At 35.3% G+C, this 72,089-nt stretch overlaps 4 protein-coding genes and 1 long non-coding RNA gene across 5 annotated transcripts; 2 read left to right on the forward strand and 3 right to left on the reverse strand.

Moving 5' to 3' along the window:
• Positions 1–12,176: 12,176 nt before the first annotated feature.
• Positions 12,177–16,939, forward strand: LOC143594207 (uncharacterized). The gene is made up of 2 exons (XM_077073580.1): positions 12,177–12,534; positions 16,375–16,939. The coding sequence occupies exons 1-2, from the start codon at positions 12,367–12,369 to the stop codon at positions 16,894–16,896; spliced, it is 690 nt and encodes a 229-aa protein (XP_076929695.1). The 5' UTR covers positions 12,177–12,366; the 3' UTR covers positions 16,897–16,939.
• A 2,840-nt stretch (positions 16,940–19,779) lies between these two features.
• LOC143594366 (cytoplasmic 60S subunit biogenesis factor REI1 homolog 1-like) lies at positions 19,780–22,968 on the reverse strand. The gene is made up of 5 exons (XM_077073694.1): positions 22,806–22,968; positions 21,545–22,087; positions 21,294–21,463; positions 20,227–20,442; positions 19,780–20,152 (listed from the first exon to the last, which is right to left on the reverse strand). Exons 1-5 carry the CDS (start codon positions 22,911–22,913, stop codon positions 19,993–19,995), a joined length of 1,197 nt encoding a protein of 398 aa, XP_076929809.1. The 5' UTR covers positions 22,914–22,968; the 3' UTR covers positions 19,780–19,992.
• A 16,263-nt stretch (positions 22,969–39,231) lies between these two features.
• LOC143593841 (uncharacterized) lies at positions 39,232–39,696 on the forward strand. Its single transcript, XM_077073333.1, has 2 exons — positions 39,232–39,471; positions 39,526–39,696. Exons 1-2 carry the CDS (start codon positions 39,232–39,234, stop codon positions 39,694–39,696), a joined length of 411 nt encoding a protein of 136 aa, XP_076929448.1.
• Positions 39,697–52,123: 12,427 nt separating this feature from the next.
• Positions 52,124–52,562, reverse strand: LOC143593851 (glutathione S-transferase T3-like). Its single transcript, XM_077073341.1, has 2 exons — positions 52,493–52,562; positions 52,124–52,413 (listed from the first exon to the last, which is right to left on the reverse strand). Exons 1-2 carry the CDS (start codon positions 52,560–52,562, stop codon positions 52,124–52,126), a joined length of 360 nt encoding a protein of 119 aa, XP_076929456.1.
• A 14,489-nt stretch (positions 52,563–67,051) lies between these two features.
• Positions 67,052–67,497, reverse strand: LOC143594217 (uncharacterized). Its single transcript, XR_013146289.1, has 3 exons — positions 67,417–67,497; positions 67,170–67,334; positions 67,052–67,083 (listed from the first exon to the last, which is right to left on the reverse strand). It is a non-coding gene; the product is annotated as an uncharacterized LOC143594217 (long non-coding RNA).
• Positions 67,498–72,089: the final 4,592 nt, after the last annotated feature.

A 72,089-nucleotide genomic window follows, 5' to 3' on the forward strand; every position in this document is an offset into this window, starting at 1 on the left:
CTTTCATGTGTTTGGTTGGTTAATATGTATTGGAATTGGAATCTTCTTCATTCTCGGGTTTTTTATTTTTATTTTTTTTTGAAGAACGAGGACAACGAAGAAAACGTTTTAGTTTTTTTACATTTTTCGTTTTTGATTTATATTTTGAGTTATGATTTTTTTATTAATTTTTTTGAAGTGGTTTTTATTTTCCATAACAATCCTTTAAAATATGTGGGATTTTGAAATCCCATGAAATGTGGGATTTGATGGGATTTAGTTTCCATTCTCATTCTTTCATTTAATGAAACGAACATATCAATTCATGGGATTTAAAATCCTATTCCTTAGAATTCCTTCCAAATCCTTGAAACGAACAGGACCTAAGTATAACTAAAGAAGCCGTAACAGCTAACGACTCTTTCTTCCAACGTGCGCCATCCCAAGATTGGTCAAACCCCTCTACCTACTGTACTTTATTTAGTCACTCAATAGAAGGAACTAAAATGACCAACTTGTGACCCGCAAGCTACTGAACTGTGACCCGTGAACCAAACCTGGTTAACCGAACAGCAAGTTCACATTATAATGTGGCCTGAAAACGTGCAAATTTATATTATTTGAACCATATTAATTCAATTATCATAACGCCACTATAAAGAATCTTAATTTTTAGCAGCCCACAAAGAGTAAAAAGGTGGACATAATGACAGCAGCAATGTAGCAAAGAATTCTTGTTGTATGTAAGCCAAGAATGCCACCATGTAGACAATTGAAACTTGAGAATATTATAACGGTTTTTTTTATAACGGTTTCGTGAAGATCCAAGAATGGCTTTAATGAAGTAAAACATAATTCTACGAACATCACAGCTCAAACCCTACGAATTGCAAAATCGCTTAATTACAAGAAGCAATTTCGCAAATTCGAGTGGATCTGAGCTCGTGAACCCGTAATCACACAATACAATCAATTAGGTTATGAAGGAGAATACAAAATTAACAATTATTATATACAAAAAAGAAAACAGAAACATAAAGAACTGAAACTGAAGATGAAATTTAGCTGTAAATTGAAGAAAATTAGTTGACAGAACTACGTAAGTTTTTTTTATAACGGTTTCGTATTGATTGGAATTCGTACTCGCTCAATGAATTCACGCACTCCAAAAAACTTTGTTGAATAGGTAAAGATACAACCTATATTGAATAGGGATTTGAATTAACATATTTTTTTTTCAAATATTATCATTAAATGTTACGAGAGAATTAATGCAAAAACTAAATATTTATTATTCATCCTTGCCACATTCTAGAGATGTACTTATCAGTGTTTATGAGTTAAAATTTGAGCTTCAAAATTTCAAGATAGCATATAACATTTCATCATAGAAGAATATCAAGTATCCATTTAAGCTCATGATATATATCTAAAATAGTTAACTTTTGTTCAATCCATTCTTGTGGGACCAAACCCAATTAAAAGCCTTCATTCATGAATATAAAAAAAAGCATGTTCAAAATAGCATTGGGAGTTCTTCAATCTTGGTTTGCAATATTCAAAGGAACCGGATGCTATTTGAAATTATTTGTATTACATAGTAAAATAAATAATACAACCATACATTGTAATGCATATTGCGAATGATTGTTAAGAATAAATATAAATATGATACAATATTATAAGCAATATGATTGTCAAGGACAAATATCATACGGAAAACATTTTAAGGATTTAAGGGAAGTACCATCGTTTAAAACTACTATAGTAAAAGATCAAACAACAAATAGGCCGTTGACATTTAACCCGACCGGTTAACCCTACATTTTTTACCAATTATCGAACCAATTGAAGACTTTTTACAAAACCTATAACCACCACATAAAAATAATATGCCACCGTCGTCGTCGCCACCGCCAATGCCAACAACACCATCACCACCACCATCACTATCACCATCACCACCACCACCATCACACCAATAACAAAGCTATGGTCTCACGCCAATAGCAAATCTATGATCGGGTTTGAGAAGAGTTAGATGTAGACGACCTTAACTCTACCATGTAGGAATAAAGAGCCTGCTTCCACCAGTGAGACCCCCGGCTCAATTTAATTCTCATCACAATACAACAAAACAGATAGCTTGTTACATAATACATGTCATCATCTCTACAAAACATACAATTACCAAAATTAAGTACTCAACGGGCTCGGTTTCTACATTTGGCGGCTTGACTTTACTTTCGCTCTGATTCTTGTTGACCACCTCGGTGTTTCACCATTTCCCCAATCAAATTCTGACAACTTGGGCCCACCCGAGTGAGCTTTCAGGTACTGTTCTAGCTGCTTTCGGCTAGTTATTTCTTCACCCGTTGGTACAATAAACACAATTTCATTATTGTTCAGGGTCCCGTCTTCTTTTGGCAAAAACTATATGAAAAGAAGACAGAATTACAAATTTTGTCCTTTAAAAAAAGCCAAATTACGGTTCGTGTCCTTTTCTAAGTTTCCTTGCAGGCGGTGTACTTTAAACTTTTTTTTCCTACAAGTTTTGTCCTTTACGCTAACTGGTTAGAAAAACTCAGTTAAATACCCTCACGTGAGGCGCATGTGAGGGTATATTGGTCTTTTTGTCCTTTTGAGCAAAAACTCAGTTAAAATGACATCGGAGCACCAGCTCTTACCCGGATCTCCGGCAGCTATCTCCGCAGTGGAACCACCGTGTGGAGTCACCTTATCGGTTTTCCGATGATACCCATTTCAACTATGATCGATATTATTTTCGAGAACACCATACAGTGATGGATCTTAATAATATTAATATTAATAATAATAAACAAGATTCATACGTGCCGCCGTCACAGCCGGTTGTTGAAGCTGAATCCCCATCTCCGCCGCCACAGCCGCCGTCACCACCATCTCCGCTGCCGGAGCAGAAACCGGAAGTAATCAGAACTTATTATTCTGTGTCTGGAGCTGATGAGCAAAAAGACAACAGCTTGGAGTTGAATAAAGTGTTGCCGGAAGTGAAAAACAAGTTACCGGAAAATCAAGATTCCGAGCAAAGAACAGAAATTGGAGTGAGAAAAAGAGTTAAAAAAGAACGGAGAAGAGCAAGAAGCTCAGAACCCAGAAAAATGGAGCCAGAAATTAACGATTTTGCGGCTGAACCGTCGTCTCCGACGGAAACATCTACTTCGTTAGAAAGCCACCACCACCACCGTAAAACAATCTGTACTGCCACACCGAAAACGCCACCGCTCACAGCCCAACCACCACCACCACCACCACCACCACACCCTACAACAACAATGACCACTCAAATCGTCCTATTACCGACCCCCTTGTTTCTCACCGCCGAAAAACCTGGAATCACCGATGATTAGATGGTGGCGGTACTGTTGCAGGTTTTAATCCGAAAACTTGAGTCGATTGAAGCTTCTGATGGTGCGTTTTAAGTTTTAATCCCTATATCAGAGATGGCGGTGACGCTGTTGCAGGTCCGCCGGAGAAGACGAGTGAAAAGAACAAACCGGCGGAGACGGCGGCTTCTTACGAGGAGCAAGGGGGTTGATGGAAAAATCGGGTAGGAGATGTTGGTGAACGGTTGTGTGGTCAGAGATTTCGGTAGACGGTTTTGTGGCCGGAGTTGTTAGTGACGACAGTTTCCGACATTGGGTGGTGTTCAGGCATGGTGATGATGGTGGCGGCGATTCTGGCATGGTGGTTGGTGACGGTAGGGTTGGTTTATTTTTAGAGACGAACAAAAATCAGAAATTAAAACCCTAAAAAAGAGGTGTTTTGTGATAGAACCCTAATTCCAAACGAATCAGAATTGAGGACGATGGTGGATGAGGGAATCGGAGATGGAGCGGTGGCTGGTGGCGGAGCTATGGTGGCGGTGGTGATGGTGTTTGAGGAGTGGTTATGGTGATGGTGTGGTAGAACATAGAGAGAGAAGTGAGATGAGGCAGCACAGAAGAAGAAGAAGAAGAAGAAGAAGAAGAAGAAGAAGGGTAGGCAAAAAGACAAAACTACCCTCACATGCTTCTCACGTGATGGGATTTAACAGAGTTTTTCTAACCCAGTTAGCGTAAAGGACATAACTTGTAGGAAAAAAAAGTTTAAAGTACACCGCCTGCAAGGAAACTTAGAAAAGGACACGAACCGTAATTTGACTTTTTTTAAAGGACAAAATTTGTAATTCTGTCTGAAAAAAAGAATTATAAAAAAAAACAAATTATTACAATTTCATTCTTCTTTAGTTCAGTTTGGTTTTTTCAGTTTTACCATTGGGGATTGAAATTTTTTGGCTACAAAATAGGTTGGCCCAAAATAATGAATTTGGGCTTAAATCTTTTTGTTACATGCAAAACTAACATGGAAGCGAAAATTCAGTTTTTACAAAAACATAAAACCGTACCGTCGGTTATTTTTTTATTTTTCGATTATGCATTGGATTTTTCGGTTAAAGATATGTTTTTTCAATTTCATGCAAAATGTATGTTCGTGTCATTCTACACTAAAAGCAAAAATATTGATGTCCAACAAGTAAAACATAACATCAATAGAGGACGTGTCAATTTTTATAAATCAAACGGGCATACATATTTACATATACAAGAACTGTCACACTAAGACAACAATAATAAATCAAAAGATACTAAATTTATTCAGAGTAACAACCATAGACCAAAAGATGTATTATACTGTATACAAGTAGTTTAATATATGTCTAATGTCATAATAGTATATTAAAAAAATTATAAATGTTAATGGGCCCATTTGCTATATATTTAACAGAATTTTTTTAGTTTGTAAATGTCAAATATGACGATAGCGGGCCGAGAAATCACTAAAAAAACAAACTCATTCCATATTGTTTCATCTTAATTGTAGTTGCATATACACAGTTCCCGTGCATTTGGCGTCTGCGGGAGCCTGGATATCAATTATCAACAGTATGTCGTAACGTATTTGACCGTGCTCATAAAGTTGACATGTATTTCCAGCAGCTGTGAATCATCGTTAGCAAAGTGCCCAATAAGCGTTTAATGCTCCAGTGCAACGCCTCAGCGCGCCATCTGGCAGGTTTTCTTCAGCTTGTAGGCGGACTTTTACAAGATCAGTAGGACTACAACTGTAAGAACACTTGCACAAATACAACCAAATGATGAAAGGAACATCCCTCCCTGTTCGGTTCGTTTACAGGCCCATTTATAAAAACTTAATAAAAAAGTGGTTTTAAGCTCACCTTAATTGCTGATGACCCAATGCCATTGCATCATATGATTGAGCAATTGCTGCACATAAATAGATTGAAAGATGAGTAATCATTTAGTCATATAGTTTATTTACTAAAAACAAACAATATCAAAAAAAATAATATCAATTCTTACTTGTTGCAAGGAACTAAGGTTCCATTCTTACATCCACCCTTCCACCTAGACAGAATGGGCCCATAACCATCACCATGTGAAGCTTTTCGATTCGGGCCAAACACCTTAAAAATGATTTATAAAATCGAAATACAACACTCAAAATTAACCATTAGCATGTTACCAGTGTCAAGATTGGCAATGATGATGTTTTCACCATATCTTGCTTCCGTCCAAAAAGAAGACGAACCTATGAAACTGTTCTTTTCAAGGTTTAGGAAATGCAAGGACCAGGTTGTGTGTAGTTTTGATCCTACATTCTGGATCACAGTCACCACGTCCATATGCTCTACACGATACAGATTATACAATGATTCTTAAATCCTTCAATTTGTAGAACTGTACATAGCAAACTTACTTTCAAAATTCCATATATGCCCTCTCAATTAGCCATCAACAACAAATATCATAAACACGATGGCTAAAAACATTGCCTTTATATCAGTGTAGTGTCCCGAAGTAACAGTGATTATGAATCTCCACGACACAACGACAAAATCAAACACCTAAAAAAAGACAGTGACAAAATCTGTTAAAGCATGAACAACAACTAAGCTTAAGAAGCATTTTTGCAAGCAGTCGGTGTGCAATATGAATAAGTAACGAAACTACCTAATCAAGCTTTAATCCTTCACACAGACATGAGGACTTGAATAACCTGCAACCATTCATGTATATTAATTAAAATATTAAACATAATTTAATTTTGGTTAATATTAATAAATTGAAGGAAAAACAGCTTACTTGAAATACCCGTTATTATATGTAAACTGTGACGTGGCGAATTGTGTTCATACATTTGATATTTATATATTTATATTAATGTCTTAGGTTGAAGTCTATATATAGTTTGTTTGCAACAGAAGCATTTTCCCTCTCTTCTTTCCAGCTGCTTATAGTTACTGCAACAAAATCAAGATCAAAGCATTATTACTTTTATGATAATTTAACATTTACTAAAAACAATAAATCCATTCAAATACGAAGCCGAACCAGATGATAATGGTTCTTCTGATGCAAACCTTTTTGTTGTTGAACACCTTATAGTTTCGAGCCCGCCAAATACTCCACAGGCACAGCGGCACAAAGAAAATCCTGCAAATAATCCTTTGTTTCTTATCATTCCCCGTAACCAAGAAATGGAAATCCAAATAATCTTTTAAGACTTAAGATAGAAGCAGCAACCAATTTGCATGAAACTTGAACATGCCCAATCTATTTCTAGCAAAATTACAATGAATTAAAATATACTCCAAATCTTAGATGCCGCTCATAGAAAAGACCATCATAACAAGAAGCCGATCCATAAAAGCTTTCAACCAAAAAAATTAACCTTAGTTGGAAGTGGGAACCGAAGACTCCCTTTTATACGCAATCAAAAAACCCGAATCAATCCTACCCTTCAGTTTAAAAATGCAGATCTTTTTTTACACAAAAAGATACCAACATCAAAAATTTTAATCTTACTTAATTAGTATTAAGATTCAAAACCATTAAGACAAAAAAGATCAAAATTATTAACTTTCAGATATGGCATACCGGAAATTAACGATTGTAAATGAATAATTGATAAAGATGAATTGAATTGATGGTTTAGCACCTCTCATCTTATTTGTAAACAAAAACCCTAAATTGAATTGATGGTTTAGCACCTCTCATCTTATTTGTAAACAAAAACCCTAAATTACCTGCAATCCCTAGCTAGCGATAACAGCGAGACCTCGAGATTTGCTTCAAAAACATAACCTTCAAATCGTGAGGCAGATTTCAAGTTCCAGTTAGGGTTTTTGGAATGAACTACAATTCCAAGTTAGATTTGTGAGAAGAGATATGTAGGGTTTGGAATGGAAGAGTTAGTCAGTTTGAGAGGATATAATCTTTGACTCGATCCAAACCCATCACAAGACCCATGACCCGCGAACTTTAATGCTTAAACGGGTTGAAACCGGGTTAAATTAATGAGAGCTCACCATTTAAAAATTAAGCAATCTGGTGGCTTTCATAGAAGGGGGGAACGACCACATCGCGACACGTAGGATTTTAGTATCTTCGTTTATATATATTATAGATACATATATATAGGGGATGGATCATGCGAGAAGTGATATTATAACGAGAAGTGCAGAAAATGAATCTAGACCATTGATTGTGTTTAATCAATGGTCAACAATAGAAATGACATTATCGTAAATAAAGATACATATTTATGACATATTTTTAATTAAAAAGGACATGCATGTCTTTTGTGGTGTTGACCACATTAAAGCAAACATTAATGTATTCAGTGGTTATTTTTTCTTGCATAATCAATACTCTTAAGATGACTAATACTATTTAATTTTTCTCATTAAAGTTTTGCAAATAAAGTAATTTTTTTTGAATTTATGATTGTGTAAGCTGTTTATTTGTTTTTAGATTTTATTTATAAAGCACATAATTTTTTCAAAATTACGTTGTATATTATGGATTTTTCATATAGTACCTAGCAAAATTAGAAACATACAGTTTTGTGTAGGGGGGGGGGGGTACTGTGAAAGTGTAGTTACATATAGAATTCAAATTTGTATGTGTGAGGGGAATAAATGTTTATATAGTAGTGTACTGTGTGATATATAGGAATTATTATTTACAGTATATGTACATATATTATACCATCTAGGGATTAGTTCAATGTTAAGGTATTTTTGGTTCATTTGATTTTCACCAACAAGTAACTAATATTACATATGTAGGATAATTGTGCTTACTATGTAAAGTATGTAGGATAAAATACTTTATATGTTGGTTGTGTAGGATAATTTTGTTTACTATGTAGGGTATGCAGGAATAAATCTTTACTGTGTAGGGTGTGTTGGTTGTGTAAATTCATATATGTACTGTATAGGTGGTATTTCAAACTGTCTATGTGTAAATTATATCGTGTGTATGTTCATATATGTACTGTTTATGTGATATTTTGAATTGCATATGTGTAAGTTTTGTTATGTGTAGCCGTGTAGGTTCATCTTTGTACTGTGTTGGTGGTATTTCGAATTATGTATGTTTAAATTATTGGAATTTTGGTTGGTTGATAAAGTAAAAAAAATAAATTTATATATGATAATAGAATTTGAATAAAAAAAATATTAAAAATATAATACTATAAATCTGTAAAAATACGATTCTTTTTAGATTTAATTTAAACATATATAAAAAACAAATAGAAATAATTAATATATTTTGTAACCCTCTATAATTATTAGTTACCAAAAATAATATTTGAAGAGATTACAATGATACCCTTATACATAATTTAAATATAAATAAAAAGAAAAAATTTGATTGGTTGTGGTTACTTCTCGCATTTCTCACTTTAAAAAAACTTCTGAAATGATCCAATACATACATACATACCTACTTACATACATACATACATACATACATACATATATATAGGAGAAGTATAGTTTGAAAACCCTCTTGAGTTGAAAAAACCCGTGAAAACCCTACGTTACATCGTTTTTTTGTTACATGTTGTAACATTTAATATAAAACATCGAAAACATAAAAAAAATGTTTTGCTATTTTTTTTACATTTTTTAGTAATTTTTATATATGTTTTCAGGAGAGAGAAAATGTAAATAAACTTTTATATTTTTTATTAACTTTAATTGTGGATCACAAGATTTAATCTTTAATTAAAAACATGTGATTGAAAATGGGTTTATAGAGTTTTCACAACTCAATTATGTTTTTATTCTAACCTAACCATATATATACACATATATATATATATATATAGGGAAGGGTTAGAATAAAAACCCTTCCCACTTGAAAAAACCTTAGAAACTTTATTTGAACCATTGATCACTCAAAATCTATGATCTAGATTTAAATAATGCACTTTTAATACAACATGTAATATAATAATATAAGAAGGACCAGGAAGGGCAATCTAGGCATACTTGTTAAAGTCTGTTTCCTCTTTTTGAATATGATTTATTATGATTCTAACAAGTACATATGTCATTTCATTTTTTTATGTTATTTGATAACTATTTATTAATTTATTGTTTTACATTTCTCACTATGTGTAAGGGTTTTTGCATTTCATATAAAATTTTATTCATTTTTATTATTTTTTATTCTTTTTAATCATTTTTACCTCTTTATCTTATTAACTAACTAAGCATACAAAATATATTGTAAAAAGTTTTAGAATTTTATAAGGCTGAGGGGTGTGGAGCGCGAGAAAGGGCGCGTGAGGCCATCCGCTCGCGCCCCGGGGCGCGAGCACCACACCACCGAGGCGCGAGAGGGGCGCGAGAGGGGCGCGAGCGCGGATTTCCAGGCGGGCGCAAGAATGGTAGCGGCTGGGAAGAGCGCGAGAAAGAGCTTGGGAATGTTAAATATAGCCGTTGGGAATGTTAAAAAAATCCGCTCGCGCCCCCTGCTCGCGCCCCTCCACACCAGCGCCAGGGGCGCGAGCGGGGGCTTCAACACCCATCTTATCAAGTTTCTCTCTCTGCCACACGTCACAATATTATTGGCTCGCGCCCCCTCTCGCGCCCCCACACCCCTCAGCCTAATTGAGTTTTAAGTTAGGCTTTTTTTTTCTTTTTTCGTTTTTTTTTTTGTATTTTTTGATATGTTTTCCATTATTCATTTTATTTAATGTTAAACGGGCTTTTTCTATTTTTTATATATAAGTAAAAATTTGTTAATATATTTTGTTTTTACAGATTTATATATTTTTATGCATTTTTTTACATGTTAACATTTTTTCTTACAAATTTACATATTGTTTTTACATATATATTTTTTACATTTTAGAGATTTACATATTTTTGTTTTTACAAGTTTACATATTGTTTTTACATATTTTTTTATTTTACATTACATAGGTTAACATATTTCTGTTTTTATGTATTTAGAGATATATATATTTACATATTTTGAGATATACATATTTACATATATTTTACATATTTTAGTTACAAATTTACATATTTTTTACATGTAGTACGTAAATGTTACAAAAAAAAAAGACTACTTAGATTTGCATGTTATTATTATTTTATGTGAAAAATATAATCTAAAAAGACTATTCATACAATTTTGTAAACTGAAATTATGATGTTAACTAGTAGGGAAGAGGTATTATCTGCAAATAAATAATAAAATTCTTTTTATTTAAAATAAAAAAATATACTCAAATCCATATAAAGCATGAGGGAGAAAGTGAAGAGTACATGATGAGAGAAAAAGATGCAGGATGAGAGAGAAAGTGGCATGAGGGAAATGGCAATAATACCCTAAAATGCAAAAACTATTTAAAATGGATTTGGTATTTGTGGAGTGATAGGAGCCGCATACTGAGTTTACAAAGTTTTTTCAACTAGAAAGAGTTTTAAATATAAACATCCCCTGTATATATGTATATAGGAGAAGTATAGTTTGAAAACCCATGAAAACTCTATGTAACATTGCTTTTTTTTTTGTAACATGTAATATATATTGTAACATTTAATACAAAACATCGAAAACATAAAAAAATATTTTGCTATTTTTTTTACATTTTTTAGTAATTTATATATGTTTTCAGGAGAGAGAAAGTGTAAGAAAACTTTAACATTTTTTATTAACTTTAATTGTGAATCATAAGATTTAATCTTTAATTAAAAACATGTGGTTGAGAATGGGTTTCTAGAATTTTCACAACTCAAGTGGGTTTTTATTCTAACCTAACCCTATATATATATATATATATATATATATATAAATATAAATGATACAGACACATCAACCATCATTTTCCTAAAATAGAAAAGAAAATGACCCATGGAATGCTATCAACCCTGCTAAACATGTGACGTTTCTTCAATCATTTTTTTCAAGCAACTCTAGGGTTATATTCGTAATTTCCCCGATAAATTGCTAGTTTACTAATTTACAACCTACAGTAGAAACTCGATAAATTAATACTCGATTATTTAATAAACTCTCTAAGATAATATTTTTTGCCGGTTCCGACTCGGGGATAGGGTGCTCAATTAATAATTCGCTAAAATTATAAGATAATACATTTTTGATAATTTCTTTAGACCCCATATAAAATATAAATTAATAATTCCTTATATATAGCATATTACATGAATGATTTATGAAGGTTTCTTGAAAAATGACTCAATTGTCTTTTGTTTTTTGTTGAAATCAATTTCCCCTTGAATCTCGTCTCTAATTTTCTTTAGCATGGTAAGAACTTCTGGTGTTGTTTTCTCATAGCTCAACAAGAAATTGTTCAATGTGATTACCGCTTTAATAGCTTCGTTTCGCGAAGGGGGCTCCATTGTAGAACTTTCATCATCTTCTTCATCGATATTATCTTTATTAATTCCAATAACGCTTTCAATAATTTCTTCATCAGTCAACAACTGTGCAACTACATTTTCTTCTGGGTGAGTCAGAACATTCTACTATAAATTAATAAAATATTAATTAATATATAAATTAATAATTATTAATTTATCGATTAATTAATAAATCTTTTAATTAATAAATTTTGGTGGTCCCAAGTGTATTATTTTATAGAGTTTCTACTGTATAATGGTATATTCAACAACTTGATCAAATATATAAATTTAATAAAATTTTAGTTCACTTTATTAAAAATAAAGAGTACTATAACATGGCAAAAATAATGCACATATAATGATTCAATAAAATAATAAAGTCTATAAAGCTTGAGAAGGCAACTCATGTTGCATGATAAGGCATAGTGTTTGCAACTTATTATGAAAATGGGCGTCTTCTTTTTTGCTTTAATATTTGCTTTATGTGATGTTGAACCTTGCGTTCAACACCGTCTTTGTTCATAGACACACTCCTATTATATATATGTTTATAACATAGATCTCTTACGACATTAGATCATCGTGGAGGGCGGTTTTTGAGAGTATATACGATAATGGAATGGAAGAAGTGTTATCTCGATGTAGTATTGGTGCCATTATCTTTTATGATCACCATCGGCTATCACCTTTGGTTATGGCACAAGGTCCGGACTCAACCACTCTCTACCATCATTGGCACTAACAACCATGGACGCCGCTTATGGGTATCCACCATTATGGAGGTACAGATTGCCATGTGTGTTTCGTGTCTAGTTCAATTGGCTAAACGGTTTCATAGGCATGCGTTAGAACCATATCCGGTACTGATAGATGGTTTCGTGTTCTTCTTTGTATGGTTTTCATGTGCAATAATTCTCTTGGCAATTAAGTTTCTAAATATAGGCCACAAACAGTTGATTACTGATAGTTGTGTGTAAGTAAACTTCTTTAAAAGAACAAAAGAAACTTGATTTGGAAGGATAACAAACAGTGAAGTGTTTATGATCATCATGACTTCTATATGATATGATGGTTATTTAAGTTTAAAATTAATTACCAAGAGTCTAATTTATCATAAAACGCTTCTATTTTTCTTTTCACTTCAAAAAATATTCGTTTTCTTATGATCAAGTGACTTTTGCATGCATGAATCATGATATATTGTTTTTTTAATGATTTAAAAATATGTGATTTGGTTTTTTTAGCATCTAGGTTTTCATAAAAAAAAAAAAAGAACTCAATGTCTTCTTTAACCGATCATATACTAAGGGGTTTTTTTTCTTTAAATTAATATATTTATTCACAAAGTTTTAAGAACTATATATATAGGGGGGGTTAACGTACAAATGAAATTAGTGTGCTAATTGTGATAATTAAGTATAATAATTATATATACAAGTAGAGTAATTATGTGATTAATTACATCATAGAGTAATTATGTAATTCCTCTATGATGTAATTAATCACATAATTACTCTACTTGTATATATAATTACTTTACTTGATTCTCACAATAAGTATGTTAATTTCATTTGTATTTGTAACTAACCATATCTATACAATATATAATACATAAGTAAAGAGCAAATTAAGACATTTGTTTTAATGAATTTACAATTTCCAATGCATAAGATACATGTGTATAAAGGGATAAAGCAGTCTTTTACACACGATCCACCCACGTTTATTTGATTTCAACAAATATAATTACAATTATAGTACCTTAACTTTACTAAAATTTTGTTAATTTAAGAAATAGTCACAACTTTGACCCGTCATGTTTACCCACTTTAACTCGACTTTTTCCTTTTTCATTTTAATCTTATATGCTTTACAAAAATATGATTAAAAAAATCCGAGCATACCCATTTAAACGGGTTTATTTTTTTTGACGTTTCGATATAAATTTTTTTTCAAATCAGATGGACGATTTTAAATATACAAGTTATTACTGCATGAATGTATAAGTTTTTTAAATGACAAATGTTTACAATTTGATGTTCCTATTATTTACATATCTAACACCTTATCTATTTGATAAAAAAACATAAATAAACTTGTTACAATTAAAAAAGTTTTCACGATGTCATATAATTGCATACTTATCAATATATTCTACTATTTAATGTAAAACTTTGAGCACTCGTGTATATCCAAATATTACTCCACTTTATTTTTTTTTCCAATTTATATGTTTTACAAAATGATTAATAGTATTCAAATTATATAAATATCAAAATAATCAAGACGAAGCTTTAATTTGGAGCTGAGTTGAGTCAGCTTGGTGTAAAGTTCGAGTCGAGCTAGCTTTGGCTCGCTAACAACCTTAAAATGTTATCCCCACTACATCGTGCGGGCACTCGACTAGTGTGTATATATATATATACGTATAGGAGAAGTATAGTTTGAAAACCCTCTTAAGTTGAGAAAACCTGTGAAAACCCTATGTAACATCGTTTTTTTTTGTTACATTTAATACAAAATATCGAAAACATAAAAAAAATTGTTTTGTTATTTTTTTACATTTTTTTAGTAATTTTTATATATGTTTTCAGGAGAGAGAAAATGTAAATAAACTTTAACATTTTTTATTAACTTTAATTGTGGAACACAAGATTTAATCTTTAATTAAAAACATGTGATTGAGAATGAGTTTCTAAAGTTTTCACAACTTAAGTGGGTTTTTATTCTAACATAACCGTATATATATATATAGGGTAAGGTTAAAATGAAAACCCATTTAAGTTGTGAAAACCCGCGAAAACCCTATGTAACATCGTTTTTTTTTTGTTACATGTAATATATGTTGTAACATTTAATACAAAACATCAAAATATCAAAAAACAATGTTTTGCTATTTTTTAACATTTTCTTACTAATTTTTATATATGTTTTTAGGAGAGAGAAAAATTTATCTTTATATTTACATTTTTTATTCACTTTAATTGTGGACCACAAGATTTAAACATTAATTAAAAACATGTGGTTGAGAATAAGTTTCTAGAGTTTTCACAACTCAAGTGGGTTTTCATTTTATACTTGGCCTATATATATATATATATATAAATTTTATAAACTTTTTACATGTTTATATACATATAAATTTTGCAAATGCAACTTATATTCCTACGGTAAAAAGAAAAGTAAAAACAAATAAACTGCTTGAGCTCACTATATTAGGTTTGGGAAGTCCTTACCCATAAACTCCAAGAACAAAACGAAGTTTTGTGTTTGAGCGTTCTTAAACACCGTCATCCTTTTTTGAATAAATAAATTTCTTTTACTTCCCGAGATATAAGACGGATATTCTCGTCTTAGACTATTCTATACACGTCTTTGGGTTTCCAATTACCTGTTGTTGATCTTTAAATATTCCCCGTATTACGGGGATTGTTTAAAATTTTCGTTTCTAATATTTTCGTTTCTAATATTGTGAATGTATTTTTTGGATTTCACTTTATTTATTGTAAGAATTTAATAAGATACTTAAATCTATTTTGATTAATTTATGTTGGGTTGTGTTGATTTTTTAATGGAAACGTTAAATGAATTATCTACTTAGTTTTTATATTTATTCGTTTATGTTCATTTGTTATAATTTGATATATTTTGTGAAACTTTTCATTTAAGTTAAACTTAAAAGAAAAAAAGAATCACGAATATAACTAAATCCATGTTGAGAAATTAAATTAGGGTTTGATTACGAGGTTTGTTTTACATTTTACGTTAATATTATATATTTTTTTGTATTTTAATTTTATTTATTGTAAGAAAATTAATAATATAATCAGGGATTGATGATGAAAGGGTTTCACAAGTAAATAAGATGATATAACCCGTTTAAAAGCTATATGGTTTGATGAGACCTAAGACTCACTTATTTTTTTTTACTATAAAGTTGTTTCATAATTATAAATAATATCTTTTTGTAAAAAAAATCGGATATTACTTTTTAGTATATCCCTATTTTATATTATTTCATATCAAATATTTGGTGAGATTAATTTTTAATATAATGAGATGTTATAACCCGTCTAATGGTTATCTGAGTTTGATGAGACTCATACTCGTGAATTCAGTGAATTCAGGTTAGATGCATGAGAAACCATCATTTACAAATAAAAAAATCTGATAGATTGAGAGAAAATAGGAAGGTTTCGTATATATATATATTTAAGATTAAGATATATATTTAATTTTGTATTGTATACTAAATTTTAGATTGTAGGTAATTTGTTAGTGCAAATCTTAGTAGGAAGGAATTTCTTCTCCCCATGAAGGGAACAGTTTCCGGTGGGATTCCTACGATAAGAAAAGACAACCACATCTTTATATCTTAAGTTGTTATGGGTCTCTTATTCTATAATTTTTAAACAAATATTTAAAAAAAAAAAGAAAGAAAAGAAAAGAAAACTCTTTTTTCTTTTAGATTCATTTTTTAATATCAATATTTGTAACATAAAAATCAAATAATTATTTTCAATTGATTACTAATTTGTAACCAATTTCTTAAATTTCTTCTCTATCTATGTCATGATAATAATGCATAGCACATCTAACTCTTCATTGTTCAATACCCATAGGACAATGATAAAAAAAATATCTTAGCCGTTCAAACACTTCGAAACACAATAATGGGAGCGACCTTGATGGCCACAACGTCGATACTTCTATGCTCGGGTCTAGCCGCAGTCATTAGCAGCACGTATAGCGTTAAAAAACCGATCAACGACGCCCTCTACGGGGCCCATGGAGAATTTATGGTTGCACTGAAATATGTGACCATGCTGCTCGTACTCCTTGCGTCTTTCATGTGCCACTCGCTATCAATCAGGTTCATTAATCAAGTTAACTTCCTGATCAACTGCCCACCAGAATCAAGCGTCGCATGTGAGTATGTTTCGGAGCTTTTAGAGAAGGGTTTCACACTAAACGCGGTTGGGAACCGGATCTTCTACTCGGCTCTTCCACTCATGCTTTGGATTTTCGGTCCGGTGCTCGTGTTTTTGTGTACGGTCACCATGGTGCCTATGCTTTATAATCTTGATTTTGTATTTGGGAACATGAAGAAGGAGAAGATGGGTAATTCAGAAAATGGGGTGTGAATTGTGATAGTAAAATGGGTGTTTGGGAACCGGTTTAGACTCTTTTGCTTTACTGTTTTTTAACACTAATAATAATGCAAAATATGGAGCCAGCAACACTCATGATATAGTTGTCGATTAAAGTATCTTCCATTATTCGCAATCAATTATCCACCAGAGCAAACTGATTGCCTTTTGACTAACCTATAATGTTATATTTCGTGTACCAATGGCAACAAAAGTCACAATCGACTTTGAGCTTCATTTCTCTAACTATCTGTAGGCTGTCTTGACTATCTTTAGGGAAAGTGAGTCATTGCAAGCTGACTCATTCGCAGTCATGCATCACTTAATTTAGTACCAGTGACCACTATTTTGTGGTTGTCACGACCTCGGTGGTCATACGTTAAGAATGATACGTTTTGCACTCTGTTTCGAAATACCGCTCGTAAATGCATAATTTGTGATTATTAAAGTTTAGCGCTTCATGAAAAAGAATAAGAAAAGGTTAACCACACGAAATAAATAAATTGACATACATGTTCATTCACCTATAAAGTATCAGCCACTCAGAAAAAGGTGGATTAATTATTATATATTAAAGGACAATCTATTGCTACAGTATGGGGTAATTTTGTAAATTCCTGATGGTTACACCACCTGTTTGGTTAATAGAAAGGAGCCCATGTTTCAAGTTGGTGTGGAGCCCTCCTTTATCTTCTAAATCATTTACCGAATACACATACATTCATACCATATTTATGCATCACATTTTTGGTTATCACCTTTTAAGTTAAATAAAATATGGAAATTATATAGGTATAAGTATGCATGAGTATACGACTATACGGTATGCATACACATGCATATGTATCATTTTTTTTAAATTTTTTTCCACATTTTTTGATATGTAGCTTAACTTAGAGGTGTACAAACCCGTTTAAAACTCAAAACCGGTTTGGTTTGGTCAACAAAACTCAAAACCGGTTTATGATCGGTTTTGATTCGGGTTGAAACCGGTTTCTTACAATGTTACGATCGGTTTCGGTTCAGGTTTTGATCGGTTTCAGTTCGGGTTTTGACCGGTTTTGGCCGGTTTCGGTTCGGTTAACCGGTTTGGAACCGGTTTTGGTGGAGAAAATTACAAACCGGTTCCGAACATACGGTTTCAATTGGTTCCAAACCGGTTTCTACATAATCGGTTTCAAACTGGTCCGGTTTCGGTTTAGTTTTCGGTTCGGTTCGGTCCGGTTAACCGGGTGTACTTGCCCACCTCTAGCCAAACTCAAGCAACTTTTGTAACAACCAACAAAGACAAAAGGCGGTAAGCACCTACAATTAAGGAAACTTTTGAAATCATCAACAACAAAAAAGAAAATAATAATAAATCTTTTAAATGAGCAAGGCACAAAGTATGTAAATGACATTAGATACGAATAGCTAAACTTAACTAAACCTAGAATAAACTAAACAAAAACCGACAAAGATTGTATACAAAACACAACTACGGCGCGTGCGCCGGAACATACCTACTTTTTTTAATTGGATACAACCAAAATTCAGTGTCTTCAAATAAAAAAAAGGAAAAAAAAAAATAAACAGAATAGAAATAAGAATTGAACCCGCAGAGTCCTTAATTATAACAAGATATAAAGCCCATCCTAGTCCAGCCCACGTATGATCTTAAGCCAGTTTCAATCTTGAAGCTCAGCACAGACACTTCAAAAAATCTCTCTAAGCTGCCTAGGTTCCCGAGTTTATTAAACGATTTAAAAGAATGGAAACAGAATTAAGGAGAGAAATGAATGGAAAGTGAATAAAGAGAGAGAAGAAAATGAACGGAAGGGAAAATTTTTTTATTAACCACCGTGTTCTCGAGTTCAAAGAAAATGGGAAGGAAAATTTGTTTTGACTAACCACCGTGTGCTCGAGTTCAAAGAAAATGGAAAGAAAAAATAAAGATTTTATGTAATCTTTCTTTCCTTCCAAATCCCTCCAATTTAATAAGATTTGGAACGAAAGAAATAACATAAATTTACCTTTCATTTCTCTCCCTTTCACTCCAAAAAAAGAAGAAAAAAAAAAAAAAAACTTTTCCTGATATTTTCCCTTGGTAAATGAAGATTTGGGAACACCTTTACGCTCAGACTCATTAAGAGGCCAAATTCTATCCCTAACCAATGAGCCAGATCCTACGAACAGTCAACACAGATACAAAGCTGCATACTCTCGGGGTACAGATAGAAAACCAGTAATTTGTAACCAAAAACTGAATCCAAATCCGGTTGACTAGAACGGGTTTGAAACAAACCCCAACAGGAGGGTTGTAATCGGATTGGAAGCCTATGCTTTCAAACGGGTTGAACCAAACTAATTCCTTACACCTTCAAAAGCCAGTTCTCCAAAAACCGGTTTTGACTTCTGTTGACCCAAACTAGAACCAAGAAAACCAAAAGGGAAACCTCTACTTTCGTCTCAAGTCACATCAGACCCTAACCAGGACTAAGCCCGACAGGCGCTGGATTTATTTTGAGAACACTTAACATCTGATTTTTATTTATTTTTTTAAATATGTTCCAAAAATGACTTTAGACCCATCTGATTCCCTTAAATAATTTGACCTAATTCCTTTTAGTTAAAATATTTTGCTTAACCTATTTAACCTGCTAAATACACTCAAACCTCCAGTCATTGTCCAGAACCTAAGACACTAGCAAGAAACGCGGTGACAAAACAGATTTTGCCAAAGCTCCATTGCTAAGCTACAAAGATGCAATTGAAAATATACGCTATGTTTAAAAGACACATGAAAAGATGCATACATAAAAGTGAAAATACTTAAAAGACACTTGAAAAGATGCAATTGAACAAAAATAATAATTAAAAAAAACATACGCTATGTTTATAAGGGTATAAAATACTTTAGACATAACCAACAGTGCAAAACATCAACTCATATCAAAGAGCATGTGCAGAAACAACTTCAAATGACATCAACACAAAACTAAAACGGTCAACCAATCTGTATACAGTAGTATCATAACAGATGGAGTGATTCCATAATGAAGACCAATGTATGATCGTACCTGCAGTCTGCATACGATGAAGATGAAACAACTAATGAGTAACATTCTTTGGAAGGTTCCGGATGACATTGCTTTTCATGCCCATCTTAGACCGCATATAATCCACCCCTGATCTATTCATCTGTTTCATCACCTTCATCCTCACCATATTCTCCTTCGACTGCACTGTCGACAAACCCATGCTCCTATACCTAATATTCACACATTTTTGTAATTATTAAAAGCATTTTCTTTAAATAAACAAACAAATTAATGTTATGCTTACCTGGCAGCCAACACAGCAGTCATGGGAACATCCTTTGCAGACGGGCGCGGCTTCTGACGATAATAACGTAAATATTCACGCGAACCAATTGCTTTGGTTGATATTATATCATCAGTTACAGTAGTTATTATAAGCTCGGACCCACCACTCCCTAGTTCTATACCATTGTTTGTCCCGTCTGATGAAACCAACTGGTTTCCGTTTGCATCCACATAACTAACATACATAAAAATATATATATAATTAGCTTAATCATAAGGCTCATAGGTATTGTCAAACATTTATATTGTGCAATTTAAACTGACGCATTTACTTAATAGGCTTGTAAGCAAACCGAGCGTTCCAAAAACCATTCGGCAGGGAGTTTATTCATGAACAGTAATTTAGTTGAACAAACGAACATGCACAAATATCTTGTTCGTTCATTTCTATCATGCACCTTCGTTCATTTTTTAATTCGTTAGTTTACATTTGTTTTAAGGTCATTCATTTACGATCATTAACATATTTGCTAAAATAATAGATACTATTAAGCCAATCACAACTCCTCTAAATTTTATAGCTTTTTAGGCCCAGTACATTGTTTTCACATTTACTTTTTATCTCAGACTCTCAGTTATGTTCTTTCACTTATGTTCAGTTATATTCGATCATATATGCTTGTGATTGTTTATGTTTGTGAATCATTCGTTCATACTATTAACGAACGAACATGAACGAACAAGAACATTCATATTCTGAATCTGAACAAACGAATACGAAAAAGAAAACCACGTTTGTTTTAACTGTTTGTGTTCAATCATTTGTTCAGATTAAGTTAAACAAAGGAAAACAAACATGCCCATTCGTGTCCTACGTTTACTTTTAATGGTGTTTGCTCAGTTATGTCCGTTTATATCCTTTCATCTATACCGTTTGTTTATACTATTAGCAAACAAACATGATCAAGCTCATTTTCTTAACATACGAAAACATTCTTTTAACTGTTAAGTGTTAAACCATTTGTTCAGTTAAAGTGAAGCGAATGAACACAAACATGGCCTATTTACTAAGTAGTACATTCAAACCTGCTGCTGTAATCATAAAACTCTTCAAGTTCAGCTTCTTCCTCTTCATCATCATCACCATAGTGAACTTTGCAATGACTTTTGGCCACCATATGCTTCCTAACCGCTTCCAAACTATTAAACGGTTGACAGTTACTGTTGCAATACAAGCATATATAATCACGCTTAACCTGTAAAATGATGGCATCACCATCAATAAGCAAGATAATTATCACAAAAACTTGATTATCAAGAATACAATAAATCTTTACCTTAAGTCCAAGATATGTGAGAAGACCACTCGGGTCTTTCAAATACTCAACATCAGGTATAAAAAAGCCATGATGTTTGTGCATATGAACCATACAGCTTTCAATAGTTTTATGCTCTTTATCACACATAAAGCAAGATGTCGGATCCACCTCATCATCCTCATCCATGTCATCATCAGTTTCATTCACTTCCATATGAGTAGATGACGATGCCATGTCACCCGCCACGTCATCGTTCTCCGTCACCTCAACCCATTCATCACTTTCATCATCACTTTCTTCTTCCTTCTGTTGAGGAGCCTTCTTAGGCGGAAGTGGTTTTATTATTGCATTGTTTTCATCTTCGTGGCCGATTTGGGAAGCGCGTAATGTGTGAGTTTTAGATTTTAGATGTTGAGCGTGAGCTTTAGCGCTTCTGTAGCCTTTTCCACATAGGCGACACGTATACAGCATTGGTGGGCCATTCAGTTTACTCTTTTCTTCAGCAAGTGTAGTTTGTCTGGCTAAGAAAAGTGCTTCTGTTACTCCTGGAACCCCTGCAATCTAATTTAATTCAAGGAGCATATAGCAATTAAAATGCAAGCTATTGTATAAAATATAAATATCAAAATTCTCCTAAAACCAGTCAGTAATGATATATAGAATTAATCAAAAAATGAAACTGCAAATTATTTTCTAATTTTCTAATATTCAGTGAAACAAAATTACAACTTGTACCAGTAACGGTATTCGTTTTTAATAAAAAACGAAAAATGCAAAAAAACAAAAACGTTTCCGCCGTTGTCCTCGTCCTTAAAAAAAAAAAGTGGAATTTCAAGTGACCCATTTTGACCCGAAAATAAGAAAGTGGAATTTCAAGTGACCTACTTTGACCCATCTTATTAAAATCTATGACCCATATGATTTTTAAAACAACCCAAATTGACCAATTTGAAATGGTTTGGGTTAAGATTGCCACCTCTAGTTTTTATGTTTTCATTCAGTTTCAGTATTTCCCGATATTCAGTTTATACTTTCGGCACTATTCCGATCTAATCCTAGAAACAACATCCAATTCTATACCTGTCTCAATTAAGTGAGAAATTATGAACAGAAGAAAATGAGCTAAAATACGGATAACTGAAAAACAATCAATCAGTTTTAAAAATCACTTCAAGGTTTTTGCATCAACTAATTCAGATTGAAAGGAGAAAAAGTTGTGCAGCTGGAAGATACAAGTAATAATGATAGGGAATTGAATAAGATGTATTATTATTGTTACCTTGCGTTTGAGATTGTAGCGGTGCCACTCAGACTTGTAATGAAGCTTTTGATCGTTTTCATCTTCGAATTCTTTGTTGCAGGCGTTGCATGTCAGACCTGTTGCCATCTCCTAAGACTATCTTGTGTTGTGGCGTTAGGCGGTGATATTTGAGTTAGGGTTTCTTTCGCCTCAAATATGGAAAACAACAAGACATTTTCTTCAAATGTTGTTTTTTTTAGGGTTGGGATTCTAGATTTTTTTTTCTTAAATCTTAAATAAATATATACAAATGAAACCTTTAAAATTACGATGGAGATATAAATTTCGGAGAATGTGGAAGTGTGTTACAGGTTGAGTTAGGGGATGGCTCAACTTTATTTGAACAAGACATAATGGCGATAGAGCTAGTTGTGTCGACACATTGATGTTGGTGGTAGTGGCTAAATGTTGGTTTTAGTGATATCTAGAGGTGTGTGATTTATGTGCAACTAGGAAATGTTCATATGTTTACGTAGACTATTAGTGTTTTTTATGGTCGCATATTATAGATAGATCACCTTTATTTGGATGACAATAAAAGATGTGTATGGTAAATTTGTGTACACGTATGTTCATATTCAACATTCTTAAGCATCAACATATCTATATTAAACAATTGAAGAAAACAAAAGCAATGACAAATAGATAACAAGCAATGAATCGTGAATTGACCAAGCCATGTATGAATAAACAAGACATATATAAAAGTAAAATAACATATATGTGTATTTACATGAGTTACATGAAATGATCGGTACTTAAATGTAAGGCTCATTCGCTATGGGTTGTATAACGAATGAGACCATCTGTTTTGTTCCTCATTCGCTAAAGATGTTTCATGAATGGGATGTAATGCATTAAAGTCATTCACAATGGTTGTGTAGCGAATGGTGTAGCGTATAAGATGCTCATCTGCTATGTGATGTATAGCGAATGAGTCATTTTCTATGTGAGGACCGGATCTGGTGCAGAACTAATGATAGTCGAAAAGAACACACCAGATCTAATAAATTGAAACCTTCTGATTATACCGGCGGACTCAGTATAAACAGAGGTTAGGAATGAAGATTAGAATGATATAGCAAACAAGAGAAAATAAACTAAAGATTCACTATATTTAATATATCATTTATGAACAGTGAAACGGTTGAGAGGTTTACATGGAATGTCTAGGGTTTTGTGATGGCGATACGAGGTAGCATTAATATGGAATAATCGCTCTGACTTTTATGCTCTCGTATTCCGTATATTCTCGTCTCCTTGTGCTCAAAACCTAGTATTATATTTATAGGCCCATAGACACTCATTCTATAAATACTAATGATCACATAATGAATAACAAAATAATAACAAGTATAAAACTGGTCTTCGAGTATGATGAATCCTTGTCGAGCAGACCTTGTAATGCATGATATGCTCGGAACATGTCTTCGAGCAGACTTTACTTGGAATATTTTCATAAGAAAATGTTCTACTCCAGCAGACTTCAATCTTCATAACTTATTCAAACTTTGCTCGAATAAGTTCCACGAGCAAACATGTTCTCCTTGATCTCTTCAATCTTTCCTTAGGATTTATTATAAACAACTCCAGCATGCTCGGGTACTGAAACTTGCTCGGGATTGAACCATGCTCGAAGATTATACTTGCAACATTTGAGATCTTCTTTTATTGTATCCATGCTCGACCCACCAAGATGCTCAAAAAACTTGGTTTAAGCTGGATAGATTAAGTTGCTTGCTCGGATAGCAAACTATACTCGGTGGAGAACATCATTGCTTGACGAAGTGTAGCATGCTCGACGCTTTCAACACTTTGAAGAAATCCTAGAAGATGGTCTTACAAGCATAAGACATCATGCTCGAGGTAGTAATTCCATGCTCGAAGGTCCAAGCTTGCTCGAAGTCTATACTTAGCCACTTCTTGTGGAGGTTGAGAAGATTCCAATCTTCCTTTGCAAATATCCGACTCAACAATCTCCCCCTAGATTGGAACAAGCTCAAATGCACCAAAACATACCTGCACTAAGTTGCACATGTGTCAAAACATAGTCACAAATCATATGAAGGAAATAGTCATTACATTACATAATCAGAATTCTACCATTAAGGCATTACACATCAAATTACAAGTTAATCAAATTACAAAAATACATGAAAATATAAAAACAACAAAATTTCATAAGATATTCCCTGTCAGCACAAATCATAGTAGTTCTTTATCTTTACTCAAGCCTCCGAGCCCGGATCAGTTTGTTATGTCTAACAGCGGCTGCTCGTTGCTTGAACATGTCAAGTTCCACGCTGTCCATAGAGTCCAGTGGAACTTCCACTTCCATAATGTCAGCTAAGCCCTGGACATGTATGAACCGTAACTTTGAATCATGTTCAACTATAACAATCACTTTTCCTTCTGCATTTCTGAGTGACACAGTCGAACTCTTTTTGTTGAATGTGATGCTAGTGATTCTTCCACCAGCTTGGACCTGTGAGTTGGGTACTAACATCTCTATTCTCATAGCTAGACTTTCTCTGAGTGTCCTTCTTGTTGAGCTTGAGCCATTTGTTATCTGCTGTGTGCTTGAGCTTGAAGTTCCTCTTTTCTTTGTCATTTCTTTCTTTTTAGATTCAGGGAAAGTGAACTCAGACCACCTCACATCCCTTAATATTTTCTCCATTCTTGTCCTCTCAGCTTCGTTATAAGTATTCTTTCTCTTTTTATTCAACAATGGAAATCCTTTCTCAGCTTGTTCATGTAAGTCTTTTGAGAGATCATTCCTTTGTTGTCCGGCCAATCTATCCTGTTGTAGATAGTCATAAAGTTTTAATTTGGCCATTGCTTCCAGTTGCTCCCTTCTGAACTATCTAAATCCCTTCTAAACACAATTTGACTTTGTACTCCATCTTCAGTAACGACTTTTAGGGTTCTTGATCTTGAGTCAAAGTATAGGTTAGTAGGCAGATTGAAGTAGTTTCTTTGTGGTTGTTGCCTCTGCACCTCAGATCTGATGACTTGTTTTGGAGCTGTTGATGATGATGATTTCTTTGAGTACTTCAGTTCAGATTCATCATATAGCTTCTCTATCTCCGATTCGTTTTTGTAGAATAGCTCTGTATATTTAGCTTCCCTCCTGCAAAGCACACTTATCATTTCAGCAAGTTGATTCTTTGTAAGTCTTTCTTCAGCCTTTGATCAGGATTGTCCTCAACAGGCTGGTTTTCCTTTAATCTAAATTCTTCCTCTAATTTTCTCCTCTCTTCCAAATACATCCTCTGTTCTCTGTTATAGATCTCAACCATTTCTTCCTGTGATATACTTTCAATTTTATTTTCTTTCATCACCTTCTTCAAAAGTATATCTTTCAATATTTTCACCCTCTCAGGGTCCTCAAACCAATGTTTCACTTCTTCTTTTTTCTGATTGGCATTTAATTTGTCTTTTTCTTCCTCATCCCTTTTCTGACTTTCTCTCTAACTTTGTAAATTTGCCTTTAGCAACTGTAACATCTCGGATTTTTCAAACCCGTATTCGTTTATGATTAACCCGACTAGGAAATAATTTGGATCTTTATTGTTAATCAAAAATCAAATAATTATAACTATTTTAAGTTCCTTCATGTTCACTTTAGGCCCTTACACTTTAGATAATGTTAAATCCTTATTTATATTATAACAAGTTCAAAAATTGATCAATACATAAACTTCAAGGGCTTAAATCGTCAAAAATCAAAATTCCACTCACTTTTGCCGGAGCACCACGTGATGGGGTAGCCTTCCCCCACCACGCGGCGCCTTGGACTCCCTGTGCAGATCGTTTATGTTCTAGATCGCTTCCTAGTTCGTTTTTGGCCCGGAATCGTTTATTTTTGGACCAAATCAAGTGTTTTAAGCGCCAAGAAAACTAATATAACTTACATACTTGTTCACATACATTACCTTCCACAAGGTTGAATTATGTCTGCTTATTATGTTGATTTGATCATTAAAACTCGATTCGGTTTCCTAAACGAGTAAATATACCAAATATGGTTCGTTTTAGCTATTCTTATACAAACAAGACTCATAATCTCTGTCATAAACTTTACCATAAACCCTAGAAGCCTCCTCTAGCCGTCCTACCTCTGATCATCACCAAACCCTTCGGTTTTTGCTTATTCGTTGAAGATACTATGCTTGTTCGTTTGACTTTGCTTAAGTGTGAACCTTTGACTCATCGTATCTGCTGATCCTTTCACTTTCCAGGTAAGTCGTAAACATAGAAATCGTTCATACATATTCCCTAGTCAATAACCTTCAATCAATTTCAGTGGTTGAAGGTGTTGACTGGTCAAATCGTTTAATACTTGTCAAAGGGCAAAATAGTTAACTAGTTTGACTTAACGTTTTCTCAGACTTCTGGTCAGATTTAATTTTTGGTCCAGAAGACTTTTACTCTCATAACGAAATTTTAAGGGCACTGACCAAAACCCGACTTCCGACTCGCTGTTCGGATTCTGTCAGTACCAGCTCGCTTAAATCTTAAATATAACATAACTTGAGTTCTAAAGGTCCGTTTGGATTGATTCCAGCGGCCACGAGTTCGTTTTTACTTGTATTATCATATCTCAAAGATTCAGATTCTAATTTGTTTATAAAATTTGACGTGTAGTGTACGACTTGCTTATTTGTTAGCTCGTTTAATCGCATTTATTAATCGCTTGTCATTAATCTAAGGTGAGTTTATCATTCACCTATTTTACCACTTTTTCTAAACATTTTGGGGGCATATGCATACTTATTCATATTTTCTATCATATATTATATACACAAACTCACAAACATAATCATTATGTGTATATCAATTAAATGCTATTTGCTAATTGCTATTTGCTTATGTGTATATTCTATCATTGTCGGAGAGGTCCACCGTATTCCCTTGTATAGGGTGCTCATTAGTATGATCATACGACCGTCTTAGTAACCGGAGCCCGATTCGCTTGGCATTGATTCATTGGCACACTAGCAAGACTTTGGTTGTGTATATGGTTTGTTAAGCTTTGATTGATTATTACCACATAGGTTGGTTTGCGTATTATCATTTATCATTTATCTATCATATATATATATTGTTGTTGTGTCAAAATCTGGTGATCATCTCACTCAACATGTGTTGTTGACAAACTCTTTTATTTTCTACGCATATGCAGGCTGCTTGTATTGAATATTGAAGTTTGGACACTTAGACAAGACCTTAGGATTTAACAAAGAGCATCATTGTTTAAGCTTGTTCGAATCATATTTACTTATTTGAAATATTTTGTTATAATTTGAAATATGAGGTCGAGGGTTTAGGTAACTCGAACCATGTTAGAGCGTCTCGTAGGATAAACGAGTCATCTTGATGTCATTAGTATTGATTGAATGTAAACCGACAGGTGTTTGAGTTTCGGGATTTCTTAGGGAGTCTCTAGCTCGTGATGAATCCGCGTCTTGTATCAGGTGAGTTCTTGATGCCCCGTTTAACTCTTTTTAAGTTTTGGGCTAGCATGCACACCTAAGCGATTTTGCTTGATGAAATGTTTTAAACGATTTTACATAGGCTTGTTAGTATTGGTAGGCCTTGGAATGTTAAAGAATGCGTGTGTGTGTGTGTGTATATTAGAATGGCCAATATTTGGCGAATGTTGTAGTCGTCTCGACTACTGAATGTTGCGTATGCCTACTTTGTGTTTGCATGCACTGAATGTTACGTGTTTGGGTTGTACGTTTTCTCGGCCCTGAATGTTATTATTGAATGTTGTATATATATTGATATATATAGGAATGCACGTATAGAGATGCTCATACGTAAGGATGATTATTTATTGAATGTGGTGACCTAACCGATGTATTTCCGTTTACCGTTTTAAAACCGTTGGAATGATTATTAAGACTTTTGTTACTTATTTAAAACTTGAACTCACTCAGCTTAAGCTGACTTTGTGTGCATGTTAGTGTGAGTTTCAGGTTAGGAAGAGGATGCCTTATCGCTTGGACGTGCACGAAGTTACTTGGACGGTGAAGGGCATACGGGATCTGAAGACTTTATTATTAAAACATTTATTTTAAATTTTTATTTATTTATTTAAAGATAATTATGTTGGTTTTGGGCAAAATTCCCGGCTTTTGGGAACTTATTTTATTATTTACGTTTTCCGCCGAATTATACTCTGTGATGCTCATTTTAATGAAAAGAATTGTTTTAAGTTTAATTATTTTTACGAGTGTTTTGAATGATTACCAACTGTGAGGTTCCTGGGGTTCGGGGCCTTACAGCGAAGATGCTGGCACACATTTCAACATTATCCAGTGACGTGGTGACACGTGGCCGCCTGGGGTTGTCATGCAGAATTGCGGCGCCGACTTAAGCAACTTCGCGTATCGCGAAGATGCTCAGGCAAACATCTTCGCGTATCGCGAAGATGCATAAAAACGGGTATAAATAGGGCAGCCACGAGCTCAGTCGTTTTCATCCCATTTTCACACTTTTCTCACACACATAACCTAAAGAATCGTGCCAAGAGAGTTCTGGTGGTTCCGAGGCTGTTCTAGCAAAGAATGAGGTGTTGTTACGCTGCCGAACGAGCTGTTAATTTTGAAAACGAAGTGCAAGTCGACGTGCTGCTGATTTCTTAAGTTCTTAAGTCCCGTCGAGCCGATTAAGGTAGGATTAAGGTTAAGTTTTTTACTTTACTAGTTACTTTAAATACATAAGATATAGCTTAGTTAAGGGTATAGTCGTTAAACTGTAATTATTTTCCAAGTAATGTTTTATAAAGCAAAGACGTTGCTTCCACGTGAAGTAATGTTATCAAAACTATTATTTTGACGGGCATGTAGTAACTGGAAGGGGGTATCATTAGTATACTCTTCTTGCCTAAGGAAAACAATTCGTACAAATCCCAATCAACCACGGGACCCATTTGCTTACCTGGAGAAGTTTGCCAACGTGATATCCTTTATTAGGCCAAAGCGTGCTATTCCAAACGTCATATGTAAATCTAAAGTATTTTCATAAAACGACTATAACTTTACTAAGGTTAGGTCAGACTTAAAAGTCTGCTGATCATACCACGAGTCTGCTGAACTGAATTGGACCTAAGAGTCTGCTGATCAAACCTCGAGTCTGCTGAAACTGCAACAGACTTAAAGTCTGCTGAATAATACCAACTAGGTACTTATGCATACCTATTATGAATATAGGTTAATAGCATACTGAAGCCAAGGAGGTTGATATTTCCAACTTATAATATAAGGTGAACACGTTAACCTTTTTACTATCTGAACTGATTTTACTCTTGTAATAGACTGGTTGTTTATTACAAAGAGTTTGATAAATGTTTGCATGAGATAAAATCTCTAAAATCGTTATAATATAAAATAGATAATAAAAAGCAACTCAGACCGAATACACATGTGTCAGGATCCAAACATAACTGATAATTGGCATATAAAACCAAGTCAGTCATAACCACTTCTCCATAAGGGTTACATAGCCTAGGGGAAGGTTGTCTACGAACAGGGGCTATGTACTTGGAGAACCTTTGAATTGTGTGTGTAGTGCAGTGGTACAAATCCCGGGAATGGACAGGCATTCCTGCTGAGTTTGTGAAACAGAAAACTATGTTTGTATTTAACGACTGTTATAAATGTTTTATCGAGTCAACGTTTCACCATCATATAGCTGACGTGTTTTCCCACCCTTGCAGGTAATTAGATGGTATAAAAGGATTGGAGTTGTAGAAGATCGCTCGAGACGGCTCATTTTTGAAACCCATCGGTTTTTGCTTATTCGTTGAAGATACTATGGTTGTTCGTTTGACTTTGCTTAAGTGTGAACCTTTGACTCATCGTATCTGCTGATCCTTTCACTTTTTGGGTAAGTTGTAAACATAAAAATCGTTCATACATATTCCCTAGTCAATAACCTTCAATCAATTTCAGTGGTTGAAGGTGTTGACTGGTCAAATCGTTTAAAACTCGTTAAAGGGCAAAATTGCCAACTAGTTTGACTTAACGTTTTCTCATACTTCTGGTTGGATTCAACGTTTGGTCCAGAAGACTTTTATTCTCTTAATGAAATTTTAAGGGCACTGACCAAAACCTGACTTCCAACTTGCTGTTTGGATTCTGGTCAGTACCAGCTCGCTTAAATCTTAAATATAACATAACAAGAGTTCTAAAGGTCCGTTTGGATTGATTCCAGCAGCCACGAGTTCATTTTTACTTGTATTATCATATCTCAAAGATTCAGATTCTGATTTGTTTATAACATTTGACATGTAGTGTACGACTTGCTTATTTGTTAGCTCGTTTAATCGCATTTATTAATTGCTTGTCATTAATCTAAGATGAGTTTATCATTCCCCTATTTTACCACTTTTTCTAAACATTTTGGGGGCATATGCATACATATTCATATTTTCTATCATATATTATATACACAAACTCACAAATATAATCATTGTGTGTATATCAATTAAATGCTATTTGCTAATTGGTTTACGTGTATATTCTGTCATTGTCGGAGCGGTCGACCGTATTCCCTTGTAAAGGGTGCTCATTAGTATGATCATAGGACCGTCTTAGTAACCGGAGCCCGATTCGCTTGGCACTGATTCATTGGCACACTAGCAAGACTTTGGTTGTGTATATGGTTTGTTAAGCTTTGATTGATTATTACCACATAGGTTGGTTTGCGTATTATCATTTATCATTTATCTATCATATATATATATATATTGTTGTTGTGTCAAAATCTGGTGATCATCTCACTCAACATGTGTTGTTGACAAACTCTTTTATTTTCTACGCATATGCAGGCTGCTTGTATTGAATATTGAAGTTTGGACACTTAGACAAGACCTTAGGATTTAACAAAGAGCATCATTGTTTAAGCTTGTTCGAATCATATTTACTTATTTGAAATATTTTGTTATAATTGGATAATGTGTGTATTCTTTGAATAAAATAATTAATTAGATATTGTCATTTATATTCATAATAGTATCTTCGAGCTGTGAGCAATCGGATCACGCCCCGGCATTTCCGCCTTAGGTTGGGGTGGAACAGCAACTCATGGGCTTCCTTCACTGATCTGACTTTCTGTTGCAGAATTTTCTTTGACAGATCTTTAATAGCATTATACTCATATCCGTTTTCAACTAGGAATCTGATTTCCCCTTTGTATTTCTTTCTCATTTCTTCACACTTCCTTTTTAATCTCCTCATTCAATTTATTTTGTGCCTCTTCAATAGATTTAGCTTTGTCATACTCAGCTGTTGTCTTGCATAGCATGTCTATCTCCTCAATAGGTTGTCTATTTAGATAGGAGAAGACATGTCCCTTCACAAGTAGATACTTCCTGATATGGTCTAAAATATACATATTATTACTTAAATATTCCTAACACTTTTAAGTACTTTTGAGCTAGGTTTTTATTAAATATTATTCTTAATTGGTTCATATGTGGTTTTTTAAGATTTCAATAGACTATGAGCTAAAATGAAGTAGTTTTATTAGTTTTGAAACAATGAGATATAATAATATATTAATTAACTACTTTATTAAAAATGTGAAGTTGAATGTAAATTGAAAGAAAGAAAAGTATACTAAAGAGTTAGTCAAACGTTATTATGATATCATACATATAGTTTGGTAGCTCAATAAAATTACTTTATTGCTTTGAATCCAAACCATAACACAGATCACACGTGTTTTTATATGTTCAATTTAGCACTCACTTTTTTTATAATGATGAATTATGCATACACATTCAACACAATCAGATGGTTTGCCTTTCAAGTCAAATAGTGGGCCAAGCTCAAAACGATGAATAAAGAAATGGGTTTGAAGGCCCATCAGAGAAGTCCACTTACAATTCAAGTTAGCCGACATGCTACCTTATATAAGGGAATTAATAAAAAGTTATGATCATTAGGAATTTGGAGGATTAATTGGTATGCAAGTCAAAGAAAATAAGAACCCTATTGGAGTTCGATCAGGAGAAAGAAGGGCATCCGATAAAGAAAACAGAAGACGACGACATCATCATTATTGACTTTAGTGTCATAAGAGAAAGTCTTTGGTTCAACCAGATAGCATCCGGGTTCAATACATACTCATCCAAGCATCTTTATTATTTGGTTTGAATTCATTATTTTTGTTATGAATTTATTATTTGAACCTATTTACTTTCTTTTGTTATTGAGTATGGTTGTTGGCTAAACCCTTAGACCGCCTAGGCTTATGATGAACCTTTGATTGACGTTTTATTTTATTTGGGATTTTCTTTTCGTTATGGGTTTATGAATCAGTAAATAGTTTAATATTTTTATTTGATGCATATGTGTGTTTGGTTTTATTTGGTGAATTTTATTATTTCACAGAGTCTTTGGTGATTGCCTGTCATATAATAGGATTCTGTTAGGTCATTTACTGCGTGTTCTTGACTAGTTTATGATTGATTTATAATAAGATCATAGAAACAATATTATTAACCAAATAAATAAAAGTGTGTTGCTAACCTAAAAACCTGTAAGGTGACAGGTTATTTGATAGGTCTTGGTTGATTAAGATTGCTAGATTTAGTTCTTCGTATGGAGTCGTCTAGGTTTGATTTTTCAACTTTGTCTATTAATGTCAAATGAATTTATTAAACTGCCTTTGATTTTCCCGCTGTAAGGTAGGATTTCGTATAAAGGTACTCGTTCATAATTAATTAGATAACCGTAAGGAAGTTTAATATTAAAATCGGTGTTCTTAAGAATTTACTAGAAATCCATAGGTGCCTTCTTGAGAAGGGTCAGGGGTTCTGTTAGGGTTTTCTTTTAAATGATTATTTTATGATCCCGGTTCCATAGCAAAGCATTTTTCCAATTAATTGTTAACTGAAACTTTGGGGGTTCTAGCCTAGGTGGATTTTCATCGTCATCTGTTTTCAAATCACGTTAATTGTCTTTTGTTTATCTTATTTATATTTCTTAATTAGTTTAAAATTAGTTTTCACTAAACCCTCCTCAAAATAATAATAAATAAATAGTCGCCTCTTGTTAAGTCTGATTTAGTTAGTTTACGTAATTTAAATACTTAGCTGTACTGGAGTTGACTGGTTCACTTGCCAGTTAGTAGTTTTAGTTAAGTTAAGAGTCTAGAATTATTACTTAGTGTCTAGATTAGCGTAGTTTTAGTTAATAATTTTATAACTACTTTTAGCACATCAAGTTTTTAGTGTCGTTGCCGGGGACTCTTGGCAATTGCGTTATTCGATTTTATTAGACTTGCTTGCTATATACGTGCTATTTGCCTTATTTATTGCTTTGAGTCGTAGGTGTCGAATTTTAAGCGTTAGTTATTTTATTATTTTTAGTTTTTTATTTTCAAGTCTTTTATTGGAGTCTACCAATTTTGTTTTGTGTGTTTTCAGGTACATGCCACATCGTCGTTCGCACGGACCGCCGTTGGATTGCTTTGGACCTACTCCGTTGAAGTCCGAGGTAAGTTCTTCATCGTCAGAAAAGCAACCGATCACCGTAGATACTTCACCAAAATCATCACCCACAAATTCACCACAACCGATTTCCAGAACCATCCCAATTAACCGAATGGCCCAGAATAACCGCACCATGTACCAACAAGCTTTCGAAGGGTTCCATTGAGATCACTCACCCATTATCGCTCCCGATATTGACAACCCTAACTCATGGCAAATCCCATCCTACGTCATGGCCCACATCACCCAACAACACCAGTTCCATGGCCGTAATGATGAAGATGCACCGGCACACATCAACCGTCTTACTCGTGTGTTCAAAACATTCAATTTACAAGGTGCTAATGAGGATGCGATCTTCCTTCACTTGTTCCCGTTTTCAGTTTCGGGTCATGCTGCCACTTGGCTCGATTCGCAACCTGCTGGAGCATTCACTATTTGGGAGGCGCTTCGTAATGCATTCATCAAGAAGTACTTTCCACTTGCTAAGGCTTCTCGCCTTCGTGACCAGATCCACTCCTTTCACATGGAGCCGGATGAGCCATATTACCAAGCTTGGGAGAGCTTTCAGAATCTGCTTTCCCGTTGTTCACAACATGGGCTCACACCTTGGGCCCTTGTTGAGAAGTTTTACAATGAGCTTACCTATGAGGCTCAAACTAGGTTCGACACAGCTGCTGGGGAAATTTAATGGACAGAAAGAATGTGACCGACTGTAACGAGATGTTTGAAAGTTTCGCGCAATCGGAGTACGCAAAGAAGCCACGAGGCAGAAATTCCAATCCCGTCACCAGTACATCCTCATCTGCTCTAGGTGTACACCAGGTTAATCTGGATACTAGTATGGGTGCTGTTTTGGAGAATCTTACCCGATAGATAAAAGAGTTAAAGGCTAAGGTGGATAAGTGTGAGATGTGTAGGGGTGGTCATGGTACGCTGGAGTGTCCGTTGATGAACAATCAAGATGTTGATTTTATGGCTGGTCAAAATAGGTTCCCTAATGCTTACAACAACAACAATCGGAACTGGAACAACTACAAGAATCAGAACCAGAATCAAAGGAAAGGTAACTCGAATTGGCACCCAGCCGGTGGCCACATGGTTTCCAAGCTCCTTATAACCGAAATCAAGGTCAGTATGACAATGGAGGTTCTAATGGTCAAAGTTTGAATAATGGGCCAGATCTGAGTAAGAAGTTGTACGAGATGATGCAGCAAATCCTTACTAGAGATCAAGTTACTCAAAAGACTCTTGCCGATCATAACCTGCTTTTTAAGAATCAACAATCGGCTCTACTCGACATGCAAAGGTCCATTGGCGATATTGCTCGACAATTGGATGAGAGACCTCGGGACAGTTTTCAGGTTCTACTCATCAAAATCCGGTCGCTCAACTAAAGGCGATTACTACTCGTAGCGGCAGGGTTTTGGGTCCCGACGTAAGAAATGATGAGGTTGAAGTTGAAGATGAGGAGGTGATAGATGAAGAGATCGAGATGGAAGTGTCGGGCAAAGTGCAGAACATCGCACCAGTTGCACCGCTAGTGGAGAAGAAGCTGGTGGAAATCCGACCATTACCTGTAATTGACCACTCTCGTGTCCCGTATCCCGCTCCCGTAAAACATCAAATATACACGCGGGAGTACGGGAACTTTCTCTACATGTTCCGACAGTTAAAGATTAATCTTCCGTTCATTGAAGCCCTCCAACACATGCTGAAATAGGCAAAGTTTTTGAAAAACCTGTTGAAGAGAAAGGAAAGGTTGGGGGAGGTGTCATCAATTCCCCTTATAGGAGATTTTTCGGCGGTAGTGTTGAACCGCATGCCCGAGAAGTTGTCAGATTCGGGAGTATTTACGATTCCTTGTTTGTTTGGTAGTGACGCAATGAGCCATGCATTGGCGGATTTAGGGACGAGTATTAATTTGATGCCATATTCTTTGTATGAGAAGTTGGAGTTGGGCGAGCTTACACCGATTCGCATGTCGTTGTCATTGGCCTGTCGTTCAGTTAAGTATCCGCAAGGTATTATCGAGAATTTGCTAGTGAAGGTTGATAAGTTTGTGTTCCCGATGGATTTTGTGATGCTCTACATGGAGGTCGACGAGAGGGTCCCCATTATTCTAGGTCGTCCGTTTTTACGAACCGAAAAGGCGCTTATCGATGTGTATGATAGGAATATCACGCTTAGGGTTGGTGATGAGAATGTTACTTACGAAGTTGCGAGGTCGATGAGGCATCCAAGTGATCGAGATGATTTCAGTGGTTCATGCCACTCGGCTTATTTTATTAACTCTTTTATTGTAGGTGTAGATAGCTGTTTTGACTATATTTGTGGTGCGGATCTCGTGGGAAGTAATGGTTTGGTCGACTGTGACGATTTGGTTGAGGATGAGTCATGTAAGAACGATTCGGTTTGTGTTGAGTTGCTTGAGATTTCGGGTTTGTCCGAGATTATAGAGGTGAATGAGATCAGTTGTACAAGTAAGGCGGGTTCTGTGGAGAACCCCGCCCATTGGAGTTGAAAGTTCTCCCGTCGCACTTGGAGTATGCGTATCTCGATGAGGGCTTGAACTTGCCCGTTATTGTGTCCTCCAAAATTGACGGAAGAAGAGAAGTCGAAGTTGATAGACGTGTTGAAGTTACACAAAGGGGCGATTGCATGGAGAATTTCCGATATTCAAGGTATTAGCCCCGTTTATTGCATACACCAAATTCTAATAGAAGATGAGTACAAACCGGTGGTGCAACCGCAAAGGCGTCTTAATCCAAATATGCAAGAGGTGGTGAAGAAGGAGGTATTGAAGTTGATGGATGTCGGGATGATTTACCCGATTTTCGATTCTCCATGGGTGAGCCCGACCGAAGTTGTTCCGAAGAAGGGAGGTACGACTGTTGTGATGAATGAGAAGAATGAGCTTATCCTTTCGAGTATGGTTACCGGTTGGCGAGTGTGTATTGACTATCGGAGGTTGAATGATGCCACCCGGAAGGACCATTTCCCGTTGCCGTTTATTGATAAGATGTTGGAGCATTTAGCAGGTCAGCAGTTTTATTGTTTTCTTGACGGTTTTTAGGGATATTTTATCAAATTCCCATTGCACCAGTAGACCAAGAGAAGACGACTTTTGCATGTCCATATGGCACGCTTGCGTACCGTCGCATGCCGTTTGGACTATGTAACTCTCCGGCCACCTTTCAGCACTGTATGGTTGCCATCTTTCAGGATATGATAGAGACGTCCATGGAGGTGTTTATGGACGATTTTTCGGTTTACGGTAATTTTTTCGATCATTGTTTGACTAATCTTGAGAAGATGTTGAAGAGGTGTATTGAAACAAAGTTGATGTTGAATTGAGAAAAATGCCATTTTATGGTGACGGAAGGGATCGTGTTGAGACATAAGATCTCGAGAGATAGTATTGAGGTGGATCGGGCAAAGATGGATACTATAAGTAGAATTCCTCCGCCGAAGAATGTGAAGGTGATTAGGAGTTTCTTGGGTCATACGGGATTCTATTGACGGTTTATCAAAGACTTTTCCAAAATTACCCGTCCGATGACCCGGCTCCTCGAGAAAGATGTGCCTACCGTTTTTGATGATGAGTGTGTGAAGGCATTCACATTTTTGAAAGAGAAGCTTGTAAGTTCTCCCATTCTTTGTTCTCCCGATTGGATCTTGCCATTTGAGCTCATGTGTGATGCTAGTGATTATGCAGTTGAAGCGGTTTTAGGGCAAAGGCGAGATAAACATTTTCACCCCATCTATTATGCTAACAAGACGTTGAACGATGCTCAAGAAAACTACACCACCACCGAGAAGGAACTTTTAGCTGTTGTGTTTGCATTTGACAAGTTCCGCTCGTATCTCGTACTTTCGAAGACCACCGTCTTTACCGATCATGCGGCCTTGCATTTCCTCTTTCTTAAGAAAGACGCGAAGCCTCGTCTTATACGGTGGATTCTTCTAGTTTCCGAGTTTGACATCGAGATCAAATATAAGAGGGGTTCGGAAAACGTAGCGGCCGATCATCTATCCCGTTTAGAGGGCCCGAAGAGAAAAGAGTTGCGTGAGGAGGAGATTGGAGATACATTCCCTCACGAGTCGATCGATTTTGTTGTGGCTGAGAAGCAAGGTATGCCATAGTTCACTGGTTTTGCTAATTATTTGGCTAATGGTTTTGTGTTGGAGGGTATGACTACGCAACAAAAGAGGAAGTTTTTCCGGGATGTGAATAGGTATGTGTGGGATGACCCATTTTTGTTAAATATTGGTGGTGATCGGATTCTGAGAAGATGTGTGATGATTGACGAAAGAGGAAGGTTGGGATATTCTAAAGCATGTTCATGAAGGGTTGACTGGAGGTCATCAAGGTGCGCATGCTACCGCACAGAAGGTGTTTGATAGTGGGTTCTATTGGCTGACGGTTGTTAAAGATGCTGAAGAGTTTGTGAAACTTTGTGATGCATGCCAAAGAACAGGTAATATTTATTCCAAGAATAAGATGCCTCAAAACCCCATACAAATTCTTGAAATCTTTGATGTGTGGGGCATCAACTTCATGGGATCGTTTCCCACGTCGAACGGAAATAAGTATATTTTGGTGGCTATTGATTATGTGTCAAAGTGGGTGGAAGCCCAAGCGTTGGCCACAAATGATGCACGAGTTGTTGTGAGGTTCCTGAAGAAGCATTAACTCGTTATGCGGTGACTCATCATACCTCTACTGCCTATCACCCTTAAACGAATGGTCAAGTCGAGAATGCAAATTGAGGGGTGAAGAGGATTTTGTAGACGACGGTTGGGGCGATTCAGAAATATTGGTTAGAGAAGTTAGACGATGCATTGTGGGCATTTCGAACCGCGTACAAGACTCCGTTGCGTACTACACCATTCATGCTTGTTTACGGTAAGTCTTGTCATCTTCCGGTTGAATTGGAGCATCGTGCTTATTGGGCATTGAAGACGGTTAATATCGATCTTACCGAGGCCGCGAGGAAAAAGTACTTTCAGATTCATGAGTTGGAAGAGCTTCGGGATGCAGCATATTCTCAATCGTTGAACATCAAAGAAAAGACGAAAGCTCTACACGATCGACGTTTGAAAGGCGGCAAAGAGTTCAAGAAAGGTGATAAGGTATTATTATTTAACTCTCGTTTGAAATTGTTCGCAGGAAAGTTGAGATCGTAGTGGACGGGACCGTACTTGGTGAAAGATGTTTTTCCGTATGGAGTGGTGGAGTTGGAGAATCCGAATAATGGAACATTTTGGAAGGTGAACGGTCATCGTTTAAGGCACTATCTTGGAGGACCGGAAGAATCAATCGAGATGGAGGAAACTCCTCTCGATCCGTCGCACTGAATTGTCACACGAGGTTCTTGAGTGAAAACTCAAGTGTAGAGTTTGTACATTCTTTCCTATTTTTATTTATTTTTTATTTTTTATTTTTCCTTGAGTCACTAACGTAGTCTTTTGTAGTTTTTCTTTGTTTTTGTGTTTTTAAGTTTTGTAGGATTTGAGCTAGAAGAGTATCCCCATGAAGTAGAATGCAAAATTCAAGTGTGGGAATAGAGCAGCAGCAGCCGTATACTTTTTATATATCTATTTGCTGCTATTATTCATATTATATATTGTTTAGGGTTGGTTGGTCTGATGACTTTGAAGTTTATGTGACATCCGTGGCAAAATCGAGTACACCTTAGTACTTACAAACTCGAATTAGCGTCTAACCGCTTATTGCGTAACGAACAAACGAATAACCAAAAGGGTCTGGTTATGGTCCGGATATCCTGGGGTTCCATCTATAAGTGATTACGTTTAATATAAGCTAAAATATTAGTAATATGGCCTTAGTTCGATACCAAACAAGTTAAACGAAAACATGTTCGTTTAACTACCCGCTATAGATTTAAACGCGAAAGATAGTTACAAACCAAGCATTGTATCATCCGTTAAGCCGAAAAAGACTTACCAAACACTTATTTGAAATGTTTTAAGCGATCCGTGAATATATTTTCGATTTTTTCAAACGTATAGTATGTTTTTATAATTTTACACAAAACTAGCCGAAAAACACTCGATTTCGCTCCGTTTGTCGCACCCGATATATTTTTGTCGCCAAAAACCGAACCCGAAATAAATTTGGACTCGGCATTTCACGTTCGGGCACGTAAATCAAGAAAAGTGGCCCAAATGGGCCCAACAAGCCTAGCCCACCAAAAAAGACTTTTTACCCTTGGTTTTCCTTTAAATATAAAACAAGTCCAAGATATTTTCTAACATCACTTTCAAGAGAATTCTGGACACAACCTGCTCTCCATCAAAAACCAGCAAGAAACTAGGTAAAAATGTCAAAAATAATCGATTTTCGGCTCGTTTAAACTTGATTAATACCATATAAACATAGTTTGATTGCCAAAAATCACTCCTAACCATGTAAAAACCCTAAAAATGGTTCATAAACTTTTTGATCATACACATGGTGAGGAACCTGGTTTGATAGTTTTTTTTTGCCATAAACACGGATTAAAGGGTTGAAACGGCGTTTTTACGGTTCAAAAGTTCGTTTTTGTGCACTAGCCGAAACCCTAAGTTAAGGGCTGTTATGTTGATGAAAAATTGCTTGGTTTGTGATATAGGACTTGTATCTAGCCTACATAGGAGCACAAGAGCTTGAAAAGTTGATTAGAAAGGCAGAAACGAACCAAAACCGCTAAGGTAATGCCGAAACACTTGCTTACGGGCTGTTTAGGTTAAAATTGTGATGTGCATATTTTTAGGTCTTGAAATTTTACAGGGACCATATCATTGAGTCCCTGTTCAAATTTGGTAATTTTTCGACCATCCGAGAATATTTGGTGAATTTATTACCGAATTGGGACGTTTACTTGGGAAAAAAAGTTAAAATGCTTGAAAAATTATGAAATTTTGTGAGGAACTCATATTTGGTATATTTTGATCACATATAAAATTTGGGATCATTTGGAAAAGTTTAAGGGTGTTTTGCGTATATGCGTTCGTATGAATTTTTATAGCCGAATTTGGGCCGAAAAGAATATTGAACAAGTTTATCGTATTCTGGAATTGATACAGGTTGTTTTGGGACATAATTTGAGTATTCAGAAATTTTCGTGGAACTTTTGGAAATCGTTTGGGATAGACGGACGATTTTCAGGCAAAATATAGCTGATAAAATGAATTTTTATAAATTATTAAATCAGCAAATAATTCCAAAAATATTTTTATAAAAATCTACATATTTTATTTGATAAGTGGCTAAATTTTCATAATTTAATGATTAATGGTTAATTAATTATGCTAATTTGAAGATTAAACAAATTCAATTTTAATAAAAATCGACAAGTTCGCGATTAACGAACCTGCAGGAAAAACAAAACACCAAGAGTGATCAAAAATCATATTTTTGGATTAATTAAGTAAAAACAAACCTTTCTATGAGAAACCTGGACAATCTGGATAGATTGTGCGCGTTTCTTCTCAAATCAAACTAAATAAACGGAAACGGACCCCGTAGCTAATCCGGGACCCCAATATGTGATCTTTCTTTATAACTTAATCATTTTATTAACTAATACATTTACCCAAGCTTATTTCCCCATAACTGTTTTCTGAACGCGTAAATGAACAACTTGGCCCAGCTGGGAAAACGGGAAACTGAGCCAAGTTTGGTTTTAAGTATTAGACATTGAACAACATCACAACCTAAGCCTATTGCCACTTTCTGGGTGTTCCAACTATACCCAGATTAGTTATACAGCCCAGTTTAGTACTGAGATTATAATAATATTAAAATATTAATATTATTATAATATGGACTATAGGGACTAAGTGATAGCAAGGGAAACGAACCCCGAGCTAACCTCGCACTGAGTGCCTACAAAACAGTGAGTTTCATGACCCCTCTTTTCAAAATGTTTACGAAATTTTTGGGGTGAAAAGCATAGTTACATACGTTATCTATCTGGAAATGGTTCGGGAAATAAATTACCTGAGCGTTTACATACAAAAAGTCCTTACAAACATAATGATTGATTATGTGCAAATTAATGGTGAATAGTAGTGTTGAAAAACAAATTAAATTGATATGGCACGAATACCAAAACATAACGAAATTACGCGTGACAACACATTTATACAAATATGTTGTGTACTGTTAAACATAACGTAGTCTGTAATGGCCATGAGTGAATAACGTGGTCTGTAATGGCCATGGGTGAATAACGTGGTCTGTAACGGCCATGGGGAATAACGTGGTCTGTGATGACCATGGGGCTATTGTGGGCGGAAGGGGGCCACAATAGTACAAAACTAAAGTTGAGTATGGCCTATGAGCCAAGTTCTGCTGCAACTTATAAACTAAAGTTGAGTATGGCCAATGAGCCAAGTTCTGCTGCAACTTATAAACTAAAGTTGAGTATGGCCTATGAGCCAAGTTCTGCTACAACTTATTAAACGAACTAACTTGATTATGACATGAATGTTCAGAAAATAATGTGATTATGTGTATTGTGGGCGGATGGGGAGCCACAGTGTTTGGTGATACGTGATAAATACTATATGTGTATATGTGTCTATATACATGCTATGTGATTAGGCGTAGGGAATACTATATGTAGAATATACTAATTATTTGCGTGTACACTATATAATGTTTGAGTTTACGTGGAATCATTGTGGGCGGAAGGGGGACCACAGTGGTTGATGTTAACGCGGAACCGTTGTGGGCGGAAGGGGGGCCACAGTGGTTGAGTTCATGTGGAACCGTTGTGGGAGGAAGGGAGTCCACAGTGGTTGGTTAAACATGGAAATTGGAAACACGTAGTACGAACAAACAATCATGATTTTACCGAAATTTCGAATTCATATTATAAACTTACATATGTGCATATGCACACACAAGGATACGGTTGTACATATTTATACAAACGTAAATACATATTTTTACATACGCACGTACATACAAACTATGACTGTATGGTACGCTGAACTGATTTCGTTAAACTTATGAAACTCACCAACTATTCGTAGTTGACCGTTTTTTAAACATGCTTTTCAGGTAATAAAAAATGTGGAATAGATTGCTTATGTGTTTCGTGTTGGGATTTTGATCGATGCTATGAGCATTCGAGTATGCAGTGAAGTAGTTAACGGACTAGTTTGATTGAATCACTTAGTTTGTAAAAGATGTTAGAACGATGTAATATATTGTAAATTAGTTATTAATGTTTCTTTATGAACAATGTATTTGATACCAGTCTGTTGCATTTCCATTTTACGCTTCCGCAGACCGCTCAACGGGGTGTGATAGTTTAACACCTATCAAATTGATAAGATGAGTTTTTAAATATTGTTTGTATTGTTGCCGCTTCCATTTGTGTGCGAGAGAAGGAGATACTGGTTGTTGAGCACGTTCGGAGTTGGAGGGCATACATGGAAAAAGACTTTGGCATCATATTTCATGCGCATATTACCAGCTAAATCTTTTCCTTTTTACTTTGTTTTTTTTTAGATTTTTATTTTTTTAGTTTATTTTTAGCTTTATTTTGTATTTATTTATTTTTGTATTTTTTTAGGTTTTGTTTTGTTTTAAATTTTTGAGTCGTGTTTCCGTCCCTGCATTGAGGACAATGCAAATTTTAAGTGTGGGGATGGGAATACATATGCTTTTTCGTTTTAGTTTTTTTCGTTTAAGTTTCTAATTATATAAAAAAAATTAAAAAAATTGAAAAAAGTTTTGAAAAATGTCGTTTGAAATTGTTTTTTTGCACATAAATGGGAGATGGGGATACTTATCGGGAGTCGGTTTTTCAAACTACTAATAATAAGATGTAATTAAAGAACATGCACTTAACTTGGGATGTGTCGGTAGGCTCAGCCTTGAGAATGAAAGGGCAGTTTGATAGTTGGTTTAAAACGATAAAATATGAATTTTAGTGGGAAACAAGTTGAGTCTGTATAAAATACGAGATGAAAGGTCAGTCATACTCAAGCCTCATTTTTAGTTTGATTGTAGAAAATTATGAATTTTAAAGAAATCTGAATACGTTATCATACGATGCTTGGGTAGATTTAACGTTAGAGTATGTCGTGTAGCCGGTGATATAAACTTAAAATCTGATACTTCTAGTTTTAGTGGTTAACACTTCATAGGCATATGGCTTTATAGCCTTAAATCTTGTATTGATGGGATGCTCCGAGGTTCGGAGACCATGGGTCTGTATGCAGTTATTCATCTGTGTATTCATATTTCCTAAGTGGATTTATGGATATTTCAACAGCCTATAAAGAGCAAACATGTAGTTTATCTGCCAAATTATAAGTCATAAAACATGATCACAAAGTGCTTTAAAAGTACAAATTCACTACTGACTTGATCATACATGCTGTTAGTCATATGGGTTCCCCGTGCTCGCGTCTCATTACCATTAAGAAACGGACCACACGGGACATGTCATATGTAAGCCCTACAGATGAAGTCGTGCATACTCACCTATGGAGATGGACTTTGGGATGTTGCTTGATAACGGGGGTATGTCATATAGTGGGGAACACTAGCTAGTTAGTTGAATAATTGAACCTTAATCGTATCTAATGGCTGCTTGGTAGACTTTGATGCTTAAACTTAGGTGGATAAACAATATCCTTGATCGTCTTAGCTATTTATGAAAAATGTGTAACAAAGTTTTATTCTGCTATGTATGAGGTTTAATTCGGGGTGGCTTGGTCCGGTAAAATCTAAAATAAAACGGGTCTTGACTGTGGGTTCCATTAGATTGTATAATAATAATAATAATAATAATAATAATAATAATAATAATAATAATAATAATAATAGGATCTTACTTGTCCCAGTAAAAACAAAGGCATGGGTTTAAGTGAACATCAATATCGGTGATCGTAGTTTTTGCGTTGTTCTGAATTTTAAGATAACCTAATATGTTTTTAAGACTGTATTTCTCCGATTCTGATCCCATTGCAATTAGACTTTTTCAGGGACGAAAAAAGATAAGTGTGGAGATATTTGATATCGTCTAAAATATACATATTATTACTTAAATATTCCTTACACTTTTAAGCACTTTTGAGCTAGGTTTTTATTAAATATTATTCTTAATTAGTTCATATGTGGGTTTTTAAGATTTCAATAAACTATGAGCTAAAATGAAGTAGTTTTTATTAGTTTTGAAACAATGAAATATAATAATATATTAATTAACTACTTTATTAAAAATGTGAAGTTGAATGTAAATTGAAAGAAAAAAAAGTAAACTAAAGAGCTAGTCAAACGTTATTATGATATCATACATATAGTTTATTAGCTCAATAAAATTACTTTATTACTTTGAATCCAAACCATAACATAGATCACACGTGTTTTTATATGTTCAATTTAGCACTCACTTTTTTATAATGATGAATTATGCACACACATTCAACACAATCAGATGGTTTGCCTTTCAAGTCAAATAGTGGGCCAAGCTCAAAACGATGAATTAAGAAATGGGTTTGAAGGCCCATCAGAGAAGTCCACTTACAATTCAAGTTAGCCGACACGCTACCTTATATAAGGGAATTAATAAAAAGTGATTATCATTCGGAATTTGGAGGATTAATTGGTACGCAAGTAAAAGAAAATAAGAATCCTATTGGAGTTCGATCAAGAGAAAGAAGGGCATCCGCAAAAGAAGACAGAAGACGACGACATCATCATTATTGACTTTAGTGTCATAAGAGAAAGTCTTTGGTTCAACCAGATAGCATCCGGGTTCAATACCTACTCATCCAAGCATCTTTATTATTTGGTTTGAATTCATTATTTTTGTCATGAATTTATTATTTGAACTTATTTACTTTCTTTTGTTCTTGAGTATGGTTGTTGGCTAAACCCTTAGACCGCCTAGGCTTATGATGAACCTTTGATTGACGTTTTATTTTATTTGGGATTTGCTTTTCGTTATGGGTTTATGAATCAGTAAATAGTTTAATATTTTTATTTGATGCATATGTGTGTTTGGTTTTATTTGGTGAATTTTATTATTTCACAGAGTCTTTGGTGATTGCCTGTCATATAATAGGATTCTGTTAGGTCATTTACTGCGTGTTCTTGACTAGTTTGTGATTGATTTATAATAAGATTATAGAAACAATATTATTAACCAAATAAATAAAAGTGTGTTGCTAACCTAAAAACCTGTAAGGTGACAGGTTATTTGATAGGTCTTGGTTGATTAAGATTGCTAGATTTAGTTCTTCGTATGGAGTCGTCTAGGTTTGATTTTTCAACTTTGTCTATTAATGTCAAATGAATTTATTAAACTGCCTTTGATTTTTGCGCTGTAAGGTAGGATTTCGTATAAAGGTATTCGTTCATAATTAATTAGATAACCGTAAGGAAGTTTAATATTAAAATCGGTGTTCTTAAGAATTTACTAGAAATCCATAGGTGCCTTCTTGAGAAGGGTCAGGGGTCTTGTTAGGGTTTTCTTTTAAATGATTATTTTATGATCCCGGTTCCATAACAAATCATTTTTCCAATTAATTGATAATTGAAACTTTGGGGATTCTAGCCTAGATGGTTTTTCATCGTCATCTGTTTTCAAATCACTTTAATTGTCTTTTGTTTATTTTATTTATATTTCTTAATTAGTTTAAAATTAGTTTTCACTAAACCCCTCTCAAAATAATAATAAATAAATAGTCGCGTCTCTAGTTATGTCTAATTTAGTTAGTTTACGTAATTTAAAGAGTCTCGTGGGTTCGATATCCGGACTTACTTAGCTGTACTGGAGTCGACCGGTCCACTTGCCGGTTAGTAATTTTAGTTAAGTTAAGAGTCTGGAATTATTACTTAGTGTCTAGATTAGTGTAATTTAATAATTTTATAACTACTTTTAACACATCACTTCCTTTTGAAAACTCTATCTCTCCATCCATCAGCTGCATCTGTGATGCCTTCTGTAGTCATCCTCTCAAGATGTTTTTTTCATATTCCAGACTCAAGAGATAATTTTTTGTTTTCTCTTTTCTCTTTTCTCCTTCTGTTCTTTAGCCTTTTCTTCAGCAAATTGATTAATATTAGCATCAGACAGCTTCTTGAGGACCTCAAAATCTACTCCATACTTCATTAAAAATATAATTCTTGGATTTGTTTTCATTTGTTCCTCTTCCTCTTCAATAATTATTTCATCATCAATGCCTTCAAGAGCCCCAATTCTTGGTTCATCTGTTTCAATTGTCTTCACCTTTCTCTTCTCTTGTATACCTTCTTTACTGCTGGCTTTCCCATCTTCTCAATCTTTTGTCTTTTCAACTCAAAAAGTTTGATAACAATTGTATTATTCTTTTCTTCTGACTCCTTGACAACTGGTTCCTCTGAGTCAGTGGGCTCTATGATAATTGGTTCAAAAGTAGTCTCATTCTCAATTAAAACCCGTAACGACTTTAGACCATAACGGAAGCTACTAATCATCGTTCTAGACGTATAATAACGGCTTATAAAATACGAATTAAATCGTGAAACCGCCGGCCGTTTGGTTAAAATCCAATAACGAGCATTAAATCTTAAACGCTCCAATTGACACTATAAAAAGGACCTAAACTCGTCCATATCATCAATTTCATCTAACAAACACTCAAAAATCCGTAATTCATTCATTCAAGTTTGGTTTCCGGCCAACTCGTCGTTCACCCTCATCCCATAACTTCAACAGGTAATTGTTATATGTATTTTGATCATTTTAAACCACAAAAAAACCCTAACTTTAAATGATCGAACATGGAACGGATTAAATGTTTAAGAATCTTAGGGTTTCAAATAAAACAAACAGATAAATAATAAAATATTTGTCATAAACATAGTAAATTAAAAACAAAAGACCGATCGTACAAATTAGAAAGTTCTTACAAACTTAGTAATTTAAAATTTAACATCCGAATGTCTACCACTTGATCATGATGAAATCAGTATATCATTTGCCTTACACTTCTAAATTACGTCATCCACATTGTTGGACCACCAGTTTTTATCATCGAGAACTCATAAGCTAAAAACCTTCCACATTTATAAATGCCTTCTCCATTCAAGTATTCTTTTGTGAACTGAGCTATTGGATTCTCTTTTCTTTGAAACAGCTTATTGAATGCTTGGTTTATTTCATCTTAAGTAAAAATATTTTGTATCCGTATAATTATTATAACATCTTCCTGACAAAACCAATTCTTAAAAAAGCCTCACGGTGAATATTTTATCTTTTAACATTTCTTTATTTTTCTTAATGAAGTTGGTAACAACACTTTTTTTATAAAAGAATCGTTACTGTACAAAGAATTTCCAAAAAAAAAAATGCAAATGTCCATTTAACTATTATAACATCTTCCTGACAAATCAATTCTTAAAAAGCCTGACGGTTAATATTTCATCTTTTAACATTTCTTTATTTTTCTTAATCAAGTTGGTAACAACACTTTTTTAATAAAAGAATCGTTACTGTACAAAGAATTTCCAAAAAAAAAATGCAAATAAACAACAATAAATTGATACAATAAAATAACTCATCCAATGATTCTGCTATAGAAAAAATATCCATATAAAATAAGCAAGCCCGTTGCAACATAGAAGTGGTATTTATCATCATCAGTTCATAAACAACTCTTGAAAACCATTGAACATATATCTCTAACGGCTTTTTTCAAAGTGGTTTGGTTTCAGTTCCGGTTTGGGAAACAGTTTTTTCACCTCTACCGAAGCTAAGACTCTAGGGAGTTAATTAGGGCGCACACCTTGTCCAACTTCTTAGAGCATGTTTGGGGTTGAGTTTAAAAATTGTTTATTGACTTATTAGTTTTTTCAAAAAACCATTTTGAAAAGTCATGATTTGGGGCTTTTAAAAAACTATTTTTTAACCCTTTTAAAAAGCTAAAATAAATTAGACTTTTGTGATTGTCAAACACATTTTAACTTGTTGGCTTTGAAAACACCAATAAGTCAATAAGTATATTTCAAACTTAATCTCAAGCATGCTCATGGAATGAATGAGCTTTGAACAGGCTATTATTACAGTATCGCATCAAGTAAATGAGCCCTCTTTGATTTTAAACGCCTTTGTTCCTAGCCCGGTCCATTGACGATATTCGAGTCAAAAGCTGACTGTTATACAATCTCCCCTTTCTTAAAAAAGCCTATAACATTATTTAAAAACTCACTCTTAACTTATATCAAAATATAGAAAAATGACTGCACTATTAGGAGCAACCGTAATACAAATGACTACACTTTCAGCTTCAGAGCTTGCCTAAAAAAACAAAAGTTAAAATATTAAATATTAAATTTTTTATTGATCAATAAATAAATTAAAGTAAATTAACCTGAAGCACTCCAGTGGCATAGATCTGGCTGCAACATCTTGCTCAACACATCTGTGAGCATCTTCTGTTACCTTTTGCTAAGGGTGTGCATTAAACCGAAAAAAACCAAACCGATACTTAGTTTTATGTTTTTGTAAAAACCGAACATCATCATCATCATCGGCATCGTACTCAGTATATCCCACCAATAGCAAAGCTATGATAGGGTCTGAGGAGGGTAAGTTGTAGACAGCCTTACCTCTATCATAGGAATAGAGACGCTGCTTCCGGTAAGACCCCCGTCTCGATAGTAGTTTTGCATCAAGCCTTGGACATAAGGCTCGTAACACTCAACCATCAGCACCCCGGACGATTGGTGCATGTACCCTTGTCTTTCGGCTATCAACGCCACCACATGATGTCTGATTAACCTTCAACCACTTTTAACGTTATTTTCACAAGATTAATAAAATAACATCAAAGCCAACCCGAACACTTTTCAAAAATTCCAAAACCAAAGTTTTGGGTTTTAGTTAGGTTTTATCCCAAAGCCAACCCAAACCAAACACACCCCTACTGTTTGTTCTTACTCTAGCTGCATCAAAACTTAACAAATAAAAATAATAAAGAAACATGTAGCATGGCATTCTCTTGTTTCTTCAATTTAGTTGTATTCTTCGGCATTTATATTATTTAATAATAAATGCTAATAACAATATAAACCAAATAAGGAGTCTAGTAGTCATTTTGTACAAGTTGCTTGGCAGCAACATTAAGAAACTTACCTAAACGAAGACGCAATTGAATCGGACAAACCCAATAAAAAAAGTACCAAAACAAAAACAAACTTATTAAGCAACATGAACGTTTGGATCTACTGATATAATGACCAAATTACCCATGCAAGGTCTCCAGGCAATGTAAACGCACTTTGACAGATATCATAACCGTCATCCAAACAACATTGCAAAAGTAGGTGCGTTAAATTACTTTGTGAAGCACATGATGAAAATGATTATTTGATTATGCAATGAATATCAAACTTTTATTATAAAAAATATTGAAGTAAAAAAGGTGAATTACCAGACATTCGATTCCACTATCGAGACCTTCGTTAGTCCAGACATATAAGATCCAATGAACAAACGGCAAATTTTATGTCAAATTGAACATCAGCTGAAACGGATCAACCGGCAACATAAGTATCTAAATTTTACAGAAGTTGACCATAAATAAGGTCAAAATCCCTCCACTTTCAATCATGTGATTTTTTTTATAAATACTAAACTGATTTGGGCAAGCTTGGTCTGTAAATGAGAGTCGGCCTGGCTAGATATGTAAACGGCCTGATTTGTGCCAGCACGGTCTGCAAATGAGCGAACTCAATCTGGCTTGTTGGTTAATTTAATATAAAGTCCAAATGTCAGTTTATTATGCTCCAAATCAACTTCAGCTCCTCTCAACTCTCCTTAATTTGAGTTTCTTGACGTTTTCTGCTACTAAATTGGTATCTTTTCTTCAACCTTATCTTCTCTTTGGAGCTTTCAACCAAATCTGGAAACACAATTTTGCTTGGCTAACATGAAATCAATTAAATTAACCAAACTAAAATGAAATAAATTTCAAAACCATAAAAAGTAAAGACCATGTTTTACAGACATCGGAAGAGAACAAAGAACTATTATGTCAATCTGGATAAGGCTGCGTGCTATGGTACGGGGCTTCGAAGCCCCTCCACAATGCCACGTCAGCGCCAAGTAGGCACTGGGGCTTCGAAGCCCAACCTTTTTTATTTTATTTTTTTTATAAAACAAAAAAACCAATACAAATAAAAATAAAAAACATATAAATAAAAAACCCAATACAAATAAAAATAAAAATCCTACAAATAAAAATATAACTAATGCTCGTCGTCCTCGTCCTCGTTTGCATATTTGGCCAATATCTTTGCTCTTCTTTTTTCCATCACCGCCCGCGACACAGGATCTAGATGCGATAGATCTTTTGTGATGAGCTCGAGTTCCTTTTGTTCCGTTCGCTCTTTGTGGATCGCTTTGTATTTCGCAAGCATCGCCTTTCTTTCTTCGTGCACCTTCATGAGGCCCTCCTGTCTTTGTTTTTTAATGTTGGCAATCTCGGCTAGCCTCCGCTCCAAGTTTTCAAGATGCGAGCTCGTGTCGGAACTCTTAAAGGATGTGGTTCTGGACGAAGATCCTCTACCTCTAGCCGCCGCCTTGGCTTTATCTCTTCCTAACGGCCGTGGCAACTCATCCGGTTCGTCAAAAATTAATTCCGAATCCAACTCGTTTAGATTAATTTGACAAAGACCATCGGACATGGGCTGCGACAGCGATTGATCGGCCGAAGTAGACGTTGTCTTTGACCGTTTGGACGGCCGCGATGGTGATGATGTCGGGACCGTATGTCACTTTGGCAAGCTTATGCATTGTCTCCAAACATCCAACATGCTAAAATCTTTATTATAAAGGGTTTTGTATTGTTTTAAGCATGCCTCCAACACATCAGCATCGCCCATGCCGCTTTTTCTGTTGTTCTGCACGTGGGTGTGAACGGCTGTGAAGTCGGTTATTTGTGTGCGTAATGACTTCCAATTTTTGTAGACGGAGTCATTCCCGCGATGCTCTCCTCGACCCATTAAAGCAAAGAACTTGGTGCGTATTTGTACCCAAATCTCCGGCGAATGTTTGTCGTCACCTTCGATACATATAAAAGCTTAATATTAGTAAACAAAAAAATATAACATGGAAAACATATAAATATTTTTATTATATACCTTGAATCGAGTCTTCGGAAGAGTCGATCCACGCTAAGGCTAACGCCATTACCTCGCCCGCTTCCCACATTTGTCGTTCGCCCTTTTCGGTTGTTCGAACGTCACCCGGGTTCTTTTTTTTATGACTTATTTTTGGACGCGGGACTTGCGTTTCGGGTATTTGGGTTTGTGGTACTTGCGAGGACGTATACGGCATTGGCGCCCGAAAGAACATATCGGGGGTAAACGGTGGCATGGGTGGAGGAATCGTCGGTCGTTGTTGGTTTGCATAGAACGGGTTGCTGAGGTCGACGTTATTTGCGAGCAAACTAGCCCACCACATACAACTCAGATCCCACGGGTTTTGATTCGGGTTCGGGTTTGGGTTCGGTGTTGAGCTTGAGCCCGTGTTCGGGTTCGGGTTCGAGTTAGGGTTTATGATTTGGTGTGAAGATGAATGTTGTGAAGATGGTTAAATTTGGTGTGAAGATGAATGTTGTGAAGATGATTAAATTTGGTGTGAATATGAAAGTTGTTTGAGTAAAATTGAGAAAAGGGTTTGAATTTATATAGAAATGTTAATTTTAATTTTTATTTTTAAACGGCTATATTACCGTTGGTGGTGGGCCCCCCACCTCACCCCCCTTCCGCGCCCATCTTTCCCTCCACCTTTCCCCCCTCCGCGCCCCACCTATCGGCGCCCCTCGGCGGTGTTTGGAGCCCACCACGCCCGTCTCCCCCTCCCCTCACTTCTGGTATCAGAGCCTTGTGCTCAACTTTTTAAAAATTAATGTTAGAGCCTTGTGCTCAGTAAAAATTAAACACTAAGCCTTAGGCTCAGCTGAAATGGAAAATAAAAATTTTCTAATTGAAGATGATACTGAAGAATCATACGAACAAAATACTGAAGTTATCAACTTTAGTGAAAATGAAAGAGGTTTTCAGTCAGATTACATGATTAATTCTGACCAATTAACAAAAATAAGCAAGCTAAAGTTCAAGCTTGATAATAGACAGGTTTTTAATCAACCTAATAGTTTACAAAGCCTAGTTTCAAAGGCTTTCTTAAGGAAGAATAAAATCCTTTACTGCTTTAATACTGAAGAATTTTCATTAGACATAAAGGATACATCAGGAAAAGTATTTTTGCCGCTCTTAACAAAAGGAGAAATAGCAAAAAGACTTTTGACTGTTAAACCCGAATTAAGAAAATCAATGAACATGGTGCATATAGGAGCAGTAAAAATCCTACTAAAAGCACAGTTCAGAGATGGAATTAATTTTCCTATAAAAATGGTTGTTGTTGATAATAGAATCATTAACAGACAAGATGCTCTCTTAGGGGCAGTATAAGGAAATTTAGCTTATGGTAAATTTATGTTTACTGTATACCCTAAATTTGCTTTACATCGAGATTCAAAAGATTTCGACAAAACTCTTAGTTTCATACATCAGTGCGAAAGAACTGATCTTATGGAACCAGGAAATAAAGTATTTACAATTAATTATCTAATATCGTATGCTATTACCAATAGTACTCATTCAATAGAGTATAAAGAAAAACAGAGTATAACAATCGAAGATATATTCTCAGATATAGGAACAATAGAAGAAAGTAAATTCACTGAACCTTCACAACTTCAAGAAAATTGGGCAATTAACATAGCTTGAAATAAACAAATTCTAGACATAGCTTTTCTAGACACACTCTAAGAATTAGAGAACCAGCTTCCACTTCTACAGAAGTACAGTTAATACGATTTATGTCGGAAAGAATAGATAAGTATGGAGAAATATTTAAAGAGGTTATAGGAATATAATGTCTTTAACCCCAATCATAGAAGCAGTTAAAGCTCTAGATGATGCAATTAACTTTGAAGAAAGTGAAATTCTAATATATGAAGGCCGAATAAACCAAACTAAATATGACTTTATGTTACCAGATAACATAAAAGCTCACAATATAAGATTCTTTAAAAAAGAATTAATTACCGCTAGAAAGAAACTCTCTAAGCTTAAAGCGAGAAGAACTCTAATAACCACAACATGAGTTCTCTTCTAAAGCTAGAAGAATTAATTAGAGATTTAATTAATAAAGTAGAAAAATTATCTGCCAATGAAAATTTAGAGACTATAGCCGCAAAGATTATTAAGGATGTCTTAGAAAAAATTGATAAATTAGAGGAAGCTAAGCCTCAAAAGGTAGAACAACACACAAAAATCTTCAACGAACGAGGAAGATTTCAGAAATACTCTTTTCCTAACTTTAATGTAGAAAATCCATCATTAGGAAGTTCTAAATGTCCAAATGCATTAAAATGGCCTTTTGGTATGAAAGAACCATAAAATATTAAAAAAATACAATTCTTTAAAAGCTGATATGAAAGGACAACGTCCATGTGATAGCCTTTAAAAGTAAAAAACCCATGTGAGATGTCTAAATTATTAAATTTGGAAATTGATCTACAAATACAAAAGTGTCACATAATTCAAAAATTCAGCATAATTCAGGATGACTGGAGTATGCATCCAGGTGACAAATTAAAAACTCTATCTGAGCAATTAAAGCAAAAGTTAAAACTTGAAAGAGAAATTCAAGAGCTTAACAAAACGAAAAAATGAGTTCTATCGCTCAAAAACTAGAACAAATATTTGATAACCAGCTAGAGATAGGCTCAGCTGAACAAATACATGAACTAGTCCAACTAATGTCATTAAGTGATAAAGAATGCGAACAAAAATTTGCAGAAAATAAAAGTCTTAGAGACAAATATTTTCTAAAAAAGGTTTTTACAATAAAAGAACCTAAAATTGAAAAAGATACAACACCAGAACCTATAACTGAAGATGAAAATTCTTCTGAAGAATACACTCCTTTGTATAATAGTAGAACAAATCGGGCTAGTACTAGTTACACTAGCCACAAAAAGAAAATTGTAGAATTTTCTATGCCTTATCACAAAGGTATACCATTAAAATAGACTGTATCTTCGATCTTGAAAAAAGAAAAGAAGTTATAGACAAATGGAATACTGAGATTAGTCTCATTAACCAATCCAATCCAGAAGAGTTCTCTAATGCTAAAGCAGTATTATTACTAATAGAACATAAATCTTCCGGAATTATTCAAGATTTCATTAAAGGTACAACCTGGAATGAAAACATGAATGATATAGACCTCTTTGATGAACTAATAAACGCCAAGTATATGATGTTTTTAGGTCTTGATTTTCTTACAAATAAAGACCAAGAAAATCAAAAATTGCTGGAAAAGGCAAGACAAAATCTTACGGAAGCACAATTATGTGATATATGTCTTTTTGATGATTTCACTTGCTTATTTGAGCAAAACTTGTACAAGTTAAGTACGGGTGAATATCATTCCTGGATAGAAGCCTACTTAATAAAAATCCCCATAGTAGGAGAAAAAGCCAAAGAAAGATGGAATAAAGAAAAAAATTCTTTTACTATGCATTCCCTCAGATTTGCTACAAGAATTGTTAAAGAAGAAATTGCAGTCTATTGTGATTTCTCCAATAAACAAAAATAGTTAAAAAGATTTAACAAAAAATGTTGCAGTACTTTAACTGAAACACCTCAATTATCCTTTGGATGTGACCCACCCAAAGATAAAAAAATACTTCAAACAGAAATATAAAAGAAAATATAAAACAAAAAGAAGGTTTTGGAAAACCAAGAAGAAAAAATTTACGCCAGGTAAATATTTTTCAAAAGAAAAACCAAAAATCTATCCGCAAGGAAAGAAAAAATGCAGATGTTGGATATGTTCTGAAGAAGGACATTATGCCAACGAATGTCCTAACCGACAAAAATTCCCAGAAAAAACAAAGCTCATTTTAGAAGATGAAGAAGAAGGATATTTTCCTTCTGAAAATATTTACGATGGGTATACTCAGGTATATTCATTAACAGTCAAATACGACTCTTCTGACGATTCTACTGACTCAGAATGACTACAACCCCTAAGCGAGAAGAAAATGAATTAGGCAAATTACATTTTTGTCAAAATATTTTAAAACAAGAGGAATTGGTGTATGCTAATATAACCAATCTCAACTCTATTTATATCAAAGGAAAAATTTTTCTAAAAGGATATAAAACGATAACTTTACATTGCTATGTTGATACCGGAGCAAGTCTCTGTTTAGCAAGTAAATATGTTATCCCTTAACAACTTTAGGAAAAAACACCCAAGGACATTAAAGTAACAATAACTAATGAAGAAACGATTAAACTAAATAAGGTTTGTAGAAATCTTATAGTTTACATTTCAGGAGAACCATTCCCGATTCCTACCATTTATCAACAGGAATCAGGAATAGATTTACGCATTGGAAATAATTTATGTCAGCTGTATGGACCCTTACACAATTGTTAGATAAAATATCTTTCCATCTTAATCAAGAAATGATTCTGATTAAGAAAATAACCAAAGCACTTCGGGTTGGAAACCCCGATTTTCTTGACTCAATGAAAAAAGATTCAAAAATAAAGCAAATACCTGGTACTAATATAACTCAAAAATTTATAAAACCAGAAGAAAGGTATTTCATAGAAATACAAAAATATCAAAAAATAGAAGCACTACTTGAAAAAGTATACTCAGAAAATCCCATTGACCTAGAAAAATCCAAAAACTGGATGAAAGCGTCAATAAAACTAATAGATCCTAAGACTGTGATCAGGGTAAAACCAATGAAATACAGTCCACAAGATAGAGAAGAGTTTAGCAAACAAATTAAAGAGTTACTTGAGCTAAAATTAATTGTTCCAAGTAAGTCACCTCATATGTCACCAGCTTTTCTAGTTGAAAATGAAGCTGAAAAAAGAAGAGGAAAAAAGCGAATGGTCGTAAATTATAAAGCGGTTAATGCAGCAACAATAGGAGATAGTCATAATCTTCCTTGTATGCAAGAATTACTAACCCTCTTAAGAGGAAAAAACCATATTTTATAGTTTCGATTGCAAAAGTGGTTTCTGGCAGGTACTGTTAGATGAAGAATCTCAACTATTAACTGCATTTACATGTCTTGATGGTCATTATCAATGAAAGGTGGTTCCTTTCAGATTAAAACAAGCACCTAGCATATTTCAAAGACATATGCATAATGCTTTAAGAGGATTAGAAGATTATTGTACCGTCTACGTAGACGATATCATAATATTTTCTAACTCTGAGGAACATCACTATTTTCATGTTTTATCTGTTTTAAAAACAATTGAAAAATATGGAATTATTTTGTCAAAAAAGAAAGCAAATCTTTTTAAAACAAAGATAAACTTTTTAGGTCTGGAAATAGATCAAGCAACTCATTGTCCACAAAAACATATTCTGGAAAATTTACATAAATTTCCAGATACTTTAGAAGATAAAAAACATCTACAAAGATTTCTTGGTGTTTTAACTTATGTCGAAAGCTACATTCCGAAGCTTGCAGAGCTCAGAAAGCCGCTACAGGTAAAATTAAAAAATGATTATATATGGGATTGGAAAGAAGCCGATACAGATTACATTAAAAAGATAAAGAAAAACTTAAAAAGTTTTCCTAGACTTTATCTTCCAAAAGAAGAAGACTCCCTTATAATTGAAACCGATACCTCAAATGATTTTTGGGGTGGGGTATTAAAGGCAAAAACAGCTTATAGAGAGGAAATTTGTAAGTACACATCTGGAAGTTTTAAACCAGCTGAAAGAAATTACCACAGTAATGAAAAAGAATTACTGGCGATAAAAAACACAATTTCAAAGTTTTCCATTTATCTAACCCCTGTAAAATTCCTAGTCAGGACAGATAATAAAAACTTCACTTATTTCCTAAAAACAAAAATTTCAGGAGATAATAAGCAAGGACGCCTAGTCAGATGGCAAATGTGGTTTTCAAGATATTCCTTTAATATTGAACATCTTGAAGGACCAAAAAATGTGCTACCTGATAGCTTGACACGTGACTTTCAAAATACGCAAGCAATGACGTAATTTTTTTCTATAAATAGAATGCGTCTCTTTCAAAAGTTCATCACACCCACATTTTGAAAAAGAATTGTGATGGAAGAAGAAAAAGAAAAAATCAAGGCCCTACGCCTAAAAGAAAAAATTCTTTTGATAGAATTACAAGCTGTGCAACAGCAAATTGTGTTATACAATGATTTGCTTAACACCAAAACTGTAAATTCTGTACAGGAAGACAAAAGTCTTAAAACAAAATCTATTTCTTTACAAACGGCTAAAGGTAAAGAAAAATCAAGTCCGTTGATCCCTGATGCTTTGGGAAAAAGCATACATGCGGCAAAAGATGAGCCACAATCATCTTCTAGTCCGGAAGCAAACGGATCCGGTAAAGACAACTCAAATCCGTTTACGGCTGATAGTTTGCCAAAAACTATTAAAACCACCTATGCTCAAAAGGTGACATCTCCAGGAAATCAAAAGACAAGATTCTATGTCATTTTTTAAGGAGACCACAGAGGAATTTATGAAGACTAGGCTATTGTCTCAAAATATGTCCAGAATACATCAGTTCCCTACAAAAAATTCAGCTCCTTGTTACAAGCCCAACAAGAAGCCACAAGATTTTCTGCAGAATTTGGAAGAAAAGAAATTCCATTAAGAATTACTATCTATCCTATACCTGTAGTAAAGACAACAAGAACCTCACCGGTTAACTTTTCAAATTCACCATTTGAAAGAAGAACAGAAAAAAGAATAGAGATTCAGAATGAAGAAATCGACCTAATAAGTTTGGACGAATTCCGATCAGTCTGGTCTAAAGCTAGGGCTCTTAGCCCAGATGACTTTGAAGTCGAAAATATATACACAGAAGACAAGATATCAAAAAGTCTATTAACTTATGTCCAAGATCTGATCCTCATTTAGTTTATCTAGCATTTTCTGTTGTACTAATTAAATGTATATATCTCTCTGCTAATTTACAAGAAATCAATTTGTTCACAGAAGACATGAAGAAGGCTATAAAAACCTTCAGAAAAAAGATTGCAGCAGCCAAAGATGCCAACATCTATATTGAATGCATTTCTGCATTACCAGATTGGTATCAAGGAAAAAGCTTTCCCGCTTTACATTTATTAGAGGTTGGCTTAGCTAAAACAAGAAATGTTCAACCTTCCAAAGTCATAGAAGAAAAAGAATATATCAGCAACTGGGTCTCCATTAGAGTCAATGGGTATCTAAAAATCTTAAATACTCTTCAGCAGATTAAAGTTGGAAGTTTTAAGAAAATTAATTACTGCAACCAAAACTGCATAATTACTAGTTACAGTGGAACCCCCCCCCCCCTGCCTGTTCATGAAAAACATGCAATAGAGACCATTGAGCAACAAATCATTCTCAATCAACTTGATGTAGGTCCAGCCACTAAAAAATTATTGTGTCAAGAACTGGCACGCATAATAGAAAATCATGCATGTGAAGAGTGCAGAGAAAGTGACATCCTCTCAAACGAAATAATGGAGGATACACGTGAATTGGACCCAACACATGGGTTCATTGATTAAAAGCAAGCATGTGAATAAAGCAGGCAAAGCGACAACCTCTCAGTCGAATAATGGAGGACACGTAATTAGGACCCTGCATGGGTTCAATTATGAAGATAATTACGTAAACAAAAAGAACTTTACGTTCAGTGTTTTTCTTATATAATGTAAGAATTGTAAGGGATAGAGGCATCGAATACTCTCCCAAAAAAATTAATTTCCTTGTAATCTTAGCTATGTGTGCGTAAGCTCCCCCTTAGGGGAAAATGATGTAAATATCCAGAAGTTCTTCCTTCAGGAAGAACAGTTATGAAATAAAACATTCCCTTTTATCAACATCTCTGAGTCTTGTTATGAAAACTGGAGTCCTGGAGTCATTTTTATTTCCCTCAAGGCAGGAGGCCATAGGAAGGTAATGATTGGATTGGTCACTCGTCACAAAGGTTCAGAGACAATGGAGATCTAAGGTATATCTGTCTCATAACTGTTATACTTCAATGATTTTACTTATTTTTCCTTAAATCAAAAAAACTATAATATTTGAAATTAAAAAAATCATGAAAACAAGATATCCGCACTTCTGGTATCAGAGCCTTGTAAAGCAGATATTGTTTTCATGATTTTTTTTATTTCAAAGATTATAGTTTTTTGATTTAAGGAAAAATGAGTAAAATCATTGAAGTATAACAGTTATGAGACATATATACTTTAGATCTCCATTGTCTCTGAACCTTTGTGACGAGTGACCAATCCAATCATTACCTTCCTATGGCCTCCTGCCTTGACGGAAATAAAAATGACTCCGGGACTCTAGGTTTCATAACAAGACTCAGAGATGTTGATAAAAGGGAATATGGTGTTTGGAGCCCACCGCGCCCGTCTCCACCTCCCTTTCACGCCCATAGCGCATAGTCTAAACAATAAAACATTTACCTCAAAATGGTGAATTGACATCCAATATTCACCATTTTGGTGGGCTTGGAGAGCAGTGGTTTCGCAGTCGGTCAAGCCGCATTAAAAGCTGCTTCAGGCAAGATGGTAAAACATGAGAAGGCGTGTCTTGACAACCATCATGTATTTATTCCTTTTGCTTTTGACACTTTTGGCTTCCTCGCGCCTGAAGCTGTGGAGTTACTTACTCGTGTTCAGTGGGTCATGCATAGTAATGTTATGACTCCAAAATCAGCTAATGTAGTTTTTAAAAGATTGGGTTTTGCAATTCAAAAAGGGGTAGCGGCGCAGTTTGTTGCCCGCTTACCTTCTGTTTTGATGTAAAAAAAAGAAAAAAAATTAATAATATTCATCCAAACTGCAACTACAAATTGATTTCAGTAACAATAGAAAGCAAAACTCAAGAGCTCAACAAAACTACGAGACATAAAAATACAAAGAACTAACCCGGCAGCACACAGTGGCGGATACAAAAATTTTCTTCCAGGGGTCGGAAAACTTTTGGGTTAGTACTCAGTTGCTTTTCGCTATATAAATTTTTCTTCGGTCCGGTTCGGTTTTACGGGTCGGGTCAAATCGGTATATAATTTCTTTTTTGATTCGCTTTGGTCGTTTAAGTCGGGTTGGGTCATGTGAAAAAAGATAATCACACAACATATCATATTACCATATAACCAAAAAAAAATACATGATACGTCATTAGTTAGGCATAATTAAAATACAATATATTTATAGTTGTTTTTACGAGTTTTTATTTTGGTATCTAATCATAACATCATTCGTTCGATATTCATATATTAAAAAATATAAAAGCAAAACAAATGCTTATTAAAAGTTAAAAAGTTAACTAATCATATACGAAATAAATGAGCAAGTAATTTTGGGAAAAAAAACATATTGCCTTTTATTATATATTAGGTTATAAATAAACTAACTCATAAATAAATATATGTTTTGTTGACATTATCTTTATTTTCACATGTCATATTAAATTTTGGTAAAATAGTGTGATGTGAGGAAGAGTTAATAAAGGCCCATTACATCCTTAAAATGTTAAATTAGGTCATCTTATTTCTATTCTTCTTTAACTGCAACATGAAAATACTTCTTCGCGCCGGCTTCCGGAAAATGTGGTTGGTTTACTCTTTTTTTCCTTTCAAGTTCTCTCTGTTGGTGGTCATTCTCAAATCCACAGGGGTCAGTATTAAAATTTCATGAGAGTCGGCCGGAATTTTAACACATATATACCACTAAAAAAAAATTTCTCACAGGGGTCGGCCGACCCCCTTCCACCAAGGTACCTCCGCCACTGGCAGCACAGCGAATGAAACTACACCGGCATCTTAAGGTGATGAGGTCAGAGAGGGAAGGTTTCAAGGGTAGAGAAAGATAGCCATGAGAGATAGGCCCGTTTTTCAGCAACTCACAGCTGGATTCGATCTCTTCGTGTAGATCTAGAAAATGGTGGTGGCAGATCTGTAAATTGGTTTCTAGAATAGATGATGGTTGGAGATCAAATGGTGAGGGAAAGAAAGGATAAGCAGAGAGTCAGACAGAAAGAGTTCACATGTTGGCAGGATTTCAAAATTTTGATGGAATTGATTTGAAGCAAATATCACATAGATACCTATTCAAACTTCGGCATAAGACTTTTTATGCAGTAATGAGTTGTAATCTATGCAACTGATACTTGTAAAGTTCTTAAATTTCAACAATTCAATCTTCTTTCTCTTATATATATTATATATAGTAATAGATAATAGATATATATTACACACACATAATAATAAAATAATATAATTTTCAAACCCTTACCCGGCGACAAATCTATGTCCCCAGCTCCTTTTATCACCCCACATATCAGCTTAGGGGTGGGGGTGTTATAGCCCAATGTCACCCAAAACTCTTCTAATTTGCTGTCCACTACGCATTGTTTTAAGAGGCTTGAACACCCAACTTTCAATTTGTTATTAAACCACCTTTGCCACAACACCAAATGACGTGGGGATAGAAATCAATCTTCTAATTTGCAAATTTTATTATTGCTTGTTTAATTTTATTTGGTTTTCCTTGTTGATAATACTTTTGGATGAAACAGGTCAGCAATGATAAAATCAGTGAGTAATAAACTGTTGGTATCCTTTCTCAGTACAGACTAATATAACCATATGATGAGCTGATTCAATATAATATAAGAAGATAACATTTATTTATACCCTAACAAGCATGAGAATAAAACTATAATAAGATAATATTTGTTGTATATTTAATGAATTCAGTAAAGTAAAAGCAAGCATCAGTTGGTATCATCTTCAAGGTCTGAAAATAGTAGTTGATCATCAAGAGCAGAAACATCCATCATTCTATCGGACGCCTGTTTGGCCCACTTGACAATCTTCTCAGCTTCTTTAGCAAGTTTCTCTTCTTCCTTGATCGCCCTCCTCATTATTTTCTTGTGCTCTTTCGTCTTGAAGAAGTCGACATCATAATCATCCCCCGACTGATTCTCCTTCTCCTTCTTCTTCGGGGAACTCCACAAGCAACAAATACTCCTTCGCACCGGTGACACGCTTCTAAATGAACCGGATCTAGAACTATAATTCGATTTACAAGAGCGGTTACTAAATGATGAATATTTAGGTTTAGGTTTCGCTTTCGAATCTCGATTTCCGTCGGAATATTCGGTGTACGGAGGCGATTTCTTCAGATGCAGGTTGCGTTCGTTTGGACTTCCGCCGGTGAAGGATTTGGATTTGGATTTGAGTTTGCGGAAGCGGTATTCGAGGTCGGAAGGTAGGGCATCGGCGGAGCAGTTGATTTTGGCGATTTGTTCGAGAACGGAGTGGTCCATTGCCTCAGAGAGAACATCTTCAACTGCTCGTTCCTCGTCACTGTCTGTGAATGAGAATTCATCCGCCATTCCTATCTTCATTTAGGGCTTTTCTTTTCTTTTCTTTTGGGGGTATTTGTGTCAAGTTTATGGAGCAACGGCTAACTCATCTTTTTGGCATCTTGTGAGGGAGTGACACTAATTTCTTTAGTCTGGGTCCCACGCATCACAATTTTAATTATTACTATTTAAAGATAAGGTTAAATTACAAAAATGAAAATAATGATAACTAATTTAATCCATTAATTTTAGATTTGTGGTAAAAATTAATTTAAGAATGAAAATTGATGAGAAAGGTATGAAGGTAATAACTTATTTATTATTAGTTTCTTCTTTCACATGTTAGGCACATGTCAATTCTCTCTTCATTTTAAAACGTATATAACTTTTTGTATGACATTTTTTTAGAAAAAATTTCACCATAATAGCAAACGTTTTTTTTTATTTTTAATATGAATATCATATTGTTATATAAAATAAAAAAAATTAGTGTGTTTTTTATATTGTGTTATTAGTTGTTCATTTTGTTTTTAAATTGGGTTTTTCTATGCATTGTGTTATAGATTTTGAGCATTGTATTTTTAATTGGTACTCATATTAAAAATAAAAAATTAAAACAAAGATTGCATCATTGTGTCTTTGTACTTAAACATTGTATTTCTACCTATCATTGTGTTGTAGTCATTGTGTAATATGTTTATTGTCTTTTGTTCGAAATTGGCACGTGGCATTCACTTAATTTGAGAAAGAGTTAGGTGTCATTTTAGTACCTGTGATTTGTCCAATTACGCAACTTTAGTACCGTTTTTGAATTTATTGCAAATGGCTACCTCACTTTTCTAAAACTTGCAATTTTAGTACTTTTTCTAACCCCCGTCTATCTTGTCCGTTAAATAAGGGGCAAATTAGTAATTTTGATTATTTTATATATTTTCTCTTTTGGGCTAAGTGTTATTTTTATACCTATGGTTTGTTTAATTACGCAACTTTAGTACCTTTTTTGAATTTATTGCACCTGAATACTTTGATTAATTTTTTATAGATAGACAAACCGAAAGAGACATTACATATTACTTTTAAAGAGCATCTCTAACCCTAAATGAATAGACTTAAAAGCGTCAACAAAAAGTTTGTGCGTTCACAAGTTTATTGACACGATGAAAATGATATATATTTTTGAAAGCCTCGATAGTAAATAAGTGTAATAGTTCCTTTTGAAAGCGGTTATACGTATATGCGTTTATAATGTTTCATAGCTATTCTCAAAAACTATATAATTAGTTCGGAATGTTTCATAGTTTTACTAGAAAACTATTGTAATTTGTAAATTATTTAAAATGTTCGATTGTTTTCCCTGAAACATTGATAATGTATAAATGTATATATATTCATAATATTTGATCGTTTTCCTTCCGAAAACATTGATAATATTTACATGAGCCTATGATAACCAAAACAAGCAAAAACAAACAAATTCGTACACCTGCAGGGAATACGAATACTATGTAACTCCATGAGACTATAACCAAACCTTGACCTGAGATCCTTGCCCCACTTCTTGCTAGGCGGGTTATAATTTGGATAATATTGCTATCATTCGATCCTCCAGATTGGTGATTAGTGCGACTAACCATGATAAGGGGTGCCAAACCCAATAGTACTATTCGATATTTCCACGGCTAAATCCATAGTTAATGGTTACACTTAGACAGGGGACTTTTTGAGCTTTTGAACCAAACATCTCATAGACACATAATATAGAGCCTTATTTTTGCATTATCATATAAAATAGAACTAGTGCATTTTTCTCAAATAGAACACATATAATTGAGCCTTCACTACCAGAAAAAAAACCTTCAATGACATACATTGCGTGTCATTGATGGGTGCAGATGACACGCAAATGCATGTTGTTGAAACCTCTGTCATAAACGAACTATGGCATACACCTGCGTGTCATATTATATGACACTTTAATGACACTCATTATGACATACAAGTATGACACGCTTTCGTTACTCACATTTATGACACCAGTTTATGACAAGCATTTATGTGTGTCATCGTATACCTTTTTTAAAAAAAAAAAATATTATATAATATATATTGCATAATTACTAATTTTCACATTAATTACACAAATACACAAATATAGCATCAAAATTATATATATATTACACAACGTAAGTCAAAATGTTACAAATATTCCGAAGTTAATTAACAAAAGTATTTGTTAATATTCAAAAGCTAGCATACACATATATCGCTACTAGAAAATAAATTAGGAGGTATAACTTGACCATTCCTCTCGAACGGTATCAATATCCGCATCTGTGTACTCACTTTTGCCTCCCCCAACCTAAGAAAATTAAACAAACAAAACACTTCAAAATTTGGTCGAGTTGAAACGATTTGAGTCAAAATAAACATAATTAAACATCTAAATTATACTTACATTGTTATTGACGAATCGATAATTTGCTTCAGCTCCGGACAGACATCGATAGGCCTTAACGAATCCAAATAATAGCAAGTAGTAGTCTTCATATCTAATACAACCACCACCTAGTGTTTTCTACAAAAACCGAAAACCAATTAAAGTCAAAACAGTTTGGTCCTAATTTCTTTACTAACAATTATTTAAATGAAAATTCAAACCCGGAATTGTAGGGCACTATGATGATGTCATTGTTGTGTTTTGATGGTTATATTGCTTGGTAAAAAACAAACAGTTCGGGTCTTACAGTTGTGTTTTGATTGTGTGTGTAATTATATAAAAAAAAAAAAACTGAACCAAGCAGGTCTTTTGACAGCAGCTTAACCAAACAGTTCGGGTCTAGCCTGTTGAACAGACCCGAAACAGCAAGCAGGTCTTTTGACAGAAGCTTAACCGAACAGCTCGTTTTTTAACTGAACAGACCCGAAACAGCAAGCAGGTCTGTTGAACAGTTCGTTTTTTAACAGCAGCTTAATCGAACAGCAAGTAGCAGCTTAACCGACCCGCAACAGACCTGCGCATGCGAGATCTGCGCCCGCGCATTTGATTATTGGATGATCCTTTGACTGTCGATGTCGGTCGGCTGCAGAAATAAGCTGCAACCAGATAATATCATAATTAGTCATTACTGAAAAAATAATAATGAAATAACACATGCTTATAATGTCATAGGTAGTATTAAAAATGCACCTTTTCATCAAATCTAAAAAGAGACTGATCAAAATAAGGCAACGGTAAAGAGACCAGCACTTTCTTAATAAACTGCATAATTTCAAATCAACAATAAGAGATCAATTGTAGAAAACTAAATAATATTTGATCACAAAAGTCAAAGAATAGTTTTTTACCAACGGAAAGCTTGTAGCTTTATTTTTACTGCTTTTTAGTTGCTCTAGAGCATGAATATTGTTGGAATGAGATGATATAAAATTCATATATGGGGAACTTTTTGACGGTATATGAAAATGATCACAGTACTGTTCAAACAACAGATACAGCTCATCTTATGACATCTGCAAGGCATTAGAAGACCGATTAGTTAACTTGCTACACAAAAAAAATATATATAAAAAAAATTACCCTTTAAATGAAGACCTGATAAAATGCAATAATTTCTGTTGATTCCATGTTATATACAGCAAAGAATGCAGGGTGGCTATCAGCGTTTCGTGACACCTATATGAATAAACTTTTAATAATTATTTGTAACTTAAAACATGTTATGTAACAATGTTATATGAATTCTCTTTTAATAATTTACACAATACTTACCGCTCCATCAACTCTCCCAAACTTGATTAGCAAGTAATGTCGGTCCAGAAATTGCACCTACGCAAAAATGACAAAAAAAGATTTTACAAAAGGGCATAAAAGGAATCTAATCAATTCAGCACGCACCTTCCAATAATCAAATCGACATAATCTTGAAAGTGAAAATAGAACTTCTTTTTAAGGGTTTGGATTCTCTGAAAGCCAACAATTAACCAAACTAGCATTAAAGCAATAAATATGCACATCAAGTGAAAATAAAATGTATAAACTAAAGATTAACAAAAGTGTTATCGCGCAAAACCGACCATAATTTCGTCTTTTTCTTCGTTTTGGATCCCACGCACTATAAAAGAAAGCAGTCTTTGCTTTATACCACACCTTTTACAATAATGACTAATTATGATATTATCTGGATTATTGCTTTGTGCAAACTCTAGAAAGGCCTCCACACCTTCGTCATATGCAGTTAATAGTCTATCAAATGAAATCCATGATTTATCGATGCCCATTTGTGTCTACTTAACACCATGACAAAAAACAAAATCAAACTTTTAACCCAAATGTAAATTGTATACACAATAAAACACCATGTAGCAAATCATAAACAAATAATATGTTTCTACAAGCTAGCGTAAACACCCAACAGTACAACACTAATTAGCAACATTAAACCCTAACAGAAATCAACAATTAACAGTGGACCAAAGTAATTAACAATATTAAACCCTAATCAGATTTCAAACATAAAGAAGTAAATCCCATATAACAACAAAGCAATTAACAGTAGATAAAGCAAACCCTAACCGGACAGATGAGAGGGAGAAAGAAACTAACCAGAATAGCGGCGGTTGTGGTACCGCGGTGGCAGTTGTAGCAGCGGTGGTGGTGGCGTGGTTGTGACGGTACTGATGGAGAAATAAATCGGCGGTTGTATTGAGTCTGATAGCGCTATCGTGGTTTTGGCAGTAGATTTTTAGAGAGATATATGTCTGATAGTAGTATCTAATGAGGGAACGAATTTTAGGCGGGGTGGGTTTTTTTTCATTTGGGATTGTTGGATGACAAACTTACAAATATGAGTTATTTTTTGAAACTAGATTTTATAACCCGCGGGTTGGTGTCAATATTACAGTTGAGGGCATAGTAAATTATCAATACCATAAAGGGTCGTTGAAGAAACACTAAGTGACCCCGGGCAGATTACGGATAATCTGGGGGTTAAGTAATGTTTCCCACGAGGATGAGGTCCAGCAAAGGAAGTTGTTCTTCAGGTGACCTGCAAAACAGACACCGTAAGCTCGTCACTGAGAAGGGGGGGTTCCTCCTTGTGACCACCCTCCGGCGTGAGAATCAGACTAGATTGCTCTGAATATAAGTGTATATTAAGAGATTGCTAGAGAAGATAAGATAATGAGATATCAGATGATGTCCTTACCATTCCAAGGTGTTGGAGTATTTATAGCCGAGGGTAGGTTTCCAAGAAGGTACAGCCGGCTGAATAGTATTCCTGTTCTACCAACAGTGGGCTACGCACAAGCCATGCTGGTTGGTGGATAGGCTGCGGCCGATAGTGACAAGGTCGGCTGTATACTGTTCCTTTACTGCCGGCTATGCACTGTTCCACCAACTGTAGGCTACGCACGTCCCATAGTAAGGGTTGGTGAGTAGGCAGCGGCTAATAGTGACAAACAGTACTAGAGGGTGCTCCTCCTCGTACTGTTGTCGGTGAGCTGTCACCCTGTGATTGGTTCATGGGCTGTTTTGGTCAGATCGTCTGTTTTGCCCATACCTTGGCAGGTATAGTACAAAAGATCTTCCAAAAGCATACGGACTGGCTTACTTGGGCGGGAGTATTCCCGCCTTGCTCATTCCTTCAGGTGACATTACTGAAGTAGCAAGAGTTAGTGCCTTGTGCGTGTAGCCTTGCTATCAGTGCGGGTAGCCTTCCCTGATGGCTTGTATCCGCAACTGCGGGAACAAGCGGGGTACTTCACCATTGGGAGGCTTTCCCTGCGGGTACAGCTGGCGTACTGCGCGCTTCTCTGAGCATGGTGGGTTCTGCGGAAGCAGTTGGTCGTTGCGCAGACGTCCCTCTTCAAGGTGAGTCTTGCGGGTCCAACTGGGCTCTGCTGGGACCTACCTCTTCAAGTCCCCCCAGTCCAATGTTCTTCTCATGAATTATTAATAAGTGAGGTGAACTTTTGGACTTTAGCAAGGGGTTTTGAAAAGGGTTTTTAGTTTTAAGGTTTTCCGTGGAGATTCTTCCCGCGGTTTTCCTAATGTCACGCAGAAATTCCCGACTTTTCTGCTTGATCTTTGGGTATGAAGCGGGTAGGTCTGTAACCTCCTCGCAAGTCAGGAGCGTTGAGTCCCACTTGTGTGGATTCTCCATGGGGTTTTGGTAGTTTTGAACATAGTGATCAATTATGTTAAAACCACCAATTCCATCTTGGAGTTTCAAACAATATAGTTCTCGACGTTCCCGCTATGCGGGGATGTTATTCCCGTTTCCGCAAGCATGGCCCAGAAGATCCTTCTTGGTTTGAATTCCCCGCGGAGCGCTAAGTATGTGAAGGGTTTTGCCTTGACACTGTACCCGCACTCGTCTTACGGTTACTTTACTTCCAAGGTATTCCTGGCGTCAATTCCCTGCGGGTGCTAAGTATGTGAAGGGTTTTGCCTTAACACTTTACTCGCACATGTCTTATAGTTACTTGGTTGCCAAGGTAAGGGGTATTTTCCCGCTTTTGAATCTTTTTGAAATTTTGAAATTCGAAGAGTTGGTGAAAGGATAAGAACAGTCCAAACTATTGAAACGTCGTCCGACGGTTTCTTCTGACAGTGTCAGGACGTGCAGGAAGTTATGGCGACGTGACAGTATATGGTCATTCCAGGCGCTTTTTCAGGCGCGTGGGCGCGAATTTTCGGGCGCGTGGCCGCGAAATTACTGGCACGCGTCCTTTCAACAGCTGTTGCCAGCTTGCTCTTTGCCACGTGTCATAGTTTCATTGCACCTGCGATTTCTCTCTCTTCCGCATTAAATTCATCGCATTGATTGCGATTAGTATATAAAGGGGGAGAGGGTCCTTTGTAATCCACACTTTCACTTTTCTCTTCATCTTCAAAACGATTTCCGGCGAATACTCACCTTTTCAGTCGAGCATTCTCTTGAAATCGTTCTCTTCTTTCATACCTGCAAGATGTCTTCTGCTCACGATCTTGAGGCTACAGCCCAGGAGGCTGGGGTGTACGCCGAGAACCCGTCATCCACGTCCGACAAGGATGACAAGAGTACTGCTGGCGAGTGCCAGTGTGCTCTGCCTGTCGATCTATATCAGTACATCGTCAGGAAGTTCATGCTCGAGTCTTTCGAGCCTGAGTTTCCTGAACCTCACCAGACGGTGTATGATGCCCCCAGAGGCAAGATCGGGGTATATGCCGCATTCTTTGTCTATGGGAATCTTAGGTTCCCCTTGACGAAGTTTGTGTACCGTGTTCAGGAGAGGCACGGTGTACACCTGACCGAGGTACACCCGATGGCGATCGTGAAGATTCGCCACTTCGAGTGGGTGTGCCGGATTCTGGGCGTTGAGCCCTTCGTCGACCGCCTGATGACCTTCTACTCTTGGAGGTGCATCCAGGGGTGGTATACTCTGATAACCCGGATCAAGGGTTTGAAGATTTGCGCAACCGAGCGCAGTCTTCGTTCATGGAAGCGGGAGTTCTTTTATATCTCCGCTCGCGCCATCCCCCTAGCCATGAAGTTCAAGAATGGGCAAGCACTCCCCAGCCTTCACGTCTCCAACTACCAGGAGGCGGAATGGTTCTCAAAGATTTCCCGAGTCCAATCTCCGGTTTACCGCTTTGCGGAGTCCGGGATGGTGATGCTCGGGATGAGCCGGGTGTGGAAGGATGCGGAGGCGCAAAATATCCCGATCGTCCTTGAATACGGTTTGAACTCTGTCCCTTACGGTATGCTCTGTCTTCTTTGTTTATATAGGTTTGTCTTCTAACTGTTTTTCTTTTATTTCAGAGGGGAACGACTTGCAGTCGCTCCTGCATCCGTGGGAGGCTGATAGTCCCGCTCGGATGGGTACTCGTGCTCTAGATGAGAACGAGTTGCCCATCCTTGAACAGACGGCGGATCGGTTCGTGGAGGTCTACCCGCCAGGCCACGAGATCCTGAGCGCAAGGCGGCCAGGTAAGGCGTTATTCAACCCTCGACCCCTCAATGCTGAAACCTCTGCTGGAATTCCTCTAATCTTGTGTTCTAATGAGGAATCCGCAGATGGTCCTCCGTTGGTGCGGAAGAAGAAGGCTGCCGGCGGGAAGGGGAAGGCGAAGGTGGCCTCCACTGCCGATCCGGTGCCTCGGTCTGATTCAGAGACCGAGAGCGAGGAGGTGGCGGGGAACCCTGGTGGTGATAAGACCACTGCTCCGGAGGCTGCGACGACTGTCACCTCCGGAGAGCCCAAGATGACGACGGTGAGCGGCAT

The sequence above is a fragment of the Bidens hawaiensis genome, unplaced genomic scaffold (assembly GCF_021521415.1).
Source record: "Bidens hawaiensis isolate Kalapana, Puna unplaced genomic scaffold, B.hawaiensis_p1.1 tig00001692_1, whole genome shotgun sequence".
Lineage (NCBI taxonomy): Eukaryota > Viridiplantae > Streptophyta > Magnoliopsida > Asterales > Asteraceae > Bidens > Bidens hawaiensis.

What these genes read in the sequence shown, in the direction of transcription:
- LOC143593851 (XM_077073341.1), bottom strand. Translation starts at nt 52,562, where the DNA reads ATGTGGGAAGCGGGCGAGGTAATGGCGTTAGCCTTAGCGTGGATCGAC. An exon ending in TTCCGAAGACTCGATTCAAG is followed by an intron (nt 52,414 to 52,492) that starts GTATATAATAAA and finishes TATGTATCGAAG; the next exon opens with GTGACGACAAACATTCGCCG.
- LOC143594207 (XM_077073580.1), top strand. Translation starts at nt 12,367, where the DNA reads ATGGAATGGAAGAAGTGTTATCTCGATGTAGTATTGGTGCCATTATCT. An exon ending in GGGTATCCACCATTATGGAG is followed by an intron (nt 12,535 to 16,374) that starts GTACAGATTGCC and finishes CAATACCCATAG; the next exon opens with GACAATGATAAAAAAAATAT.
- LOC143594366 (XM_077073694.1), bottom strand. Translation starts at nt 22,913, where the DNA reads ATGGCAACAGGTCTGACATGCAACGCCTGCAACAAAGAATTCGAAGAT. An exon ending in GCTACAATCTCAAACGCAAG is followed by an intron (nt 22,088 to 22,805) that starts GTAACAATAATA and finishes GAATTAAATTAG; the next exon opens with ATTGCAGGGGTTCCAGGAGT. An exon ending in TTTTATGATTACAGCAGCAG is followed by an intron (nt 20,443 to 21,293) that starts GTTTGAATGTAC and finishes TATGTATGTTAG; the next exon opens with TTATGTGGATGCAAACGGAA.
- LOC143593841 (XM_077073333.1), top strand. Translation starts at nt 39,232, where the DNA reads ATGCTTGTTTACGGTAAGTCTTGTCATCTTCCGGTTGAATTGGAGCAT. An exon ending in AGTTCAAGAAAGGTGATAAG is followed by an intron (nt 39,472 to 39,525) that starts GTATTATTATTT and finishes TTGAGATCGTAG; the next exon opens with TGGACGGGACCGTACTTGGT.